The sequence below is a fragment of the Alnus glutinosa genome, chromosome 4 (assembly GCF_958979055.1).
Source record: "Alnus glutinosa chromosome 4, dhAlnGlut1.1, whole genome shotgun sequence".
NCBI classification, from domain to species: Eukaryota; Viridiplantae; Streptophyta; class Magnoliopsida; order Fagales; family Betulaceae; genus Alnus; species Alnus glutinosa.
The window spans coordinates 13,538,858-13,607,074 of NC_084889.1; the positions used below are offsets into that span (position 1 = coordinate 13,538,858).

Genomic DNA, 68,217 nt, shown 5'->3' on the forward strand with positions numbered 1-68,217 from the left:
TACAATTACTCGAAAAACAAGTTGGTAGATAGTTGATTTTCCAGTACTAACCAACCATTGGCACAATTCATAAATATTTGACAGTGCTTGGAAACTCGAATGTAGAACTACATTATGTTTATAATGGTTAAGTTCTATTTCCAACTGTTCCTTTTCGAGATCAGTAAAGTCTTGCGGATAAAACTTGTTTCCCAACTGACAAATATCATCAATTATAAAAGATTCAAGTGCGGCTCGGGGATCAAGAGTCGAGCCAAAAATAAGCAAATCCACCGCATGCTCACTAAATCGGCGATTTAATTCTTGCAATTGAGAATCTATTAAGGCACAAACAATATCTACTCAATAATGTTGCTCAATTGTAAAGTCAGCTTATTGATAGCGAGCTCGACCTCGTCTCTCAACATTACGAGCATTCATATCTGAGACATCTATATTGCGTTTCTCGCAAAATGACTTCATATTGGTAAATAAATCATCCCATTTATCATCTTTATATTGTTGGATATATGCTTTAGTTGACGAAACAAGATGCATAGCACTTAAAATGTCTTGAGATTTTGATTGCAATTCTTGACATAGATGATCAGTGATCTGCATCGTTTTTTTTCATGAGATGCAAGATAAAGACAAATTCAAATGAAGTCATTACCTGATAAATTGAATCTGCTTTTGTTCGTTGGAAAGAAGTAGTTCCCACATCAATGATTTTAAGAATAACTTCACAGGTTGAACTAAAAATTTTGATAAAGCTAGAAAATAATCTCAAGTGATAACTCCAACAAGTATCTCCAGCCCGTTGTAAAGTGCTAATTTGATTAAGTCTCCTTCCACTCTCAATCTCATCAATTTCAATCAAGTAAGCAATTTCAGCAGTTTGGGAAATCCGCAATTCTTCAAATCGATTGCATGCGGCACAAACAATATTGACAATAGAATTCAAATTAGTGAAAAATTGATGAACAAGAATAAATTCTTTTGATGCCGCCACTAATGCCAATTTGCAAATGATGTGCGAAACAATGAATGTAGTAGGCATATGGACAATCATTTGAAACCAAAGCTTGCAACTCATTCCACCCACCTCGCATGTTACTTGCGTCATCATATCCTTGCCCTCGAATATTTTCAATGGCTAACTTATGTTGAGACAATACAAAATATATACCCTTTTGTAGGGTTAATGCCGCAGTATTAGGGACATGAACAAGCCCAAAAAAATGTTCCCGCACAAAACCATCTTTGTCGACAAATTTTAAAATTACAGCCATTTTCTACTTCATTGACTCATCACGAGCTTCATCAACAATTATGCAAAACTTTGCATTACCAATTTCTTTGCAAATTGCCTCCTTTACTTTGGTTGAAAAAATATGTAAAATTTATTTTTGTATCATTGGTGATGTGTAAGAGGCATTTTTTGGAGCTTTAGCTATCACTTCAGCAATCTATTCATTACATAAAACCATTGAATTCAATATTTCAAGAAATTTTCACGATTGTTTGAATCCACACTTCCATCTCGACGTCTAAAAGCAACACCTTGAAATGCAAGCACTCGATCAACATCAATTGAGGCTTTTAACTGGAGTCGATTGTTTGCAATTTGTTCAGAAGTGAAATTTTCAAACACATTTTGTATGTGTTAAGGATAGTTCTTCAAGTCTTCGTATGACCTCTCAACAATTCTGTAAATGGAATTAGGATATTTTCCTATATGATTGAAAAAAGCACAATTTTTTCCATCTCTAACTTTCTTCCAATTCTTGAATCTATCTATAATGAATACAAGTTGCGTAAGATGCCCAGATGACTTATTAAAGAGAAAGCATGGTAGACAAAATGCTGCATCTTTTTTGCGCGAATATTCAAGCCATGAAGGAAATAGATTGAACCGCGAAGGTTGAAAACTATGAAGATGATTTGGATCTCCGAATTTTGGATACTCTGTGAGGATAAATTGGTACAGACCAGCTTTAATGTAAGCTCGTCGAATTTCATCCCGTTGATTAACATTATACTCCCATATCTGACAACGCAATTCAAGATCAAACTCTAATGAACTAATATCCAATTCATTTTCATCAACCCTTCGAGATTTTTTAGAAGAATTTTCAGAAACTACAATATCAGAAGTTGGCGATGATGCATCACCATCATTGGCATTTGAACTTTGTGCATTTTTTCTTTTGAAAAGTCAAGTATTGTATTTGGCTTTCCTATCATCTACAAATAAATTTACATGGTTATATTGGAATCTTTAAAAGTAAAATATATATATATATATATTTGTAAGTTAGCAATTAACAAATTCACATAAAGAACAATAGAATATAATAGCTTTCACGTGTCAAATTCCCAAATGAATTGTTTAGACTTATAAACTATAGTAACTAATATTCTCAATATTTAATAACCATAATATCCAAATTACAATACTACTTATATTAGGAATTGAGCTTAGAAAACTAACCTCAAAAAATGCGACTTGCGTTGAATGGTTTTGCACAATTGTACCGCTTCTGTGTTACGAATTAATTGTTGTTCTGTGTCATAAAAATCAAATTAAATCAAGAATTTTCAAAATCAAAATTTTATAATACTGTAAAGTACTAAAAATAAAATAATAATAATAATAAAATCGTCAACAAAGCATTCAATAATCACTTAACAAACCATTTACCCTTACCCATTTTTTCTTTTTTAATTAACCCATTAACTCTATTTGGACTATATTTCCAACCCCCAACTTCAAAGCCATTATTCACGAATATCAAGATTCAAAGATACAAAACTCACCCACAAATCACAATATGACAAATTGACAATAATTCCACTTTTACACCTTTTTTATTTAAAGGTTAAAACCTTTTCAAATTTCAAATACCACTTTAAACATTATTATAATTTATCAACAATACAAATTAGTCACACAAATGAAACAAAATTTGTCTTCACTTTTTCTTCATACTTCACTTCTCAGTTCTCACTGTTCACGAAATTTGTGCAGAATTTGAGTCTTTTACTAGACTCTTCTCCTTCGGTCAGTGTAAATTTTTTTAAAATATTTTCTATAATCTATTTTACTCTCTTACTCTTCTATAGACAACTAGACACTTCTAACTTCCCTAGCCTCTTCTCCTATTTTCTTTTGAATTGATTTCTCTAGACTTTTCTCCATTTTTCTCAAGATTTATTTTATCCTATTTTCTTTGTACTTTTCTAGACTCTCCTATCTCTTCTTCCAAACAGTGAGACGGAGACATGAGTCTAGCGTCTTCTAAAACTAAAAGTCAATCATCCTTTTCACTTCTTCTTTAAACTTTACTTCATGTTTTCAATTTAATTTCCCCTTAAGGCTGTAAGTCACGTTTTCAGTTATCTTCTTCACTTCTTCACCATATAACCGGAAATAAATAACAAAATATTAGGGGTTTTGAGAATTTATTGAAGGATGAAGCGGAAGCAATGGCTGACTGCCGGTGGGATCAGAGACGACGAGGTTTAAAAAAGCTTTTTCTAAGTTTAATTGGGTATGGTGATTTTTTTTTTTTTGTAACTTTGTTCTTTTTTTCTTTTCTTTTTTTGGTTTATTTGGTTAAGGCAAAAAAATTTATTGGGTAAGAGCCAACATAATTTTTTGAGAAAGGCCCCCCACCCCCCTCATCTGTCTCTGGTGACCCACTCTACAATCAAAGTAGCAATGGTGACCCATTCGTACATGGCACGCCCATAATGGTGACCCACTCAAATGTTCTAGTGGGATGTTGATCGCTCAGTTAAGGAAGGTCTCAGATGTTCTAGTTGGATGTAGAACGTTCGAAAATGAAGAAAATGCAAAGCGCCAGGCTTTAAAGAAAGTCATTTTATGGCATTTTGTTGGAAACCATTATATGTGGCCTTCAATGCGGATCTTTGATTTATAAATCGTGATTTTTTGTTTAACTTAAATATATTTATTTTCGAGGTATTATAGAGGGTGTAGAATTTAATAAAGTTTTCTCTCTTGCTGTGAAACATAGCTCTATTCGCATGTTGCTTGCCATGGTTACTCTATTTGATTTGGAGCTTGAGAAACTTGATGTGTAAACGAATTTTCTAGTGAGTTCGAAGCAGCCATCTATATGCATCAATCAGAGGGGTTCATTATTAAAGGAAAATAAGATCATGTTTTAGGTTGACGAGATCATTATATGGTTTGAAACAATTTTCGAGACAATGGTATAAGTGCGTTGACAGCTTTGTGGTCAAACATGGTTATTCTAGAAGCAATTATGATAACAATGTCTACTATAGGAAATTGTCAGATGATTCGTTTATTTATTTGTTGCTATATGTGGATGACATAGTTATTGCTGCTACCAACATGTTAGAGATTAAGAGATTGAAACCTCAGTTGGGTGCTGAGTTTTAAATGAAGGATTTAGGTGATGCAAAGAAAATCCTAGGGATGGAAAAATTCATAGGGATAGAAAAGCGAGATAGTTGTACTTGTCATGAAAATAAATAAATAAAAAGTACATTGAGAAAGTACTGAAATACTTTGGTATGCATAATAAGCGCCAAATGTTGCACATTCAAGCCTCTTAACTTGCATATGTCAATTCATTAGCATAGTTATTTGTTTGATTTTGTGTTGTTTTATTGTTTTTACATGCAATTAATTCCATTGATTTTGAACTTAAATCACACTTTGAGAAGACCTAGAAGATATGGTTAAGCTTAACCAATCATAATAGAAGACCTATATGATGTGGTTAAGTTTAATCAAATCAAGGAAATGATTAAATCGGAATTTCTCCAATTGGAGTCAAAATCGAATTGGATTCAAATTTGGATTCTGCACACGTCTCAGTGTTTTGATCATAACTTTCTGATCAAGTCTTGTATTGCAATAAAATTGGTGGCGTTGGAAAGTTAATAAAAAAAATGAAACAAATATGTCTGAAATAGGTTTTTCCTAATTCGGACGATTTCTATGCCAAAATTGTCTCGCAATAAAAGACCGCAAATCTGGACGAATTGGAAATCATTTTCCTACTTGGATTGAATTTTTGATCTCATACTTAGACTAAGAGACTAAGTTCCTATTTTTCTTTGATTCCTAGGGCTTTTAAGCTTCTCCTACTCTCTATAAATAAACTCATATTCTTTATCTCATCACTACTCTCTTTACATTTATGTCTTTTACTTTTATGTATTTATTTTTATTTTTAGTTTTTCTTACTAACACTTCTCCTTTTGATTTTCATGATACTTATTTTACATCACGTAGTTGGAGTAGTGCTTTCTTTTTCAGGGTAGGCATTCTTGCATTGAAGTTTGGGGGAGTACAACCAGCCCCAATTTTTCCTTTCCACCCGGTATTGTATATCTATTTATACATTGGGGACAATGTATCGTTTAAGTTTGGGGGGTAAGAAAAACATTTTGATGTCCTGTTGTACACATTGTAACTACCTGATCATGTTATCTCTAAGAATTTGGTTGAACTTTAATTCTGATTTGTATTTTATTTGTGAGCTTAACATGATGAACACTGATCACTTGACTAGGGAATTAAGAAGTTTTGTTATTTTTTTTTTTGGCAGCATGAGATATTACCTGTTTCAATTTGATTCTTACAAACACACTAGCACGTAGTCTATGGGGTATGAAATGTGGTCGTTTTGTGTACAAAAATATCATTGATAAAATTACCACTCACAATAGTACGAATCCTTGTAAGATAGGGCTATATTGAGAGTGTCGAACCTCAAGGATTGCGTAGGTGTTGTTATCAAGCTTTTCGAGATTAAATATAACTTAATTTAAAATATGTTTGATTTTTGTTTTTAAAAAATAAATACATAAAAATAAAAGACATAAATGTAAAGAGAGTAGTGATGAGAGGAAGAATATGGGTCTATTTATAGAGACTAAGAGAGGCCTAAAAGCCCTAGGAATCCAAGAAAAATCGGAATTTAGTCTCTTAGTCCAAGTAGGAGATTGAAAATTCAATTCAAGTAAGAAGAGGATTCCAAATTTGTCCAAATTTGCGATCTTTTATTGCAAGGCGATTTTGACATAGAAAATGTCCGAATTAAAAAAAAAACCTATTTCAGACATATTTGTTTCATTTTTTATTAGCTTTCCAACGCCATCAATTTCATTGCAATCCGAAACTCTTTTTAAAATATAGTACTCATTCTCATTTCAAACTTGAAACCAACTAAGCAAAATAGCTCTAAATAACCAGAAAAAAACCCTCTAATGAAACTAAAGATCTAAGAAATATCCGGAACATTCTCCCCTACCAGATTACTCCAGCTAATGCAAAACACCTTGGTCTCCCTATCCTATATGGCAAATCCAAAGCCGCAGTTATCTTAGATATCTTAGACAAGGTTAATGGAAAAATCGAAGGTTGGAGATCCAAAACTTTGTCTCAAGCAGGTAAAACTACACTAATAAAATCAATGGTCTCTGCTATACCTTCCTATGCCATGAGCTCTTTTCTATTCCCAGATGGTCTTTGAAAACAATTGGATAGGGCTTTTAAAAATTTATGGAGGGGTTTCCCCAAGGATAAAACCCGCAACCTTTCACTCAAATCTTGGAATTCCTTATGTTTGCCAAAAGTCCAGGGTGGCCTTGGATTCAGACTCATGAAAGATGTGAACTTATCTTTGATATCAAAACTGGGATGGAAATTGCTATCCAGTCATAATAGCCTATGGGTTCCTCTTTTTCAGCAAGAGTACATCAGATATGGTAACTTCTTATCCTCTTCTCTCACATCTGGCTCCTAGATTTGGAATAACATCAAGGCAACTCTCCCTATCATATCTGTTGGAGCTTGTTTTATTCTTCATAATAACTCAAGCCTTCATATACGGTCCTCACCGTGGATTCCTAATGCCCCATCCTTTACACCAATACCTAGATTGCCTTAAATCCCCTCCAACCACCCCCTGGCCATTTCTGATTTAATTCACTCCCCTACCATGTCCTAGAAGCAAAATGTCTTGCATATCTTATTAGATCCCACCACCATCTCTGCAATTTTAAAAATCAATATTCGTCCACACTCTAATTCCCTTCTCTGGACCCCATCCACCACCGGTGTTTTTTCACCCAAATCTGCCCATCACCTTATTAGCTCCTTCTCCCGTTCCACACCTTCACCTCTCCCCAAATCTTGTTGGAATGCACTATGGAAGCTCAAGCTGAACCATCGTTTTAAACTTTTTCTTTGAAAAATGGTATAGAATATTATTCCCACCAAATTTTGAATTTCCCAATCCATACCTTCTTCCCTATCAGACCCAAGTTGCTCTCTTTGCTCTTATCCCACAGACTCTCTTTCTTATCTCTTTTTCACTTGTCCCATTGCACGTGTGGTTTGCCGCCAATCTTTTTGACCTTTGGATACTATTGCATTAAATGTTATTAACATAACAGATTGACTCCTTATCATTCTCCATCCACACCACATGCTTGGCGTCCCTCCAACAAAGACTCATAGGTTCCAAATTTTTGCTGCCATTTGCATGTGACTACCCTTGGTTTACTAGGAATAAAGCTCATCATGATGGCATTATTCCGAATGCTCTTATCATATCATCTACAATCATCAAGACTACTCTGGAGCACTACTTTGCATGGATAACTAAATATATGATAAAACTCATGAAGTCTGTAAGAGTCCGTCTCCTCCCTATTTCAAGATAAACTATGATACTACAATCAGAGCCACCTTTTCTCTTAAAGCTGCAGTCTGCAGAGACTTTACTGGTTCTATAATCAAATGTATCTCATTTATTAGCTCACACTGCTCTGCTCTTTATAGTGAGGCTATTGTTGCTCTTCTGGCTGCTCAATTGGTAACTTCGTTAAGGTTATCTTATTTTACCTTAGAAGGTGATTCTCTCAATGTCACTTTGGCGCTTCAACATCCAACAACTACTACTAATTGGAGAATTGCTTTTACCATCTCCAACATTCTCTCCATCATCCCACCAACAGCTAGTTGGAAAGTTAGTCATGTTAACTGAAGTGTAGACTTCTCTACCCACTATGTAGCAAATTGGGCCGCAACTAGAATTCATTCTAACAAATTTGTCATTTTTATTTCTTTGATAGTATTTGACAAAAAATTCAAACAAATGAATAAGTGAAATGGACTAAAAGCTTAAAATCCTACATTATAAATTTTGAAAGTTTAAAAAAGACATTGGAAACAGCATAGTATTTTGTTCTTTTTAGTAAGTAGTAATAAAATTTAAGAAAAATGTAAAATTGGTTCATGTGGTTAGTCTAATTTACAAATCGTTCATTGAGGTATAAAAAATGGTTTATTGTAATGGAAACGAGTCGATTTTCTATTAGGTATAGCGTGGCAAACTAACGGAATTTGTTAACTTGGTAGGCGAAAAACAGGTTCAAGGAGTGATTCGTAATTGTAGTTTACCACAAGAACCCTTCATGAACTTTTTGTATCACAGTGAGTGATTTGTAATTTAAGCTAACCCTATGAATCAATTGTGCAATTATCCCTATCATTTTTGCCTACCACAGGAACCTCTGAACTATTTTTGATACCACATGGAGCGATTTGTAAATTAGACAATTTTCTTCCACAACTTAACAAAATCTGTTTGGTTGCTACGTCAGACCCAATTAAAATATGACATGTGTCACTCTTTAATAAAAAAATAAATATATTAAATATATAAAAATATAAAACTAATATATATATATATAAAGATAAAAATTAAAATTAAAAATTAAAAAAAAAAAAAATGTAAAGGGTGACCGTTCGGGTCACACCCCGCCACCTCTGAGCGGCCCGCGATCCACACTGCCACCTCTTCGGTAATAAATTTTTTTTAAGGACATTGGAAATAGCGTAGTTTTTATTTTTTAGTAAATGATTTTTTCAATCATGGAATAAATAAACAATAAAGAGAGGAGAGAGAACAAAAAATGTAAATGATTCTCTTTTACTTGGCATCTTTTACCAGAAACTGGCAGTACAGAAAAATGCTTGATTGGAATTATTTGTTGTGAGATCCTACAAACAGTAAAGCTGCCTTAAATTCGATGTTTTTTAACCACATATTAAGATTAAGGTGTCCACATGGCTAATTATAATTTATATTCTCAAAGTCGTAAATCAAAACTCAAAGCTACGTCGTTTTATTGTAATTTCATTGATTACATGCATAGATTATAATCTTAGACACAAGTAACTTTTTGGTCATCTACGTATTAATTACTTTGCTAATAACCCCCCCCCCCAACCAAGTCCTTTTCCTGGGGACCTAGCTAGAAGAGCTCCCCCCCCCCCATCAACCAAGTCCTTTTCCTGGGGACCTAGCTAGAAGAGCCCCCCCCCCCCCCCCCCCCTCTCCCACCATGTGGAGTACATGAATTGCCCAAAGCTTTATCTACTCATTCTCAGTTTTTGAAACAAAAGCATCGAGGATCAATAGGGTAGATCTACGGTAATTATTGTCTGAATTATTACTTTATTAGCAATTTAAATAAGTAATGTAAGAGATATTATACACGACCTAAAAATCTAAGAACGTGACTAAACAACTACAAATTGATTTATATAAGTGAGTTTTAAATGGAATATCTCGCACTATCAATAAATAATTGATATAAATTCCTGTTCGTGTCAACGAAACTTTGGCTACTCATTCTCAGTTTGTCACACATGTTCACATTGTGAAACAAAAGCATCAAGGCTCGGCGGAATTAGAATCTACGATAATTATCTGTTGAAATTATTAATAATTTAAATAAGTAATATAAATGATTTCATATAAAACTCATATGATAGAGTAAGTTACGGGACAGCTTCTCTGAGCATGCATTAATCCCCGAAACATTACACATATTATTAAAGTTAGTTATCAAAAGCTGCCAAAAAAATAAAAAAATAAAAAATGGATAAAGACAGTTATCAGAAAAGAAAAGAAAATAAGTAAAAGAACAAAAAATGGGTGAAAACGACATTCGACAGCGACGTTGACGGCGTCCGAGTCCGTCAGCTTGTGTCGTCGGTCTTTAGGCCATGCGGGGCCCACGTGAATAATCAGGGCCTGTCTGAGGGCTCAGAGAGCCCTGGGAGGAGACACGGCAAATGACCTTCCCGAGGTGAAAAAAAAAAAAAAAAGAAAGAAAATTACTCAAAGGGAGCTATTATTATTATTATTTTTTTTTTTTTTTTAATTTTGATGGGACTTTAATCATAGCGTACGAAGAGGCTTGTAGACCCTACTTTTGCAGATCTTTTGGCCGTCGCTTTCTTTTAACCCTTTACCTTCTCTAATGAACTAACGGAATCGCCGTTGTCCCTTGTCAAGGATTTCCCTTGATTTTTTTTTTTTTTTTTTTTTTTTCATTCACCATATCCTTTTTTCTCCTTCTTGATATTGTCAATTTTTCATACGTTGGTCCTGTATTTTAAGGACTTTGTTTATTTTATTTTTTTCAAAATAAAAATATTAACACACAATTTATTAAAATTAAAAATTAATAATAATTTTTATCTTTATGCTACGACAAAATAACTTTTAGAATAAAATACAAAAACACTCTTGAAACACTTTAATCAGCAGAACTAAGTGTATTTTGAGGGATTTTTTTTTTTTTTTAATTTGAAAAAATGTTCTCATGTGATATAAATGTAAAATCTATTTTATATTTTTAGAAGTATTTTGTATTTGAGTTCTAAATACTTTTATTGTAGGGTTAAATACATTTTTACTCTTTATGGTATAAAGACTTTATTGTTTGCCCCTATACTTCATTTCGTATCACAAATGATACCTTACTATGGCTAAAGACGGAGATGGCATTTTCATCCAAAAATTGACGAAAGTCTACATCAATACTCTTAAACAATTGACATGTCTTATGCCCTTTTAAAAATAAAACAATTAAAAATTTATATATATATATATATATATATATATATATATATATATATATATATATATATATATATATTGCCTTTTGGGGGTAGACCACCCCCAAAGTCCATGAGGGTGGTTGGCCAGCGCAGATCGACCATTTGATGGTTTAGACAACACATCTGCTGTAAAAATATTGAAGGGTGCATATTGTTTTGAGTTAACTCATCGTTTTACTAAACTTAAGACTTACAAAGTATAAGCCTAGACTTGACGCCGTTTAAGTCTATTTCAAGTTTCAACCCCTATCGGCTGCCGCCTTCACACAGATCATGGCCCATCTCTTTGCAAGAGTCATCTTGGGCGAATGAGGCAATTGGGGAGGACAATGGAGGGGTCGCACTCAAAGCTCAACAAAGTACAAAACCCACCCTCCAAGAAATGGCTATCCGAAGCTTATCCTCCCTCTTGTTCATGAACTCATGCTTAATAGAGTTATTGTAGATCAGTGGTATCTCCAAAATGGATTTTGGGGTAGTGGCTTGGTTTGGTGGATATGTTCTAAAGGGGGAGGAGGAGCTTCTTCAAAGGTCGACTCAAACCTTGAAACCAAAGTCAAAGGGTCTTGGATCTGGGTTGGTCAAGCAAAAGAAGTTTGAGACTGCTAAAGATGTCTCGAAGAGTTCAAAAATGACCAAAGTAGTAAAAGTCTTTCGGCCTACAAGACGATGTTGTTGCACCATGGCACTCTGTTACATCAGGGCTCAAACCTACGACCCCTTGTTCTTCCTCAAATTAACTTGGCTCCAAAAACTTTGCGATGGTGTCCAACACTGAGCTGTTGGCGTGAGTTGTCATGGAAAGATCTTTACATATAAGGATCGATACTTTACATATAAGGATTGATCCCTGCAATCCTTTATTCTTTCCATGTATTTTTTATTCTTTCCATGTTTGTAGTATAGCTTAATATAGGAAGCTGTTAGGTTATATATACATGTCTCAAGTTGTATCGAATGAATATATAAGAAATAGTAAGTTTCTACCCTATGAATTCTAACATGGTATCAGAGTATGTTCTGATCCAACCCAAATCCCAATCCATGAGCCTGCCACCGCCCACTTCTTCTCTATAACCATTACCCTAATTCCTCTATTTCTGGCCTACCCGAAATAATGAGCACCTCCAACCAAACCAATGAACCTTCAACAACATCAATCCTCACTAAACTCGCCACTCGAATGAACGAAGCTTTGACCAAAGCTTCAACCCCAACCCAAATGACCGACAATACAGCAACTCCTATCGGCATCAAGTTGGACGGCTCCAACTATGCTCTATGGTCCCAGGTGGTCGAGATGTATATCTCGGGTAAGGACAAACTGGGCTACATCAATGGCGACATCCATCAACCTCCACAAACGGACCCATCCTTTCGAAAAATGGCGCACAGACAATGCCATTGTCAAGGGCTGGCTTATAAACTCAATGGATCCATTACTGATCGGGAATTTCATCAGGTTTCCAATGGCAAAATTGGTGTGGGACTCCATTGCGACAACATACTTTGATGGTAGTGATACCTATCAAGTATATGACCTTCGGAGACGTGTGACCCGTTTGAAGCAAGCATGTGGCTCACTAGAAAAATACTTTACCGATCTACAAGGCCTATGGCGTGAAATCAATTTCTGCCGCCCAAACCCGATGGAGTGTGTGGTTGATATTCAGCACTACAATACCATGATTCAGGAAGACCGGGTGTATATTTTTTCGGATGGCTTGGATGATCGGCTGGACAACATTCGCGGAAATATTCTGCAGATGAAGCCGTTTCCAACCGTTGAGCAGGCGAATGCACATGTCCGCCGGGAAGCTGTCCGACAGGCAGTGATGATATCTGGTGACTCCATCGACAACCCAGGAGAAGTCCTCGCTTCAAAAAGCTTCAGACCCAGACATCCCTCTTCAACCAAGACACTGTCTCTCGGCAATGGGAAACCCGGCCCTGTGTCCCGACCATGTTTTTCCTCTGATGGGCTCAAGTGCTCACACTGCGGCAATCTGAAGCATACATGAGACACGTGCTTTAAACTCCACAGGTATCCCGACTGGTGGAATGAACTCCGGGCTCGGAAACGTCGTGATACTCCGGGATCCATTGGTGGGAATGACCAGGCAGCGGTAGCTACTGCAGACACACCGCATCTCTCCCTCTCTTCCCTTGCCGAGACCTCCAAAGAAGCTACACCACCCACGGATTCAAGTAATCTTGGCACTGCTCTATGTAGCTCCTCTCAAGGTGAGAACAGGAGCTCATGGGTGGTTGACTCAGAGGCATCCGACCATATGACTTTTGATGGCACAGATTTTGCTCAATTATCCCAACCCCAGCGAACGTGTGTTGCAAATGCAAATGATGTTCTTTCCCCTGTTGCAGGGGCGGGCACAATCAACCTTTCCCCTACTTTATCATTAACCCACTGCTTGCTTGTTCCCTCTCTATCACACAAGTTATTATCTGTGGGCCAGGTTACTGCGGCTTTGAATTGTGTTGTACTCATGTGTTCTACCTTTTGTTTACTACATAATATTCTTACCAAGGAGATAATTGGGCGTGGTACTAAGCGGGGAGGGGGGGGCTCTACTACTTGGATGACTTCAGCATGGGCCAGGCATACCACGTGCATCATCCAGTTGACAATAAAGAAAGGCAGATTTGGATGTGGCATCGTCGGTTAAGGCACCCATCCTTTGGTTATATGAAGTATTTGTTTTCCAGTTTATTTACCAATAAGTCAATGATTGACCTCACATGTGACACAAGATTTCTTGCTAAGAGCCATCGAACTACTTACCCTTTGAGTATGAATAAAAGTCATGTTCCGTTTGCTTTGATTCAATTTGATGTTTGGGGTCCTTCCCCGGTTTCTACAGTTTCTGGTATTCAGTGGTGAAAATAATTTATTGATTTCTAAAACAAACCAAGTGTGTGTTTGTGTGCAAACAAATATCTTAAATGCGGAATTTAAATAAGACAAGATATTTGTTACGAAGTGGAAACTCTATGAAGAAAAAAAACCACTTCGGGGCAGCCAAACCCAGGAAATCCACTATCCAAAAACAAAGCTAGTTACAAGACACTCGTACTCACATAACCCTATGCAGTAGTCATACCTTTACCTCTGACGTGTAGCCTAACACGAATGCTTCCCAACCAGATCTTCCACCTGAAGGGGGTTTTGATGGATTCCTTTACCTTAGGGCTGACCCCTAAGATAAACTTCACACAAACAACGAGCACACACCGGCAACGGCTTGAGAGCTAGCAGTTCTTCGATTCTCCCTAAACACCCTCTCAAAGCACTATGGAATTAACCACCGAATTCTGTTCAAAACACAGACCTAGAGCCCCTTATTTATAGGCTTCAAGAGACCTTGAAAACTGCTGAAAATCAGACTCTGTCTGTCGACCGTCCGGACGGAAGTTTGCCCCGTCCGAACGGGTTTATGCAATATCCTTCAGAAACAGCGCATATCTTATCCTTGTTAGGTGTGCGTCCAGACGGCTTGACCGAGTGTCCGGACGGTCTTCACTGAAATCCTTTCCGCGTTTGAACAGAATTATGGAGTTATCTGAATTACTGTATATCGTCCGGACGTGTTGCCGAGTCGTCCAGACGGCTTGCAGATAATGAACATCGTCCGGACGTGATGCCGAGTCATCCAGACGGGGATACTGAAACTTCCCAATCAGTGTCGATTTCTGAGAACAGACTTCTTGAAGAATACTGATTGACCGAGCATCCGGACGGTGTGGCTCTAACGTCCGGACGTCGTCAATGTTTATCTGTAGGACACTGCGGGGTGTCCGGACGGAAAGTTCTCGTCGTCCGAACGGATGTTTCTACCTGATGAGCGTCCCGATGGGAATACCATATCGTCCGGACGGTTTCTTGGGATCCGACTTCTCTGAGTTGGAATCTACACAGAATCTTCCTTGAACACTGAAATAGCCTTCATGAAGCTTGTGACACTTGCAACTTGTCATAAAACAGCTATTTCCACATCAAAGAAATAAACTCTGAATATCTAAAGACTCTGAAATATACGGCGTCCCTGTGAAAGCAGCAACATTACATAATAGTGTTTGGGATTAGCTTCGTATTTCGGTTCCAAAGCACCAATGGACAAACTGGATTTGGCACTCTGCTTTACCAAAAACAATTTCAGTTGTTGTGTGGAAGGCGATGACAAATAGCTTGAGTGTGGATGACCGTATAAGGCGTATTGGTATCTCTTTAGCCTCAAAATGTGAATGTTGTCCGCAGGGTGACTTTGAGGACTTGGATCATGTGCTTTACAGTGGCAAGATTGCGGCTAAGCTTTGGCAAATATGCTCTAGTTTCCTAGGTATTCCTTATGTGGCTACTCGGTCTTGGTTGGTTACTGTTGAAGCTTGGTAATTTGATTGGGTTGATTCCCTGTATCATTATTTGGAATCTATAGATATGGAGGTGTTCGGCTCGTATGGAGGGACAAAAGGTATTCTTTAATGTTTTGTGGCGAAAGGTTAAATACTGGATTCATTGGGTTGGTTTGAGGCTCAGGGATACCGGTAATTTGCATCATCGTGATCAAGCAATTCTTAAAGAATTAAATTTGCCGGCTGTTTCTTTTTCGAAAAGCAACTTCGTTGCAGTATCTTGGAAAAAGCTAGAGTTGGGTTGGTTCAAATTAAATACGGATGGTAGTAGTTTGGTGAATCCGGGGGAATCAGGTACGAGGGGGCTGATTAGAGACCATAAAGGTAATCTGATCGTTGCATTTTCAGAGTATTTTGGTATTGGTTCTAATAATAAAGCTGAATTATTGGGGGTTCTAATTGGTTTGGGAAAATGCAAGGCGATGGGTTTACGTAACATTGTTGTTGAACTTGACTCATCCCTGATTGTGACTTGGTTCGAGAAAGGTAGTTGTCGGGTTTGGTACTTGGAGGATTTTTGAGAGGAAATTTTCCTTCTCATCAGTGGCCTGAATACTCGGTTTAACCGTGTTTTTAGAGAGGGTAACCAAGCTGCGGACTGGCTCAGTAAGCGTGGTAGTGCGGGGATTACGTATGAATATAATTCGAATAATATTCCTAAGGAACTCAAAAGGATATTACGGGTAGATAACTGTGGTTTACCTTGCTTAAGAATGAAGTAAGTTGTGGTCTGTCTTTCAGGGGATGGTGGTTCTTTGTAAATCTTGGGAATTTTGGATGTTATCATGGTATTCCTCCGCCAAAAGTGAGGCTTTTATCTAATAAATTTAGGCCGGGATCACTATTGGACATGTGATCTCGTCTTTTCTAAAAATAAAAAAAAAATAAAAGAAAAAAAGAAAAAGAAAAATTAACATTACATAATAGTGATTTTGTCAACAGAATGTAGTCAATTAAAATACTAACAAACTCTCCATTTGGCCATTCTGGGACAAAAATCACTAGACATTGGTTAAAAATACATTACCGGTCTAAAAATTAACATATACTCCCCATTTTTGTCTCAAAGGGAGAAAGGGTAAACAGAGTATAGATAGACCACAGTATTAAAATACTCCCCCTTGATATCTCAACAAAACAAGAGTAAACAAAGTATATAAAATCCACAGACAAAAACATTTTAAAATCCAAAACAATAGGAAACTAGAGAAGAGTATGCAAGTGGCTCAAAAGAGAGGAACAAAAATCTTCCAAGTACCAAATCCTGCTGATCCACTGAAATCAAGTAACGGAGAATTTTGGGGTAGTGGCCTGGGTACTGAAATCAAGACAAGATATTTGTTACGAAGTGGAAACTCTATGAAGAGAAAAAACCACTCCGAGGCAGCCAAACCCAAGAAATCCACTATCCAAAAACAAAGCTAGTTACAAGACACTCGTACTCACATAACCCTATGCAATAGTTATACCTTTAACTCTGACGTGTAGCCCAACACGAACGCTTCACAACCAGATCTTCCACCTGAAGGGGTTTTTGATGGATTCCTTTACCTTAGGGATGACCCCTAAGATAAACTTCACACAAACGAGCATACACTGGCAACGGCTTGAGAGCTAGCAATTCTTCGATTCTCCCTAAACACCCTCTCAAAGCACTATGGAATTGACCATCGAATTCTGTTCAAAACACAGACCTAGAGCCCCTTATTTATAGGCTTCAAGAGACCTTGAAAACTGCTGAAAATCAGACTCTGTCTGTCGACCGTCCGAACGGAAGTTTGCCCCGTCCGAACGAGTTTCTGCGATATCCTTCAGAAACAGCGCATATCTTATCCTTGTTAGGTGTGCGTTCGGACGGCTTGACTGAGTGTCCGGACGGTCTTCACTGAAATCCTTTCCGCGTTTGAACAGAATTATGGAGTTATCTGAATTACTGTATATCGTCCAGACGTGTTGCCGAGTCGTCCAGACGGCTTGCAGATAATGAACATCGTCCGGACGTGATGCCGAGTCGTCCGAACAGGGATACTAAAACTTCCCAATCAGTGTCGATTTCTGAGAACAGACTTCTTGTAGAATACTGATTGACCGAGCGTCCGGACGGTGTGGCTCTAACGTCCGAACGTCGTCAATGTTTATCTGTAGGACACTGCGGGGCGTTCAGACGGAAAGTTCTCGTCGTCCGGACGGATGTTTCTAACTGATGAGCGTCCGGATGGGAACACCATATCGTCCGGACAGTTTCTTGGGATCCGCCTTCTCTGAGTTGGAATCTACACAGAATCTTCCTTGAACACTGAAATAGCCTTCATGAAGCTTGTGACACTTGCAACTTGTCATAAAACAGCTATTTCCACATCAGAGAAATAAACTCTGAATATCTAAAGACTCTGAAGTATACGGCATCCCTGTGAAAGCAGCAACATTACACAATAGTGATTTTGTAAACAGAATGTAGCCAATTAAAATACTAACAAACTCCCCCTTTGGCCATTCTGGGACAAAAATCACTAGACACTGGTTAAAAATACATTACCGGTCCAAAAACTAACATATACTCCCCATTTTTGTCTCAAAGGGACAAAAGGTAAACAAAGTATAGACAGACCACAGTATTAAAATACTCCCCCTTGATATCTCAACAAAACAAGGGTAAACAGAGTATATAAAATTCACAGACAAAAACATTCTAAAATCCAAAACAATAGGAAACTAGAGAAGAGTCTGCAAATGACCCAAAAGAGAGGAACAAAAATCCTCCAAGTACCAAATCCTGCTGATCCACTGAAATCAAATAACGGAGAAAAAACCGTATAAAAAGTTGGATTTGAAACACTTCGGCTTCTAGCTCCTGAAGCCGGGAAACATAGACTAAAAAGTTTCAGTCACTTGAGTCTTCTATCCCGAAACTAATCATCCGTAGAATGAAATCCTCTAAACAAGTGGTTTGCAAGATGATAAAGAAGATTCACCACTGAATTTCTAGCTGGTGCAGATCTAGAGGAAGAAGTTACAGAAGACTCTGTATGAGCGGGGGGAATGAGCTCATCTAAAATTTGAGATCTCTGGAACATATGATTTCAACATTGGTCTGTTTTTCAAAGAGCCCTCTGTCTGACACTATGTTGGAAGCCGCTGGACAACATATTCCTGAAAATATTTAAACAGAAATCTATCCAAAAATAACACCACAAGGAAATATTAGATCCTGTTAGTTTCAAAAAGAATGTGGTATTATGATGGCTATCAATTGGATGCATAAATAAATACAAAAGTAAATATAGCAATCCAAAAGACACAGATTAGTAATATTCATCCAGGATAAAGACAGAAAAAGATATTCATGCATAATCTCTCAAATCATAATCAATTAAAGATTCCAATATTCTAAAAAGAACCAAAGCTTAATAGAATAAGGAAAGTCAAATTAAATACCTCGGAATGAGAAAAGATGTGTAGAGAATACCAAAATTTCGAGATCAGTCCGAGAGAAAACACACACAATACAACATGATAAAACAGACAAAAAGTAGTGTGTGTATGTTTGGCAGAGAAAGCAAAAAGCTCGTGTCTGGACGTGGTACATACTCGTCCGGACGGTATGCTGTTAGATAAGAGATCAACAGAGCTGAGCACGTCCGGACGCAACATGTCCGTCCGGACGCTTCACACTAGAAGCTGAAAAGTAGAAGGAAATATGCAGAACAAAAATTTCCTAATGTTAGCTTCAGAACTCGCATGTATAAATAACTGATAAAACAGTCAAATAGCATTTCAAAAATATACCAAGATATAATTGAGAGTTAAGTGTCAATAAGCACAAAAATTTCCCTGCAGATAGAAATTTTTCAATAGTAAACTTAACTCATGCAATGCGTGTGTGTGTGTGAAAGCTTTCTCAATAAGGTATGAAGTTCACTGATATGAATTAAAGCAACCGAATTTTCTAAATAAGAGAAAAAATCAATATTAGATCAGTCAAAAGTCAAACATTATTATGCTAGGGCCTAGTTACCCTCATCTGATACACTCACCTTAAGTTGCAACACTTTTCTTTTACTACGTCCTTTAGTGACCGTCTATTTCCACAATGATGTGGTCACTGACTGTTTCTTTAGGGACAAGACCAAGAACAGATTTAACACAAAAGCAGTGGATCTTTTTATTTATCCGTTTTTTTTTCAGTTTTGAATGCTTTTTATCACTTGGTGCTGCAACCTAGAAAGAATGCCAGAATTTATGGGTTTTAGGTTCAACTAGCGAGTTGGTCAATTTGACCATTTTAGTAAAAAAATCTCTCTCATTTAAAATTTCCAGAATCTAAAAGTCAGAGGAGAGAAAAAAAAAATACCTTAGGGGAGCTTTGGATAGTGCATAATTTTTCATCGCATGAAAAAAAAACAACTATTTAGCATTAAGATGCACAGGAAAACTTAGCAGGTATCAAACAAAAACTCTCAATCATATATAAGCATATTCAAATAATTCACAATGAACTGAAATATCATGCAAAAACACATACAATATCTGAAAAGCTATATGTATAAAATAAAATGAAATTCTGCATCTTCTCCCCCAATTTTTTATTTTTTATTTTTTTTTAAAAAAAATAAATAAAAGCGGAAAAACAATAAAGACATGCTTAAAATGAAAAGAACGTATGTCTAGACAAAGCATATAGGTAAGAGCAAACCTGTCCTCAGGGAGAGAGGTTTGACTATACCAAGACAGAAAAGCAGTGACATGCTTTCTCTGTCATTCCTAGAATGTACCTGTAGAAAATTCTGAAAGCAACCAAGAGAAAATCTAGAGGTAGAAAATGTGGTTCCTCAAACAGAATGCAAGGCAAAAATAGGATATAAGATATGACAATCAATGCAATGCAAACATACCTGGTATGCACTAGGATTTAGGAACCAAAATCTAAGGCATAGGAGACCTCGCCTACTAGGTGAGTCCACTCCCCCTCAAAGGGTGAATGGTTTCATTCTTCCTTACCCATATCTTCTCTACCTGTGAGGCAGGGGTGTGAGCCATGTCCAAATTGATCAATCTGACTAGGACACTTTTTATCATGTTGACTAGGACACTTTTCATCATATTGACAAGCCCTTCATTGGTTTGTTTCTTCATGGACTTGTGAGGCTTCATTCTGAAGCATTCGGCCTTGGTGTGGCCATACTTACCACATAGACGGCATGAGGGAGAACCCTTTTGAGGATAATGCCGTTGTTGCCGAAAAGCATGATGAGGCTTGCAAGGTTTAGAGCTAGACTTACCTGTCTTTTGCTCTGTTTTCCTGATCCGAGGCTGCTGATGTCGGATCTGAGGACAATGTGGCCTGAAGTGTCCAGAGACACCACAATGATAGCAGGTAGGCTGACTTCTTTTGCTAAAATGCTTCTTGAAAGATTCTGCACATTTAAGATTAGCATTTTCACAAATAACAAAGTCCTTACCTCTTTGAGATATATGCCTCCTATGGGGCGGGACATATTTATCTGAAAAGGTTTTCTCAATAAAGCCTTTTTTGGAATCCTCCTACTTCTTCCAAGGTCTGTGGGATTTTAACAGATAACACTTTGGTCTAATATGACCAACCTTCCCACAATGATGACAAATAGGAACAAACTTACCTTGTGTTCCTGAATCCTTGGAGTTAGGCTTCACACAGTTATTTAAGCAAGAATTTTCAGAATAAGCTACATCTACTATCACATGCTTAATATCAACAGAATCTAATTCAGAATCAGTTGCATGTGAAGTAGAAGTACTTGAATCATTAACAATTAAATCAGGCTTGTCAAAAATATTTGTATGAATACAAAGCATGCTTTTCAAATTATTACTAGAGAATTTTTCCAGTAGATCCTCTGATTCTTTTAATTTATTCTCTAGTGTATCAACAGAATCAAAAAGCATGGTATTCTCAGATTTCAAAGAGTCAATCAAAACATGTGATTCAAATAATTGTAAAATCAAAGACTCTTTTTCTTGCTTAATCTTCTTGAGTTCTTTATTGGATTTCTTAAAGAGTTTACTTATCAACAAAGTATCTTTAGAGAAATCATAAGAATAATCTTCAGAAAACTCAAGAAGATTTATGTTAGAAGAAGTCATGGATCACACTTAAGAAATAAATCTAAAACACAAGTGTAACCTGCTATGATACCAATTGAAAATAATTTATTGACTTCTAAAACAAACCAAGTGTGTGTTTGAGTGCAAACAAATATCTTAAATGCGGAATTTAAATAAGACAAGATATTTGTTGTGAAGTGGAAACTCTATGAAGAGAAAAACCACTCCGGGGCAGCTAAACCCAGGAAATTCACTATCCAAAAACAAAGCTAGTTACAAGACACTCGTACTCACATAACCCTATGCAGTAGTCATACCTTTAACTCTGACGTGTAGCCCAACACGAACGCTTCCCAACCAGATCTTCCAACTGAAGGGGTTTTTGATGGGTTCCTTTACCTTAAGGCCCACCCCTAAGATAGACTTCACACAAACAACGAGCACACACTGGCAACGGCTTGAAAGCTAGTGGATCTTTGATTCTCCCTAAACACCCTCTCAAATCACTATGGAATTCACCACCGAATTCTGTTCAAAACACAGACCTAGATCCCTCTATTTATAGGCTTCAAGAGACCTTGAAAACTGCTGAAAATCAAACTCTGTATGTCGACCGTCCGGACGGAAGTTTGCCCCGTCCGGACGGGTTTCTGCGATATCCTTCAAAAACAGCGCATATCTTTGCCTTATCAGGTGTGCGTCCGGATGGTCTTCACTGAAATCCTTTTCGCGTTCAAACGGAATTCTGGAGTTATTTGAATTATTGTATATCGTTCGGACGTGTTGCCGAGTCGTCCGGACGGCTTGCAGATAATGAACATCGTCCAGACGTGATGCCGAGTTGTCCGGACGAAATATTGAAACTTCTCAATCAGTGTCGATTTCTGAGAACAGACTTCTTGTAGAATACTGATTGACCGAGCATCCGAACAGTGTGGCTCTGACATCCGGATGTCGTCAATGTTTAACTGTAGGACACTGCGGGGTGTCCGGACGGTTGTTGCTAACTGATGAGCGTCTAGACTGGAACACCACATCGTCCGGACGGTTTCTTGGGATCCGACTTCTCTAAGTTAGAATCTACACAGAATCTTCCTTGAACACTGAAATAGCCTTCATGAAGCTTGTGACACTTGCAACTTGTAATAAAACAACTATTTTCACATCAGAGAAATAAACTCTGAATATGTGAAGACTCTGAAATACACGGCATCCCTGTGAAAGCAGCAACATTACATAATAGTAATTTTGTCAACAGAATGTAGCCAATTAAAATACTAACAGCTGGTTTGTAAAATTTATTGATGATTGTACTCGTATGACTTGACTGTATTTGCTGAAAAATAAATCTGACGTACTGAGTGTGTTTCAGTCCTTTCATACTATGGTCCAAACCCAATTCTCTGCTAAAATTCAGATTCTTCACTCAGATAATGGTGGGGAATTTATAAATCATCAGTTTCAGGCTTATATTCAGAGTCATGGTCTTATACATGAAATCTCTTGTCCCCATACTCCTCAACAGAACGGGGTAGTCGAGCAAAAAAACCGTTATATTCTTGAGACTGCTCGGGCTCTACTACTTGGAGCTCATATCCCTAGTCGATATTGGACCGATGCCATAGCCACAGCGGTGCATCTCCTAAATTGGATGCCATCCAGAGTGTTGGACTTTACTACCCCCCTACATACTCTATCGACTTATTTTCCCTTACCCACCATGCTTATGATTCCTCCTAGGGTGTTTGGGTGTGTGGCCTTTGTCCACCTTCCAAACATCAACGCACGAAGTTGGACCCCTGTGCTATCCGCTGTCTTTTCTTGGGTTATGCCATACATCAAAAGGGATACCGCTGCTACGATCCGACCCAAAACCGAACCTATGTGACCATGGATGTTACTTTTTTGGAGATGGAACCATTCTTCCCCTCTCCCGTTCCCACTTCTCCTCGTCAGGGTGACGAGCCGAATTGGTTGAAGTTCGACTGGCCAGGGTTTACTGAGGCTAATGTACAAGAGAATGAGGAAGTGAATGAAGAACCACATATCGAGGTCCGACAACGAAGAACCACATATCGAGTCCGACATGTCTAGAGCTGATGGAGATATCCCCCCTCGCACTCTAGTACCGGCAGACCCATCTCCTGAGAATATTCCTGAGGTAAATTCCTCCACTATGCCTATAAACTCTAATACTATGGATATTCCTGTTGTTGGATATACCTTACCTTTCGGGCACAATCGTGGAAAACCACCAACTAGATACTCTTCAGAGATTGGAGAGCGGAGCTCAAGGAACCCAATTGCTAATTATGTGTCCACAAAGAGGGTATCTGAACCACTCAAGACATTCATACATGGTCTTTCCTCAAACTATATTCCTTCAAATATCCATGAAGCCCTTATAGACCATAAGTGGACCCAGGCCATAAAAGAAGAAATGGAGGCATTGCTGAAAAATGAAACATGGACATTGGTCCATCTACCCAAAGGAAAGAAGACAGTGGGGTGCAAATGGGTATTCTCCATCAAACATAAAGCAGATGGGTCAATCGACCGGTACAAAGCAAGGCTAGTAGCGAAAGGCTGTACACAGACATACGGTATAGATTATCAAGAGACCTTCTCGCCAGTAGCAAAATTAAACACGGTTAGAGTACTTTTGTCTCTTGCAGCTAATCTAGACTGGCCACTACATCAGTTTGACGTAAAGAACGCCTTCCTCCATGGTGATCTTGAAGAAGAAGTCTATATGGATGTCCCACCAGGATATACAGCCAACTCCGAGTCTGAGGTAGTGTGTAAGTTACAACGAGCACTATATGGATTGAAGCAATCACCTAAAGCATGGTTCAGGAGATTTAGCTTGGCGATGAAGAAATATGGGTATACCCAGAGCAACTCAGATCATACATTATTCCTGAAGCGCAGACTTGGTAAGGTCACAGCTCTAATAATCTATGTAGATGATATGATCATTACAGGTGACGATGTGGTAGAGATATCATGATTTCAGAAATAGCTAGCAACTGAATTTGAAATGAAGAGCCTTGGGGGACTAAAATATTTTCTGGGGATTGAGGTTGCTAGATCAAAACAGGGCATATTTCTTTCCCAGTGAAAATATGTCTTGGACTTACTATTAGAGGTGGGCTACTAGAATGCAAGCCCGCATATACTCCAATTATTCAGAACCATAAACTTGAGGAGCACACAAACCAAGTGCCCACAAACAAGGAGAGATATCAAAGGTTAGTCGGGAAACTCATTTATCTCTCTCACACTCGCCCGGATATTGCCTATCCCGTAAGTGTGGCAAGTCAGTTCATGCACAGTCCTAGTGAAGATCATATGAATGCGGTAATCCGAATTCTTCGATATTTAAAGTCATCCCCGGGAAAAGGACTCATGTTCTCAAAATATGATGATCTCAAGGTTGAGGGATATACAGATGCAGATTGGGCAGGAAATGTATCATACTAGAAGTCTACATCAGGGTACTTTACGTTTGTTGGCGGAAACTTGGTTACATGGAGAAGTAAGAAACAAAATGTGGTGGCCTTGTCAAGCGCCGAAGCAGAATTCCGAGGGATGGCTAAAGGTCTCTACGAGCTCCTATGGCTAAAACGATTACTAACAGAAATCGGCTTTGCTCCTAGCTGTGAAATGGATCTATTTTGTGACAACAAGGTAGCAATTGATATCTCACATAACCCTGTCCAACATGATCGAACCAAACATGTGGAAGTAGATCGACACTTCATCAAACAGAATCTTGAGACCAAGGTAGTTCGATTTCCGTTTGTCAAATCTGAGGATCAGTTAGCGGATGTCCTTACCAAAGCCGTATGCAGCAAGAGCTTCTACAACTCACTTGACAAGTTGGGCATCAAAGATTTGTATGCACCAACTTGAGGGGGAGTGTTGGCGTGAGTTGTCACGGAAAGATCTTTACATATAAGGATCGATACTTTACATATAAGGATTGATCCCTGCAATCCTTTATTCTTTCCATGTATTTTTTTATTCTTTCCATGTTTGTAGTTTAGCTTAATATAGGAAGCTGTTAGGTTATATATACTTGTCTCGAGTTGTATCAAAGGAATATATGAGAAATAATGAAGTTTCTACCCTATGAATTCTAACATGAGCTCGCTAGCCAAGTCCTCCACACACAGTCGTGTAAAGCTACAATGATATGTGGAAGGAAGAGATGGACCTGGTTGTCCATTACCTGAAGAGAGATGAGAGGGTGAGGACGAAGGGACTGGTTATTAGGAAGCACTTGCAATTGATGTTGTACAGTACAATATCATCTACCCAAAACCAGATGAGCCCTGATTTGTGTGAGGGGGGTAGTCGGCAAGGGTTGAAACTTGAAAGAGACTTAAACGGTGTCAAGTCTAGGCTTATACTTTGTAAGTCTTAAGTTTAGTAAAACGACGAGTTTAACTCAAAACAATCTGCACCCTTCAATATTTTTACAGCAGAGGTACTATAGTTTAAATTACAGTACTGAAGTCGAATCCCATGAGCATTATGTTATATGTCTTAAAAATTTAGTTTTTGGTTCTTAAAATGAAATATTAATAAATCAAATCATAATATAATTTTCAAAACACAAAAATAATTTTTATATTTATGTTATATCAAAATACTTTTTTCTTTTTTTTTTGAAAAAAAAAAAAACAATTCTTAAAACACGTCAATCAACGTGCTTTGTATGCCACAAATACCAAAGCACATTATTCTTGTTGAGCCTTACTATTTTCTCCCTATTTTCTTCCTTTTGATGTTAGCCAAGTTATAGTAAAAAAGAAGAAGAAGAAAGCTATATAGTGATTACAGGCGTAATTATAGTCCACTCTTGTACGTTAAGCTGACCTTCCTATTTGTGAAACAAAAACAACATAGGAGAAGGCATTTAAAGCTGACCTTCCTCTTTCAGACATTAGGTTGTTCCTATATTTATTAACGATAAATCTATATTTATAGAAATTGGCAATTCGTGTTCGAGTCTCGAATTCATGTTTAAGATTATAGAAGTCAATCATAACTTGACTCATTTAATTAAACGAATTAGACTATTCAACCCTAAACCGCTAATTTCATGTTAGGTTCGCAAGTTGTGTCAAACATTGTCAGCCATAAATGTCTTATGTCAGGTTCAAGTCGTTTTAAGGCATAAATATAAGACCATATTAGGTTAACCCGAACCCGACTCATTTAATTAAATGAGTCAAAATCTTCAACTCTAACCCGCTGATTTCGTGTTGGGTTCACGGATCGTGTAATAAATTGTCAATCCTACACAAGAGTACTCTCATTGGACTATCTCTATGATCTTTAATTTTCTTTAAGTTTACCAGTTGTAACATTACATCGGTGATGGACGAGATAGATGCACATTGTAAGAACTAATAAACGGAGATAGATAAAATGATTTCTCATGCACCCTTATTGGTGATACCATTTACCAGAGGCTCACTCAGGCCTCATAAGGCCCACTCAAGCCTAGCAAAGCCCACCTACCCTCAAGTTGGGTTGTGCCTGACAAGTCAACCCCTCCCCCAAGGGAGTTGCTGACCGGCAGTCCCCAGCCTAACAGTTTTCAACCCGACAAACTCGTTGCAAGGGGACCACTTTGACGACTATGTATAGGGAAGCGTTTGCAAGCCGCGAGCCATGTCATGACGACCTTATCTGCCAATATAGGTGGGAAAGCCTATACTGACAGGATGTCAGGATCCCATGAGTAAGCAGTTCGTATTAAGGATGCCGGCCATCCATGCAGCACATTCTGTACTAGAAGTATGTTCCCCGACTCGAACCTTTAATATCCTTATAGCTCTCTATTTCTCTTAAAATCCTTTACTAACTTAAGCATCGAAGTGTCCCTTATTGGCACTTCCAGTGAGTCACCCTTACTTGTTTCTTATCTTTGCATGTCTCCTTGATTAGACTACCGGCATGCAATCAACCGTACCATCAGTTTGACGTCGTCTATGGAAAATGAAGAACATTTTCAGTATCCCTAAACAAACGAAAAAGCCATGCCACAAACCTAGTCAAAAAGTGCCCAGTTGTATGGTGTTGGCACCTCCAACCCTCCAAACCACCAAGACCATAGGTTTACAATGCTTGAAACATGGCTGCAGAATCTCGCCCAGAACATGGAATTTGTCCTATACCAAAACCATGAACTCATGCAACAGCTCAACCAACACAACCATTACTTAGTCCACAATAAAGAACTACCCCCCTCCCAGCCCCATGAAGAGGAAGCTGAGGGTGGCTATCGACAAACTGGTACATAGGCTAAAGGAGAGTCCTACTTGTCCCATCTACAAGATCCCAAGTTGAAGGGACCCGTAAAAGGGGACACCTGCGAGGCACATAGTTGGGTCGATTGTCGCTTCAAGGACCTCCAAGATAAATTCAACGTCTTGGTGAAGACATGCAATGGCATCTAAGCCTCGATGTTGGAGAGCCTGCTCAACGAAACAAATCTCCCTTTCACAACTACGGTGATGGAGTTCCCACTGCCCATGAAGTTCAAGATGCCACAAGTGGAGTCCTGCGACAGCAATAAGGACCCTCTAGACCACATAGAGACCTATAAGACCTACATGTTCTTCCAAGGGGCTCAAAGGAGATCATATGTCGGGCTTTCCCAACCACTTTGAGAGGGCCCGCCATGAGTTGGTTCGAAAGTTTGCCATGCAAATCCGTGGACTCGTTAAATGACATGAGTGTAACATTCGAGAAATTAATTAACTGGTACTTAACTTCACGGGTCACTTCCCAATCCCATTCTACAAAGAATAAACTCATGGATCTTTGCTCCTCAAAAAGATAATACTACGCAATGGAAACATATGATATTCTATTAAGATTAATCCTTACAAACGAAGAATCTACTAAGAATCGTCACATTAACTTAAATCATACTGTACAAATCATCGATATAAAAGATCAAAACTAGACCTTAATATACAATCATGCCTCAAATGTTAAGCCTACAACGTCACCCAAAAGTACTAATTACCATGAGCGACCTTCAAAATCCTGCAATCAGTCTTCAAGCATTAACTGAATCGTTATCACTATGCCAAACTGCTGCATCAGCCTTGAGGTCCATCTCAAATCTGACACCTAAAGATGAAGTCCCCCAAGAGTCACATTCTCTCCCTAGAACTCTCTCTCTCTCTTTCTAGGGTTTTTGGTGTGAAAGAATGACAAAAATAGTGTTTTTGGTCGTAATGATGTTTTTATAGGGTCTCATGCATGCTCAAAGAGTCAAAGGGCTTAGGTAGCCAAAAATTTAGATGCTTATAGATTATGTCGATCGTTCAATAGGAAAGATTGAATGTTCGGGAGAAAACTTGATCGTTCGAGGTTGGACATAGAATGATCAATGATAGCCTTCATCGATCGTGTGAAAAAGCTTAACTTATTTCAAAAAATTTGTTTTGTAAAAATATTCTTAATCTTTAACTTGGGTATTGTAGATACTTCATTGGAAATCTCTTCTACGTAATTAAAACTAAGGGTCTCGGTTTTGTAAATTATCATTACCATTTAATAAATGTATGTGTGTGCGTGTGTATTAAGTTTCGAGGTATTACATTATTGTTGACTACGAACATTAAGTTTTAGACTGCAAGGTTTATGGTGTAAGATCTTCTGTTTGATGATCTCATTATTCACACTATATACCATATTCAATGTAATCTTAAAACTATTTATATGCACATGATAAATAATAATCATAAAGTAAAGGCAGGTAAATATGCTATATGCTCAATGCTTATTAAATATATCAATAAATAAACAACTTTATTTAATTTAAATCAAAATATCATAAAAATTAATTGGAGTTTGTTTAGGGCTAACTTTAACAATTTAGTGTACTATCCCTAACACTAGCTTCTTACCGAGTAGCGTTCTGCTTGGCATTTCGGGCAGCAAGATCCCCATTTGCACGAGAAAGCCTTGCCCGAAGGTCGTCCACTTGCTGCAGAGTGACCCCCTCCGGAGAGTCACTCTCCAAAGTTTTGAAGTAATTCGCGTGATAGGCTATAACTTCTAGCACATTTTGCAAAGAAAATTGTTTAGAGATAAGTCAAAGGTGAGAAGGAAATCAAGTTGAGCTAAGGTAGAGAAACTTACTTTAACCATGATATGTGACCCAACACACAACAGAATAATAAACAACAAACAAAAGCAGTCTATGATATACACATATATCAAAATATACAACCTACAATGTTAGATTATCAATCCAATGATATAAACATCATCAACAAAGTGTATAACATCATATTTTTTTGATGAAGAGGAAAAACCTTGCACCAAGGGAAACACCTCTTCATGGTAGCCAAACTCAATATCCCACTAATATGTTAAAGAACTAACTACAACACATATAGCAAACCTTACATTCTAGTAAATTTACCTTACATTGTTGGAGGATGATGTGCTCTTCACGTGTCTCTACTCTAACTCTCCATTGGCTGTATCTTTAACTCTTGGATCTGTACCGGTTTGATTGGTTGTCTTCAAGATATGCAATCACAACACCATGTTGGCTTCTTCAACCATCCATGATATTCATGCGATGTTCTTTTTGGAGTACATTTTTCAAGTAACTTGTGTAGTATCACACCAAGCCCTTGGACCCAATCTCTCACAAACTCTCTAGGAATTTCTTTAAAATTTCATGTGACTGAGAGATGAAACTCTAGAGAAAAATTGTCTTTTAAATAGAAAAACTTTATCCTGCGATGGCTGCATCCAGACACAATAAGTGAGCATCCAGATGCAACTAGGGTTTCATAACCCTAACTGACTGTCCCGTCCATACTCAGATCCATTTTGACCGAATGTGCCTTTTCCAGACTTGTGCTGTCTGCAGTGCCGTCCGACAACCCTACCAACGGGATGTTCCTGTAACTCCATTTGTCCGGACATGTCTTCTGTCTGTTCAGACATCCTTGAACCCAAGAGGGTCTGTTTGCTTAGTCGTTTGAACTCCTCTGATAATAGGCACTTTTTGTAATGTCCTCCATAATATGACATTTGGACGCTCAGCTCTATACTTGTCTTCTTCTAGTAGTTTTTTCACCCTTCTTCAATCTTCATCAACTGCAGACCTAAGGAAGAGCTACCCAAAATCTCAAAAATATAAAATAGAGTTTTGGACATCGAATGAGTCAATCTATAGCACCTAACAATATCCCTCATCCCAAGACACCCTCTATGAGATGACCGTTTGGTACCCTGGGGGAAGACATTGGCTTAGAAGTTCAATGGGGTCACAAACGTAGCCATTCAGCTACAAACCGATGAGTGTTGAACGGGAGTTGCTGACCGATCAATCTTGAGCTTGCCATCGACGAATTCGTCGAGGTCCTTGGGGCTTCTTGTAGAACATTTAACGATGAGGGACCAACGGGTAAAGACAAAGTTTCATAGCCAAAGTAGAAGGTCCCTCGACGAGACATCGTGTTTTCATTGTAGCCTTAAGCATACAAATTACAGGATAAGTGCAGTAGCAAAATGATTCCCCATCTAGAATGGCCAAACACTATGCTCATCCTATCAAAAGCTATCTCATCTTTCCTTTTAATAGCTAGGCCAAATGTTTTGCATGACAATCCTAATCAAGAGACACACAAGAGCCCTAAGAGAACCAATAGGAAGTTGCTTTTCAAATTCACGCCAACGTAAGTCTACGCTTGGCTTAAACCTAGCAAGCATGTCCATCTAACCTAACAGTTGAGACTAACGAAATGACTTATTGCCACAAAATGGTAGTTTGATGTATCAAAGTGTCATATCTTTCTATTTGTGGAGCTTTTTTTTAAAAATAATTGGTAGTTTAGAGAGCTTATAAATATATTTAAGCCATACAAATTGTAACAACCCACCCCCAATGACACAATATTATCCACTTTTAGTTTCTCCGAATTAAACTTCCGAGGAGGTCACCCATTCTGATACTACTCTCGTATAAACACGCTTAACTGCAGAATTCTGATAGGTTCATGACTATCACGGTTATAAAACGCGTTGTGTCAAGAATGATACTTTTATACATATAAGTACATTTATATTCCCAGGCGATGTGAGACTTTACAATCACCCCCTTTTGGGATCCAGCGTCCCCGCTGGAGATCCTCATGGAATCACCCCATTCTTGGCATCCCAACAAGTGTCTACTGGTGATTTTCATGGGCTTGTGCACGTTCCCCCCATCTCAGGTTGGGCAATGGCTCTGATACCATTTATAACAACCCACCTCTAATAACACAATATTATTCGTTTTTAGCTCATCCGAATCAAACTTCCTAGGAGATCACCTATCCTAATACTATTCTCGTAGAAGCACGCTTAATTGCGGAGTTATGATAGGTTCATTGCGACCACAGCTTTAAAACGCGTTGTATCAAAAATTGTGCGTTTATACATATAAGTACATTTACAGACGTTGCACAAATTACACTATATGATGTATGAGATATACAAGTAATCCTATGACTAATGAGATGCGGTTGAGATAAGGTGAAAAGTGGATGTAGAAGACTATCGATCAGTAGTCGTGATCTTGAGAGATTCATTCAAGGTAAAATTCTGCAGTGAGTTGGAGAAGCATCTTCTTTGTTCCTTAAAATTGATGAACATTAAGAGTTTTGTACTTTCTGCCAAGAAGATTCCTTACCCCATCAAACCACTTTAAGACTTTGACATTTTGGCAAAAGAAATCATACAAAACTGGTCTCTCTAACGTCAAATTCAAAGGTAGCCATACGAGATCATGGGCAACTAATGTTTAAGCATATAGCTCATTAAAAGAAATATATATATATATATATATATATATTATAAAAATGGGAGTTCAGGGTAGTTAGAAATAAAATATTTAATTACCAAACTACAGAGATAAATTTTCTTCATATTGAGTTTGAGAAATTTTTTTTAACCAAATTTTTAAAAAATGCTATGTGTCCGTGAGCATATGACTACAGGGACGGAGCTGGGGGTGGCCGGTAGGGACCATGCCACCCTGTTCATTTGAAAAAAAAAATTTAATAAGTATAGTTTGATTTTCAGTCTATTTGGTTCCTATCAATTAAATTTTTTTATCTTACCCGTTAGAAATTTTGGCCCATTTTTACTGTTAAAGTGTAGAGGAATAAGCTTTTTAGAGCTTTTAATTTATCTTTTCTTTGGCTCCCTTTCAGCCAAATGTCTGAATCCATCCTGGCATTTAAAATTGAGAAGTATATATATATATATATATTTATTAATATTATTAAAAAATATACGAAAAATACATGCTATTAAAAAAGTGTACTTATCATACGCTAAGAAACACTCTATACTTTTAGAGACTGAAATTTAAGAAAAATTGGGGGAAAAAAAATTCTATCCAAATAGTAGAGGGAGAAAACTTTGAAAAGAGCAAGTAACACTGATTAATGGACAAAATTTTGTAATTTCGGCTCTCAATATTGGCTTTCGATGAAAAGTTAAAAAATACAAATATTAAATATATACAAACATATGGTAAAAATGAATAAGATTACCATAGATTTATCACTATATAGTAGTCGTATGCATCCATCATTGTGTATTTGACAAAAAATAAAAATTAAAAAAAAAAAAAAAAAAAAAAAAATCTGCCTAAATTATAGATATGGATCTTAAAAGTAGTCTGACATCGTACTCCAAATGAAGATAAGGGGTGTCCAAAACTGACTTTTCGGATATGGAAACAAAGTAGGGGAAAAACAGTAAATAGGAAATAATGAGAGGGGCCAGAGTGTAAAAACAGAAATACCCCCCCAAAAAATATTAAAAAACCAAAAAAAAAAAAAAAAACAAAACACGAGCATTAATTCCATTTCCAGAGAGACTTTGCATTAACCCACCCTCACCCCTCCCATACACTTACTGCAAAACCCAAGAGAAAGCGACGCATTATTCACAATGGCGCAGCATACAGTGATAAAGAGAGAGAGAAGGAAAGGAGGAATTCAGAAAGAGAAAGTTGAGAGAGAAAGAGAGAAAGATAGCTGTAGTGTTGCAGGTTTTATGGCAGAGCTCGGGCAGATTGTTTTTTAACTTTTTCCATGAAATAATTCTCCTTCTCTCTCTCTCTCTCTCTCTTCCAGATAGCTGTAGTGTGTATTGAGTTCTGCGTCGCCAGAGCGATGTGATTGAACGACCAAAGTTGAGCTCGTCTGCTCTGCTCGCTCACACATATCGTCACCTGACTCACCTCCGTTGAAGATAAGAGAGAAAAAGAAAAAGAGAGAAAGAAAACCCACCAACAATCCCACAAACCCAGCTCCCTTCCTTCGTTCTTGTCTCCAAGTGTAACTTCGATGTGAGAAGCGTTTGTTGGGGGCGTGTACGGACTCTCTGGCCACTGGGTTTCCATATATTTTCAGAGCTTTTAAGAGGGGTTGGCTCTAAAATGAGGTTTTTTGGGAGGGCAGTTTTGGCATTTCCTGCTCAGCTCCTTCTGGCGTTTCTCGTCTGTCTCTGCTTTGCTCCGGTCGATTCCGACGACGGTGAGTCTTTTGATCTTAGGTGCCATGTCCTGTTTGGATACTCAGAAAACGTGCGGCAAGAAAAAGAAAAGAAAAAGAAAGCTAGTACGTCGGACATCATAAAACGTGAAGTGCTTTTATTACTATGTACCATAGTTTTCTTCTTTCCTTTCCTCTGTTTTCTCGGCAACCACACAGGGGCTTACTAAGACAAAAAGAACAATACTTAATCCGCATTTTGTTTATTTCCGAACTTCAACAATGTTCGACCGAATCTGACTTAATTTTTTCGCGCTTTGATTAATTTATTATTATTATTATTATTCTAATGTTTATATCGCTGACCTTGTCTCTATTTCATGGCAACGTGCTGACTGCCTGTTGTTTACGCTTCGCACTATTGGACTCGCCTTTTGGTTTTTTTGAGTGTTTTCAACAAGTAGGGTTTAGAGATTTTTGCGTGCTTTATATGAATATTACAGAATTTTTGTTTGTGTGTGTATGTACGTTTGTACTGAGACTCAAAAGTTTGGTCATGTAAATTTGGGTAATGAAGGTGCAACCCTGTTGGAGATAAAGAAGTCATTTAGCGATGTGGACAATGTGCTATATGATTGGACAGACTCACCTTCTTCGGATTATTGTGTTTGGAAAGGGGTTGAATGTGACAATGTCACCTTCAATGTCGTTGCTCTGTAAGTTTTTTGTTTGTTTTTTCTTTTTTCTTTGTTACGTATCTGGGGTTTGACCATGTATGTCTTTAATTTCGCACCTACTTTATTTTCTTTTCTTGCTGTTCAAGAATTGACTCTTCTTTTGCCTTTCTGTTGTTTTTCTATGATTTGTAGTAATCTGTCAGGTCTGAATCTTGATGGAGAAATCTCACCTGCAATAGGAGATCTTAAAAGCCTGTCCACTCTGTACTGTTCTCCAACCATATATTCTTTTTAGAGTTTTAAGTTATTTTTGGTTAGTTTTTTCTGCCAATGCACCGTTTGTTTCCGTAGAGAATTATTTCCTTGAAAATTGTGTGAGAAACTAATGAATTTTGTTGAATATATATATAATATATGTATGTATATTCCAAAAGGTGATTGATTATATTTTTTCAGGAGCTACATTTAGAACAAACAGAGTCTAAGCTTTATACTTGTTTATGAACATATTATTGTGATTGGTTTGAATCAAGACTGATTGTTATCGTGCTTCTTTGATCAGTGATCTAAGGGGAAACCGGCTCTCTGGGCAAATCCCAGATGAGATAGGTGACTGTTCTTCATTGAAAAGCCTGTAAGTTCTACACCAGGAAAGGGACTTCTTGAGTTCTAACTGTACCACGTTATAATGTGCATGTAGCTAGTAGACTCTCGACTTATGCCCTATCTGATGAATACTTGATTAATTGGTCTTATCAGGGACTTGTCATTTAATGAGATATATGGAGACATTCCATTTTCAATCTCGAAGTTGAAACAAATGGAATATCTGTAAGTTCCTACACAAGCATGTCTTTTTATGTTGGGTTATCCAGATGACTGGTTATCTCTTTGCAAAGTAAGAATGTTAAATTGTATTTTGAATGTTCTTTCAGAATCTTGAAAAATAATCAGTTGATTGGACCAATTCCTTCAACCTTGTCCCAGATACCAAACTTGAAAATTTTGTAAGTTTCTTTCCTGTTTCCTCTCCTCACTGTTTGCTAAATTCATAATTTGAAGAATTCTGATTGAAATTCTTATTTTCTGGAACACTGGCTGTAGAGACCTGGCACAAAATACTCTCAGCGGAGAAATACCAAGGCTTATATACTGGAATGAAGTTTTGCAGTATCTGTGAGCACCAGCACTTGATAATATTAAACTGCTTTTTCCTTCCTCCTGAATCGTAGTTTTTATTTATTTATTATTATTGTTATTATTTTATTCCTCCATCTGGTAATATGATATATCATTGATCTTGAGAACAATTTTATGTTGTGATCTCCATCTTAGTGGTTTGCGAGGGAACAATTTAGTGGGTACACTCTCTCCAGATATGTGCCAGCTAACTGGCTTATGGTACTTGTAAGTTGATATCTAATTCCTAAGCACTTAAAGCCCTACTTCTTCTTCTTCTTCCTTTTTTTTTTTTTTTTTTTGTGTGTATTCTTTAGCACATATGAGGTATCTATTTAACACGGTTTATCCTGCTGATTGCAGTGATATAAGAAACAACAGTTTGACTGGCAGTATTCCTCAGAATGTCGGCAACTGCACTGCCTTCCAGGTCTTGTATGTATTCCATCTGACTCAATGAAGTCAAATTTTCCAGAATGTTTAACTTGTCTAACTTAAGAATATCCTTTCTTTTTATTGGTAGGGACTTGTCCTACAACCACCTGACAGGAGAGATTCCATTCAACATTGGCTTCTTGCAAATAGCCACATTGTATGTGCTTGTGGTGTTCTGTGATATTCTAATTTCTTCAGCTATCTGATATACTAATTGCTCTTGCCTTTGTGGTTGCTAGATCATTGCAAGGTAATCAACTGACTGGGCATATTCCATCAGTGATTGGTCTGATGCAGGCACTTGCTGTTCTGTAAGTGCTTTTAGCTAACTGTATCTGAAGTGAAGTTTATAGCATTGTCATTTCACTCAATGTTCAATCTCTCTCTTCTTATTTCTGCGTCATGTTTTCTTTGTTGCCAACCCAGAGATCTGAGCTGCAACATGTTAAGCGGATCAATTCCTCCTATTTTGGGAAATCTGACTTACACTGAGAAATTGTAAGTACATTGGCATTCTTTCAATTTATTGTCTATATCACTGAGTCTCTACTCTTGCACATGAAAGATACATAGTGTTGAAAATAGCTACTAATATTGACCATCCTAAAATTGTGATTACAAGCTGCCAGTTAACATTCTGAGACAACTTGTGCCAACAACTTGTTATTTTCAATGATTTTTAAGTATTCATTATATGTTTGAAATATTTTATCATACTCGACACTGTAAGATTACCAAAATTTTTGCCTATGAATGCCCTCCTTTTGATTCCAAATCCCAAATGCAGGTATTTGCATGGCAACAAGCTGACTGGATCCATTCCCCCAGAGCTCGGGAATATGACGAAGCTTCATTATCTGTACAAATTTTTTCTCCCCACTTTGCAGGCCTCTTCCTAATTTTCATATTTCTTTCATATTTTATGATTATGAAGACTGCATATGCACTTGAGTGGGAATGTGAATTTCAGTTTTCTGATATTTTCTTTACATTGATTGTGGTTTTGACATCATTTGGGCTTGATTATTGGACATAAGATCTCACAGCACTCCACTCATTTTGTATATTCATCTTGTGATAGATTAAGGGCACATTAAATTTCAGCTGTCCTGTGTTAATAAAAGTGCCAGTTGAGACGATGCATTCGCTCTCTAACTACCACTGTGTTTGTAGGGAATTGAATGACAATCAACTTACTGGGCATATACCACCTGAGCTTGGGAAGCTCACCGATCTATTTGACCTGTAGGTTATGCGACTTGGATTTGTTTATTTCTAAGTGGTTTTGGCATAGTTCTGTTTTGAGTTACTTTGCTACTTTATTGCAGAAATGTTGCTAACAACAATCTTGAAGGGCCCATCCCCGATAATCTTAGCTCATGCACAAATCTTAACAGTCTGTAAGCATCTAACCCTAAATCTGTTACTCCTGGAACTTTGATTATTTGAGGTAGTTATTGTCTATTTGATTTGATGTCAGAAATGTGCATGGGAACAAGTTGAATGGAACAATCCCACTTGCTTTACAAAGGCTGGAGAGTATGACATATCTGTAAGTTCCACCCTGGTCTTTTGAAATTCTAGTTGCGAGCTAGAATCACATGCATTTTGTTTAGAATATCTTGCACGTTCTTCATGGTCCTGTAATGGGGCAGAAGGCAAGAATTTCCATGTTGCCTGGTTGCCTTTACCAAAAAGTTCTCTCTCTGCTATTGTTGTCATTCCCATCCCATCTAAGGTTGTGTTGCTTTGTTGTTAAAGCACTTCCATGCAAACAAGGCTCATTTATTGACATCAAGGTCTTCCATTCATGTTGCCTAGTGGTCATTCCCCAATTTTTTGCCCCGCTCGGATCAATGCCATTCCCTTCCACTGTGTGGTTTCTTTGTCTTCTTGTTGAAACAAGTCCTTTAACACTGAAGCACATTTAAGCATGTCAGTGTCCTATCATTCACATTTAGTTGAAGTTCATGAAATTTTAACATAATGCTCTTATGCCTTTGATGACATTTTACATACCAATGATACCATTCTCAGAAACCTTTCCTCCAACAATCTTCGGGGCCCCATTCCGATTGAGCTATCTCGGATTGGTAATCTAGATAACCTGTAAGTATTAATTGAACTAGTTGTTTCCTCCTTATTTTATTTTCTTCTTCTAACACATGCCTTCTATTAGGGACATCTCTAGTAACATAATTAGTGGCTCAATTCCTTCTTCACTTGGTGATTTGGAACATCTTCTGAAGCTGTGAGTTTTAATGCGAGTTTTTTTTTTTTTTTTCGTGGTTGTCTTCTTGCTTACACCCAATATTTAATGTGGTAGGAACTTGAGCAGAAACCATTTAACAGGATCTATACCTGCTGAGTTTGGTAATCTAAGAAGCGTTATGGAAATGTGAGTACTTTTGTTTAACAAATACTATTAAGCCTTTTTGGTCATTTCTGACTTTGCGATACTTGCTTTACATTGTAGAGATCTTTCAAATAATCATCTCTCAGGCTTGATTCCTCAAGAACTTGGTCAGCTTCAGAACATGTTCTCATTGTAAGTTACTTTTTGGGATTCCATTACCTGTGATGAATTAAAATTACAATTGAAACAACCGAAAAGGATATATGAGCTAATATATGCTCTAAACTTGAAAATATCATTAAAAAAAAATAAAATAAAATAAAAAAAGGGATCCTTGAAATTATAGTGTTGTTGGAAGGACGGACTAGTTGATGTCCCATCGTGGTGATGCAAGTTCTTAGCATTTGTCATTTGGTTGTATCCAGTAGCTTTCCTGTTGGATGGTATGTATGGCCTTAACTATATTTTGAGGCAATGTCAAAACTCTTTCCAATGGAATCCTGCTTAAAAGATGTCCTGGGTACAGTGTTGAACATGTATGGTGTTAACCATTGAGATAGCTTTATTTTCTGACTGTGTTCAGTGTACAAGTCTATGGAATAATTTGATCTCCCAAAAACATCCTTTGATAACAGCTGAAAATGCCCCACAGTCTGTATTCTTATTTGGTTGCATTAGGTGTAGGTAGGACTTAAATTGTTCTGTCATCATGCATACAAACTGGCCTCTTATTATATGCATAGAAAATAAAAGTTTGTTTACTATGATTTTCACACAATATTTGGTTGCCCACTGTTTTTTGCTTTATATGATCTCTTGGTGCAATATTGTGCAGGAGACTAGAAAACAACAATTTATCAGGGGATGTGATGTCATTGATCGACTGCCTCAGTCTTACAGTACTGTAAGTATCTTATTCAATGGAATTTATATTTATTAGCTTATGGTTAAAGGTCACACAGATTCATGTAACAAGATCTGGCTTGTGATATTCCCAACACTGTATGGCTTAAGGATCTTATCCTTGCAGCAATGTGTCTTACAACAATCTAGCTGGTGATATTCCCACAAGCAATAACTTCTCAAGGTTTTCACCTGACAGGTTAGAGAACTTGTATCTATTTTTTAAACTTACTAACTAAACATTTGAAAGCTTAGTTATCATATTGATGTTCAACAAGTGGTACTGATTGCTTCTGGCAAATGGCTCAGGCTTTTAACTGATGTTACCTTCTGTGTACAGTTTCATTGGAAATCCCGGTCTTTGTGGCTCTTGGCTCAATTCCCCATGTCATGAGTCTCGTCCTACAGAGCGAGGTGAAGATAACTTTGAAGTCTAACTTTTTCCACCTCATTTGGTTGTATGATCTGCCCATAAGCGCATATTCTGCAGTTTCTTCCAGAATCAACAAAATGAGCAAACTCATGTCCTGGGACCAGGATTTGACGTCACTGACTTAATTAGTCACTTCATAATTTGTGCTCTTATCTTGGGAAATTCTTATGTTCGCTAGGGTTATTGAGTGCTTTTACCTGAATGTTGATATCCTGTCTTAGTGACAACCGACCTGATCATGTTACATCCTGCATAAGCTATAACTATATTTTTATAATTTTATCAAAAGGCTATAGTATTTCTTTGATGGAAAAAGCATGTGGAAGGTACATGAGGTAGATGGGACTTTTGTCCTTGAATAATTATCTTCTCCATTATTGCATGTTTTATCAAAGGGGAAAAAGGAAGTTTTATAATTTATTCTTCCTATATTATAATAACTTTCAGTTGCAAAGTTTGAGTAATGAGCTTTTCATTTTTTTTGATTTTTTTCCACTGTTATTTATGCAGTCACAATATCTAAAGCAGCTATTCTGGGGATTGCTCTTGGTGCCCTTGTGATTCTTCTCATGATCTTAGTGGCAGCATGCCGTCCGCACAAACCAGCACCTTTTCCTGATGGATCACTCGACAAACCAGGTAAATGACAGTCACTGCCATGACACCTATTAATTAAGTTTTGTTCATGTTACTTGGTCAAACCATTTTAAAAAGTACTATTAGAGAAGATGTTTTGAATATGACTGGATAGTTAGAACCATCCTACTAATGGCGTATTGGGGTAGTCAAAAGTAAAGGACCCGTTAGAAGTTAATGATGGCATTAAAAAATATTAATTTGTCATTCTTTCATTTTCTTTTCTTTTTTAAAAAAAAAAAATGAGAAAATTTGTATGTACAGCTAAGCATAGGATTATACTATGCTAACACATGGGTAAATCCTGAGCACTTGAGCTATCTTTTACCCAAGCTTTAGGTCAATCAAGGGATTTGAACCTTGGCCAGCAATGTGAGGGGCATACCCACTTGCGAGCTGAGGTGACCCAGGGGATGATTAATTTGTCACTTAGAACATATTTGTATGAAGCTGATTTGACTGGACAATCTAAACCACCTTCTGATCTAATTGCCTTGGGCATTAATAAAACTCACAAGATTAATTCATGTCAATAACAGTAACAAAAAAAGTTTAATTTGCAGCTTAATAAATATTTTACTTCGGACATTCTTAGTTATATTTTGATGGGGTTTGATCATCCTGCCTTTTGAAGGCTCTTCAATCTACTAAATTCTATGTGCTTGTGAAACTACAGTTAATTACTCGACACCTAAGCTAGTGATCCTTCACATGAATATGGCACTTCATGTGTATGACGACATCATGAGAATGACTGAAAACTTGAGTGAGAAGTATATAATTGGTCATGGTGCATCAAGTACGGTATACAAATGTGTCCTTAAGAATTGCAAGCCAGTGGCCGTCAAGAAACTCTACTCCCACTATCAGTGCTTGAAGGAATTCGAGACAGAACTTGAGACAGTGGGGAGTATCAAGCATCGGAATCTGGTTAGCCTCCAAGGGTACTCCTTGTCCCTCTCTGGGAACCTTCTCTTCTATGACTACATGGAAAATGGTAGTCTCTGGGATCTCCTTCATGGTAAGTTCAAGTGATTGTAGATCACCTAAACTTATCTTTAGTTGTCCATGTGATTAACCGTAATACTATTATAGGGGCAGATTCGTGCATTCTTCCCATTCTGATTTATTATATGCTATTTGTTTTCCAGGCTCTGGCAAAAAGATAAAGCTTGACTGGGATACTCGTCTTCACATAGCACTCGGAGCAGCTCAAGGGCTGGCATATTTACACCATGATTGCAGCCCCCGCATCATCCACAGGGATGTGAAGTCATCTAATATTTTACTAGACAAGGATTTTGAGGCTCATCTCACCGATTTTGGCATTGCCAAGAGTTTGTGCACCTCAAAGTCCCACACTTCCACTTACATAATGGGCACCATTGGCTATATAGACCCTGAGTATGCACGTACTTCCCGCCTCACTGAGAAATCTGATGTGTATAGTTATGGCATTGTTCTACTTGAGTTGCTGACAGGAAGGAAAGCTGTAGATAATGAATCCAATCTTCATCATCTGGTCAGTCTTCTATTTATCTTCAATGTCTACTCTATATTATCTTCTTAAATATCATGTTTATAGTAAAGATCAGGAAGACGTGTTTAGGAATTTCAGTATGAGTTTTTTTTAAAACTGAACTGCAACTTTTTTAAGCTGTTTCCACTGCTTCTAACTAAGAGAGGAATTTGATCAGCTAGTTTCTCACAAATTAGGCTTCTTACTTGTGCAGATCTTGTCTAAGACAGCCAACAATGCTGTCATGGAAACTGTTGATCCTGAGATCACTGCCACGTGTAAGGACCTTGGAGCAGTAAAGAAGGTTTTTCAGCTAGCCCTTCTATGCACTAAGAGACAGCCGTCAGATCGGCCAACCATGCATGAAGTAACACGTGTCCTGGGGAGCCTTGTGCCATCCACCACAACAGTAAAACTACCAACCATGAACCCACCCGCCCCACTCCCATCTACAAAGGTGCCATGCTACAAGGATGAGTATGCAAATCTCAAGACTCCACACATGCTGAATTGCCCATCCATGAGCACCTCAGATGCTCAGCTCTTCCTTAAGTTTGGAGAGGTAATTTCTCAGAGCAGCAAGTGAAAAGAGTGTTAGAATCAAAGCATGATAGCATCAGAAAGATCAGTAGTGGGATAGTGAAAGAATCAGTTAATTCAAAATGTGTATAAATATTTGGTATTAGTAAACTTAACATGAGAAAGTAAAAAGATGGACAACTTCACCAAAAAAATATATTTTAAAGGTGTAGTACTCTTAATTCATGTACTAAAAATTGTACTATATGAAATTATGGTAATTACTTTGGCCTTTTTCTTATTGGGGACCACTGGCACAAGGGTCTTCTGGCCTGGTGGGGTTTTACCGGTTCTGGGTCAGGTCAGGCTCTGAGAAGAGTTGGGTGAAGCATTGCATTATATGTGTGACCAGCAATAATGCACTGCAGAGCTGGGCCGTAGCAGTCCCAACTATTGAGTTGTCAATTCACAGTGAAAGTTATTGCGAAAGCATGATGGGGGAGAGAGGTCATGAGAGTGGAAGGGTTATTCCAGTCCAGTGAGTGAATTTAAACGATGTCATATCATAGGGACTTGTGCCTTATCTCAGATCTGAGGATACCCTTCTGATATACAGGTAGTGGGGGGGGTAAAAACATCTCTTGCCAAGGTGAAGCCAGGGCCCAGAAGAGATCCTTAAAAGTCTGTATGTCAGATTGCTTTTACTTTTGAGAAATTATTTCAAGCGATTTGTGCTGGGCTTAGAGTTAGGGTTTTACCTTTATAGTTTCATGCAAATCTTACAAGAATCCAAACATAAAATTAGCCGGTTATAGTTGATGGGTTTGACCGGTTTAATTAAATGTGTTAGATTATGATTAACCTATATAGTCTTATGCATATGTTTCGACGGCACAACTTAAATTCGAAATGCGAATTGCCTCCTAATTTGTGGGCATTACAATTTTTTTGTTTCTTGTTTCTTTTTTCATTTGCGGTTTGCATTATGCAGTTAATTATTAGTTAATAACTATCCATAGTTGGATAAACTCAAAGAATTCAAACCTAATTCTAGAGGTAAACGCTGAGTTTGATCTCAACTTCAAATTAATATGTGGTCTTCATATTTTGTTTTACCTTCAACCTATTGCACTTCTCTTCTTCTTTGGGGATCATAGGGGACCCCATTCCTTATTAATTAAATCATGTGCCACAATGGTGCTTCCTCTTACATTTGGGGTACACCTACTACAAAGTACAATCTAGATGGTCGCTATCCCTTATTAATAAAATCATGGCCCTCTTGCTCGAAGCAAGAAGCTATTATTATTATTATTAGACTGAAAAAATTAAGTACTGCGTACGTATGAGTAGAATAATAGTACTAAATTGTAAAAGAAATTGAAGGAGAAAAATTATATACCTTTGTAGCAACAAGGTTCTTGGGATCAACCTCGAAACGTCTAAATAGTAAATGCAATATGAAATCTAGTTCCAAGCAGTAATTTGGGTTTAAAATTACGTTTTTTTTTTTAAAACAAAAAAAAATTAATTAATTAATTATTTTTTTAATTGTTTTATTGTTGTTCTTCTTTTAAAGGAAAGCACCAAGGCTAAGAGCATTCCTAGCAGTATTATCAAAATAGTTTTTACACACAAAAATTACTTCCAGCAGCCTCACTACTATAACCAAAAAAATTTGGTGAGTAAACAGTATTCACCAACAATAGTGATTACTGTTCACTCATTAAATTATTAAAAAAAACTATAAAAATTTAGTCATAGTCATTTATCTCTCTTCGCCTTTTTTTTTTTTTTACACACAGCTTTGTTTCGTTCTGCAATGTTTTAGACAAAGTATATTTTTATTTTCTCTTAAACTACAATATTTTCACAGTTTAGACATCAAATACTGTACAAATTTCTTGTTCACATGTTCTAACAGGTTTTGTGGAATTGAAGGGGCATGTTTGATAACATTTTATTTTTGATTATATTTTAAACATGTTTGGGTAAGTTTTTTAAATTCAAATTCTACTCAAGTTTTATCAAACTTTTTTCAATTTTGTCTCGAGTTCTATAAACCATCTAAACATAATTTTAAAATTTTCTCAGTATTTGTAATGTTAAATATAGTAAAGAATAATATAATAATACAAACTTTTAAAAATATGACCATAAGGAAAAGACAGACGTTCAAAAAATATTAAATAGAGAAAGAATAAAGAAATATGAAAAAAAATATTATTTAAATGTAATAGTGATAGTGAATAGTTAAAATTGTGATGCTGCTGGAGATGTATTAAAAAAATAGCTCACCAAAATAGATAAAATTAATTTTTAATTATTTTGGCTAGAAAAATTTGATAAGGATTGCTACAAAGGAGTTGAAAGTTTCAAATTGGAGCCAAATCTTACGAAAACAGATCCTCCGGTTCCTTATTTTATAAGGGGTAAAATAGTCATTTCATCCTTTTAACTATTTTATCCTTACAAAATAAGAGAACGGCTCATTTTCATTTCACTTAAAATAGAGAGGAACCTTATACATATCTTACCCTCACGGTGTAGGCCCTTCAGGCTTACAAACATTGCCAATATCTTTCTTTCAACCATTTTACATTCGACTTTATCCAAAATATGACCAGTACTACAAGTTTTGTTAGTAAATAAAGCATTTGCATACGCCCTTCTAAAAAAGTTAGAAACGAAAATTGATAAAAACAAATATTAAAAGATATAACTAGCTAAATAAATTAATAATTCAATAAAATTTAATTATCTTATAAAACATATAAAAGAAACATGTAATTTATTTTTTCTCGTCTAGCGTGAGATTTATTCAATTGTTCTCATTGAGTTTTCATATTTTGAAATCGATGTATGATTTCTTCATTGCTGACAGTCTTGAACATATCATTCTCAATATTCATAACCAAACAATTATTTATCCACTAATCTTCTATGTGGTTGCCTACATAACTTTTAACAATATTAATTTCTGAAAATGCTCTTTCAACAATAGTTATTGCAACCGGATGGATACACAAAATCATTTTTCATCTCTACCATTTTTTTCGCAAGTTGTCTAATCCCCTTTTGAGTGTTGCAAATTCTTCACTAGTGTTGAGATTTGTGTATAAATCTAAAATAGAATAAAAGTGGAATAATAGCGGAAGTAATAGAAAGAAAAGAGACAGAGAATTTACGTAGTTCGTTCTATAACCTACATCCATAGGGTAAAGTCCAAAGGGTTACATCGTACTCATTAACTTGATTATTTACAATGCATAGGTTCCTATTTATAGTTGAAAAAGTCAACTTATATAAGTAAACCTAAATCGACTTATACAAGAAAATATAAAACTACCTAGACTAGAACGGATATCAAGAATGTACGTTACAAACTAGTTATCTAAAGTGATAAGTTGAACTGCTGAAAAATCATTAGGATAACGCTGAGCAAGCCGAATTAATTTTTCCTTGTTATATTCATTGCTAAATATAAAAATAAATCAATATTAAAATGTGAATACATATCTAAAAATTTTCAAGAAAAAAAAAAAGAAAGAAAGTATTTGTCATTCTGTGCAATTGTGTAAACTCTAAAGTTTCTCGAACCTCTAATGTACAGTTGTCTTCTTTTTTCAATTTTTTTTTTTAAAATTTGAGTTGCTTCAGATTTCTCTATTTTGAAAATTATTTAATCATTGCAACTTTAAAAATAAATCAATATTAAAATGTGAATACATCTCTAAAAATTTTCAAGAAAAAAAAAAAAGTATTTGTCATTCTGTTCAATTGTGTAAACTGTAAAAGTTTCTCGAACCTCTAATGTACAGGTCTTCTTTTTTCAACTTTTATTTTTTTCCTAAAAAAATAATTGTGTTGCTTCAAATTTCTCTATTTTGAAAATTGTTTAATCATTGCAAACAATAAAGTAAGTTTATCTTTTTGTACCTTTTGCCAGTCATTGCACTCACAAATTGATTTTCAGAGCCAAAACAAACGAACTTGCCTTATTGAGTTTTGAGGGCTATGCAAGTAGGGGTGGGCACCGAACGAGGCGGATTTTTACCTTTTTGGCCCTCGAACACACATCCTGTGGGTTCCAAGAATTCTACCCTTGGCCCAGCTATAGTGCAAGGTCGCGGGTTGTGCGAGGTGGGGTTTACGGGTTGGGCGAATCGGGTATTTAGGGTTCCTAACAAACCTAAAAGAAAAGAAGGAAAAGAGGCTTACACTTTCTCATTGGTGAAGGCTGCTTCTTTGCTCGGTGTGAGAGGTGAACAAAGTTGACAAAGGAAAACCCTTGACTCAATCACTCAAAGCTTTGAAAATACCTGCAAACCCAGCACAAAATTCAATGACAAACAATGAAGATTGAGGAGTCGAAGACAAAAATTACTAAAATGAAGAAAGAAGGGACTCGAGGGTTTGTAGCTCGCACTTCGCAGGGGCCTGGGAGGGTGAAGCGGCGCAGGTTGTAATAAAAATGAAGAGGGTTAAGCAGCGCAGAGGGGTTAGGGTTTTTTATTTTTAGGTCTTTTAGGTTTTGCGGGTTTCTGCCCACTTCTATATGCAAGTTTCCTTTTACAATTAACATCAAGCTTTTATGCAATGGGCGTCAAGCGTGGCTTAGACTAGGTGTTTGTTTCTAAGGGTGGAAAATAATAAGTGTTAAATGTTACCCATTCAAGTCCCTTAATTTATATATGTTAAGCTCTTAGTTTTGTTATAGTTTGATATTTTGTATTGTTTTTTGTATTTTCTTGTATTTTATAAGTTTTGGAAGAAAATCCATCAAATTCCAAGATTATGACGAAGTCGGAAAACTAACTTTTGAAAAGATTCAACTCCAAATCAATTTTGAATTTAAGAAAAGAGAAATCGGCAAAATCAGTTATTTTTTGAAAGAATCCAGAATGAGCAAGTCTCTATATTTTAATCATAACTTTGTTCTCGAGTATCAGATTGTGATGAAATTAGTGGTATTGGAAAGCTAATAAAATATATAACAAATATGTCAGAAATAGGTTTTTCCTAATTCGAATGTTTACTATGCCAAAATTACCCCGCAATAAAAGACTGCAAATTTGTACGAATTTGGAATGTTTTTCCTACTTGGATTGGAATTTTTGAAATGGGCTTTTTATTTGCACTTCAAGTGCACAACAGGAGCACAACACCCCCTCACATGGGGTGGTCCCAGTGTGTGGGGCCCACCCCCATGTGAGGGGGTGTTGTACCCATGTTGTGCACCTGAAATGCAAATAACATTTTCCTTTCTGAAAATGAAAAGACTTGTACTTATTCTATTTGGACTAAGAGACCAATTTACAATTTTTCTAGGATTCCTAGGGCTTCTAGAGCTTCTTTAATCCCTATAAATAGGCTTCTAACATTTGAAGAGAAAACACACAAGTTTTGATAGAAGAATTGGAGGCTACTTCAAGAAGGATTTTAGTTTTTTCTTTATTTTATGTATGTATATATTTTTAGTTTAAATTAGTTGTATTTAATTACTTTTGTTGGAGCTCGATAGAAGCCCTAATTATGTCTCTTTAAGGTTTTCAATTGGCGCACTTGCTATAGTTCATATACTAATGCTTAACTTGATTATTTCCTATTTTCTTGAATTCCTCATATGTTTATACTTGATCATCATATGAATGTGGTATAGACTTGTTATTTATGTCAATTTGGATGACCGAATTCTGGGTATAATAGAGTAACAAAAGAATCTCATCATAGGTTCTTAGATTAATTAACATAGAAAACCAGAAGTTGATGTCATGCTTTAGGCTCCATGTGTTTGTCGATCTCCACAGTTTTATACTTTTTTAAAGACATTAGAGTAGATGCCATGCATAATCCTTTAAGAAATAAAAGAATTAGAGTAGATGCCATGTCTAATTCACCGTTTAGGGAGATCAATAAGCTAAGGAGTAGATGTCATGCCCTTAAGTTGACAAAGATTAAGTATCAAGTTATGAATTGTAATATTGGCATTATGAATCTTAAATGAGTATAATTAGAGATGGATATCGAATCCCTACCTTACTTCTTATTATATCTCATCAATATTTTTATTTCTTCTCACTCCTCTCAGTTATTTAGGACATTCTTTTTAAACATAATTTGTCAATCCTCGTAGTAAAGTGGTAATTTATCAATCTTGTTGTGCAAATATTCCCGCGAGAATTGGTTGAAAATAATTAAATATTGACTTTTAATTCAACCAAATGTGTGTGTTTGTGTGCAAACAAATATTTTAAATATGGAATATAAATAAGACAAGATATTTGTTACGAAGTGGAAACTCTGTGAAAAGAAAAACCACACCGGGGCAGCCAAAATCTAGAAAATCCACTATCAAAAAACAAAGCTAGTTACAAGACACTCATACTCACATACCCTTATGCAGTAGTCATACCTTTAACTCTGACACGAAGCCTATCGTGAACGCTTCCCAACCAGATCTTTCACCTAAATGGGGTTTTGATGGATTCATTTACCTTAGGGCCGACTCCTAAGATAGACTTCACACGAACAGTTGAGCACACATCGGCAACGGCTTGGGCTTGAGAGCTAGCGGATCTTCGATTCTCCCTAAACACCCTCTCAAAGCACAATGGAATTCACTGTTGAATTCTGTACAAAATACAAGCCTAGGGCCCTTTATTTATAGGCTTACAGGAAACCTAAAATTGCTGAGATTCGAGCTTTGGCTGTCGAGCGTCAGAACGGAAGTTAGCCACGTCCGGACAGTTTTCTGCGATATCGTTTCAGAAACAGCGTAATTCTATTTTTATCAGGTTCACGTCCGGACGGCTTGACTGAGCATCCGGACGGTTTTCGCTAAAATCCTTTCTGTGTTCGAATAGAACTCTGGAATATTCTGAAATACTGGACATTGTCCGGACGGCTTGCAGAGACTTCCCAAACAGTGTCGACTTCTGAAATCCAACTCCGTGTTGAACCATGATTGACCTAACGTCCGGAAGGTGTTGCTCTGACGTTCGAACATCTTCATCGTTATCTGTAAGACACTGGGGGGCGTCTGGACGCCTTCAAAGGCTCGTCCAGACGGTTTCACAGGAACCGACTGCTTTGTCTTGGATTTTGCAAGGACTCTTCATGGACATCTTTTAGAAGCTTTTAATCAGTTACTTTCTTTGATTTGATCATTGTCTGAATACATGAAGATTCTGAATTGAAAACCGACCATCCTGTTAAAATGCAACCATTACATAAAGTGTTTTTTGTTATCCAGAATGTAGCCAATTAAAATACTAACATTGGTAAATTATGTTTAAAAAGAATGTCCCAAATAACTGAGATGAGTAAGAAAAGATAAAAATATTAATGAGATATAATAAGAAGTAAAGTAGGGCTTCGATATCTACCGCTAATCATACTCAATTAAGATTTACAATGTCAATACTACAATTCATAACTTGATACTTAATGTTTGTCAACCTAAGGACATGACATCTACTCTTTAGGCTATTGATTTTCCTAAGCAACGAATTAGGTATGACATCTACTCTAATTATTTTCTTTCTCAAAGGATTAGGCATGGCATCTACTCTAATGAGAAAACAAAAAACTGTGGAGATCGACAAACACATGGAGCCTAGAGCATGGCATCTACTTCCGGTTTTCCATGTTGATTAATCCAAGAACCTATAATGTGATTCTTTTGCTACTCTATTATGCACATGACTCAACTATCCAAATTAACACAAATAAATAGTCCATACCAAATGCATATGATGATCAAGCATAAACATATAAGGAATTCAAGAAAATAGAAAATAATCAAGTTAAGCATTAGTATATGAACTGTAGCAAATGCGCCAATTTAAAACCTTAAAGAGACATGATTAAGGCTTTAATCAAGCTCCAACAAAAGTAATTAACTACAACTAATTTAAACTAAAAATATATACATACATAAAATAAAGAAATGAAGAAATAAAAAACTAAAATCCTTCTTGAAGTAGCCTCCAATTCTTCTCCCAAAGCTTGTGTGTTTTCTCTTCAAATGTTGGAAGCCTATTTATATGGATTAAAGAAGCTCTAGAAGCTCTAGAAATCCTAGAAAAATTGTAAATAGGTCTCATAGTCCAAATAGAATAAGTACAAATCTTTTCCTTTTCTGAAATTCTAATCAAAATAGGAAAAATATTTCAAATTCGTTCAGATTTGCAGTCCTTTATTGCGGGATGATTTTGGCATAGTAAACATTTGAATTAGGAAAAATCTATTTCTGATATATTTTTTAAATTTTTTATTAGCTTTCTAACGCTGCCAATTTCACCATAATTTGATACTCGAGAAAAAAGTTATGATTAAAATACAGAGACATGCTCATTCTAGATTCTTTCAAAAAATAATAGATTTTGCTAACTTCTCTTTTCTTAAATTCAAAATTGATTTGGAGTTAAATCTTTTCAAAAGTGAGTTTGCCAACTTCGTTATAATCTTAGAATTTGATGGATTTTCTTCCAAAACCTGTAAAAAATATAAGATAACACAAAAACATTACAAAACATCAAACTATAACAAAACTAAGAGTTTAACATATGTAAATGAAAGGGTTTGAATGTATAATATTCAACACTTATCACACCCCCAAACTTATATATTGCTAGTCCCTTAGCAATACAAAACTGAAAATAAAAGGAAAACTAAAACAATAACTACTCTACCTCTTCTGTTGCGGAAAACATGATTGTATTTAGCATATGCAATAAACATTTTAAACCCTTATGACTCCCTAGTGGACGAGTGAAGTCTCGTGAGGGTTTCCCAGAAATGGTACCTACAAACACTATGCAATAATTCATGTTATCCAAAAGAGTTAAGTATCACCAAAATAAGGATCCTCATTCATTAGCAAGTTTAAAAGATAAACTCCATCTTCAAAATGAAAAGGAAATTCAAATTCTAACTACTTACCAATGATAGGTTGACGAATCACAAGTTCAATTTAGTGTAAAGTGAACTAGCACATAATCATGAGGTTTCAAATTATTCCAAATGTGTAATGACTCAATACCTCAAAGTTCGTTGGGGTTCTCATCAAAATAAATGACCATGGCATAATAGTAAGAGCTTTATTCTCTCTTCTTCTTCTTCTTCTTCTTCTTCTTCTTCTTTTCTTTAATTTAGGCTGTGCAATGCTTAATTCTCTTAAATTTTTTAACTGACCTATGTAGCGAGTGTTAGGCTAATGCTTCAAAATCAGATGGCTTTAGGGTACTAGGTATAAAAATACCCTCAAGAGTTTACTATCTCAAGTCAAAAAGACTACAAAACTAAACTAGCCATAACTTTAATCAATCCAAATTTTTCACTTTTTGACGTAAACATTCAGTGCTTAATGAGGTAAGAAGTCTAGTTACTTAGTGAAAAATTTAAAAATGATTTTTTTCTTTAATAAATATGAATATGCCAAGATATTCATCCAATAAATCACTCAACTTCACCCAAGACATAGAAACAAACACAATTAGGTTCATATGTCATACCTCATAAACTATGTGTTAATGTGCTCGTGAAAGTTTAAATTGAAACAAGTGAATCTTTATATGCCAAATGTAAGTAATAGAACTTTAGAATACTTTTCAAATGATCATGTGTTTAACATTCTAAGCTCACCAATGAAAGTCAAATCACAATTTTTAGATCAACCAAAATCTTAAAAATAACATGAACATGCAATGTTAAAAATATTGGACACAAATACTTTTCAAATGATCACGTGTTTAACATTCTAAGCTCACCAATGAAAGTCAAATCACAATTTTTAGATCAACCAAAATCTTAAAAATAACATGAACATGCAGTGTTAAAAATATTGGACAAAGTGTGTGTGTGTGTGTGTGTGTGTGTGTGTGTGTAACCCATACCCTCAAACTTGAATTACACATTATCCTTAAAGTGTAGATAAAATGGAATATTATACCGGGGAGATAGGAAATCTGAATCGGGAGGTATGATTAATAGCATACCCCCAAACTTGAATGTAAGAACATTTGTCCTTGAAAAACCCATTACTAAACAAAACAAATGAAAAACTAAAAATATGAAAACAAACTAAAAATAACCAATAGAAAACGAAACAAAAACAGAAAAAGAAAATGTTTTAAAGTTACAGCCGCGCAAGACATGAAGTGGCCTCAGTACCATTGTCATGGAAGATGTTGCTCGAGCACAGCGTCCTATTACTTGAACGCCAGTTTGTGCAGTAGCTGAACCTGAAACAAAAACAAAGAAGAAAACGTACAAAACAAAAATGAAATGTATGCAGTACCATTAGTACTACTGTACGAAGTGTTCAAACAAAACATTATATATATATATATATATAAAGTAAAGAGCAAAATAAAGTTTCTTTTTTAGATGAATATAAACACAAATAACTAAAATAAAAAGGAAAAATTTTAAAAACACAATTTAACACAATCCATAGCAACGGTGCCAAAAACTTGTTGTTCAAATATCTACCTAAATAAATAGGTAAATAGGAAACAAAGTAGAACACATTTAATTTAATATAGACCTGCACAAGGAAAAATTTGGGCGGGTTAGAGGGGGCGTTTGCCCCCTCTTGAACCCCTTTGACTCCGCCCTTGGATGCAAGCACATTCTATTCTTTGTCTGCACCCGGCAAATTCGACAAGCTCTCCAAGCCATTGCTTAGATCTCTCCAATTGAATTAATTCTAGCAAAAACCATATTGGGATTTGATGATGCATGTTTTTGCATGGCCGAACTAGATGATGGATTCTTGCAAAATAAGGAAAGACTAGTGATCGAAGTGACGCCGGCGTCGAGGGGGACCAGCGAAGAACCTCTAATGGTTAAGTTAGTGATGGTTTATGAGAGAAAGACTCGGTAAATAAAAGTCTTGGGCTATAAGAGTCATACCTGTTTTTGGAGATAATAACCATTTTTATGTAAGGCTCTCGAGTGGTTCAGTGGCTGTATGATTATTTGCCATATGGTGGACGTATAGCAGTGCAATAACTGTATGTAGGCAGGCAGCTCTTAGGATTTTTCAGCTCTTTGTGTTAGTGTGCCTTTACGTTAATTGGGACTTAGGCTTTGGGCCCTAGGCTTATTTATATCCACATCAGTTGCCCCCATTCCTTGCCTGACCAGTCTAACTAGTCGAGTATCGGGAATCTAGTTTTTGCCTGCAGTCGGAGTTATTTTTTACGCGTTGTTTCTAGATTTCTTCCCCATTTAGTTCATTTCACCGAACCTTTTTGTGTTGCACCCCATTCCCTTGGGGGGTTGGTCATGTCTTAGACTCCAGGCTCGGGGTTCGGTCTTTGCATGCCTAGTTGAAGCATAGGGCTTTCGAACTTAGTCAGTTATGCTTCATCAAGTATTCTAAAAGTTGTCCATCCTCCCCACGAGCTAGGATGCTTTGAGGGGGTGTTATAAGATTTCTTGGGTGTGTTATACATCTCGGTCGAAACCTATTTCCGCTTGGGTAGTAGCACCTCGGGGTCGCTATCCTCTTGCTCAGGTTTCGGCAGAAGCAAGAGTTTGCTCTTGTAATAAACCAAGTTCAATGATAGGAGATTTTGCCTCACGTTACCATTCTAGTCCCCTTCAGCTTGTTCCGTGGAGGTTCAAGGGTTGGTTCTATTTGGCCACAATTGCTTTGTGTGGCCATACTTGTTGTAGTCTTATTAGAAAAAATGTTAAGGGTTCAAAAGGGTCACTCTCCTCGGGAGATTTTTTTTTTAAAAAAAAATTTCCTACTTAGGTAGAAGAGTGTTCAAGGGAGCTATATATCTTCCCTCAAGAATGCTAGTATGTGTTTGGATAGGGGTGCATGGGGGCCAAATGAGTAATTTTTCTTTAGGGTGCAGTACCTTGTTCAGGGGTGGGCCTTAGATTTTGAGGCATTTTTTGAATTAGGGTGTTGTGTCTCCCTTGCTCAAATGTTTTTCTGAACAAGTTAGCCCTCATGTCAAACCGGGTTTGGTTAAGATACTTTTTGCCTTGCAACATCTTTTTTTACCTCTTCCTGTTTGCTGCAATGGAAGTTGTAAGGTCGCCTTCCCCTCCCCCCCCAAACAATCATTAAGCTAGTGCTTAAATCCTTTGGTAATGAATGGCCAGCCTTTGTCTTCGGGTGTCGAGTCTGTTTTGAATGTGCAAAATCAAATAGAAAAACTCAATGAAATTGATCAACACCTTTATGGGATGACCGATTTTTAGAAAAATTGGATGCTTTGAGCTCAAATATTCCTTCTTTTTGAGAGTGAGAGAGAGAGAGAGAGAGAGTGTGTGTGTGTGTGTGTTTTAAACTTCTCCTTTTTAGCGCGCCTCTTTAAGTATTATTAGGATTTAAAGTAAAGTTTTTTCTTCCCCCTCTTTTTAAAGAAATGGAATCAATTTGATATAAATGAGGCTTCTCGCCATTTCTTTTCACACTAATTTATTTCTTTAATCATATCTTTATTTTTGGGAGTACTTTAGCTAGCTAGATAAGCATCTTTTCTTTCTTTCTTTCTTTTCATTTGTTTAGTTTAGATAAGCATTTTAATTGCCTGTTCAATGAGATTACTCTCATGAGAAATGATACTTCTTCATCTCTCATGCTCCTCTTCTACACTTCATCCCATCTCCAACTTTCAACGTTTCATTTTTGCAACAGGCTTTAAAAAAATTGATCGCATTAAATAAGGGAATCAAAAAATATTAAAGTCATTCTTAAATATTGCATTAAATGCTAAGTAGATGAAAAAAAAAAAAAAAAAATCATTTGTCTCCCTTTTACACGCTCGAAATGGTTATTGTAGACCTAGGGACTGTTCAACTATTAGCCATTAGGCGGCCACTCAAGACTCTCCATTTAATAAGAACCCCAATTTTTGATTACTAATAAAAATTTATTTCATAAAAAAAAAAGATTTTAAAAAAAATAAAAAAATTATTGCTCTAAATACAATTACTTATTAGACAAGGCATTGATATGATCATTTATTCCCTTTAAAGCTTAATTCAATTCAGCAGCTTTAAAAACTGATTCTCCAACTTCCAATTTAGGTATATAGTAGACGGATCCGACTTCAGTGCTGTAGTTTAAACTACAGCACATCTGCTGTAGAAAATGAATGGCCTAGATTTACTTTCCCAAAAAAATAAAACAGCCAAGAAAACGTCTGTTTGGCACAGTAATTGAGCCTTTTCTTCTTCTTCTTTTTTTCTTCCTTCACTCCCGTCTTCACAGTTCACACGACCCTTTTGGGTTTCCTCTCCCTCTATCCCCCCTCTCAACCTCTGAAACACTGCTTCTTCTAACTCAACTCAATTTTTATCTTCTTTTCCAACTCCACAATGCTTAACCACCACAGAGAATACCCTTTCATCTCTCTCTCTCTCTCTGTTATATATATATATATATATATATATATATATATATATATATATATATATTTGTTGGCTCTGCTATCTCTCTCTCTCTCTCTGTGTACTAATCCCATTTTTTTGTCCCAAGTGAACAGGTTCGGTGACCTTGGACGAGGGGAAGGTAAAAAGTTAGTGAGAGGCAGAGATGAATGTTGTAAGCATTAACCATGAAAAACCGTGGGGACAGCTTTTATCAGATTTCTCCGTCTCTTACAAAGCACAACAGTGAAAGTGTGGGAAGAGAAGAAGAAAAAAATAGCTGTAGTTTGTGATCATAGCCAAATCACATTTATACCATCTGTCATAGCCAAGTCACAATCCGGAACGGTGGACCAGTACCCGGCATTGTTGGTCTCGACGGATAACCTCCAGCTGTCGCAGTAGAGATCATTGTCTATCCGAATCTTGCAGTCGCCAGAGACCAACTGAATCGCATTTCAGAGGTTGAGAGGGGGATAGAGGGAGAGGAAACTTAAAAGGGTCTAAGTGTGTGAACTGTGAAGACCGAAGAGAAAGAAGAAAAAAAGAAAAGAAAAGGCTCAGTTAGTATGCCAAACGGACGTTTTCTTGGGTGTTTTATTTTTTTAGGAAAAAGAATCACGGCCTTTCATTTTTTACAGCAGATGTGCTGTGGTTTTAAACTACAGCACCGAAGCCAGATCCATAGTAGACCACTTGCTCACATGGTACGCCTCATTAAGAATTCGAATTTCTGGATAAATTTACCTCCCAAATGTAAAAAATGCTTGGCCTATCATTGGAGTGATGTGATTAATGCAATCAAATCTTTGTTTGAGTCAGGTACGTTGCTTAAGGAGGTTAATGGGGGATTATTGGCCTATTTATTGCTGCAATCTTATTTAAAAATTTATCAATAAGATTTTCGCAAAGAGGAATACTAGGGGTACTTACAAACTCTTACAAACAAAAGTTTACAAACTGACATGACATCTAGGTGACATATTATCAATTAAAAAACTTAGTCACGTAGGATTGGTGTTTTATTTATCAAATTAAAAAACTGGTGATGTCACAGTAGGGATCCCAACCCAGACTCCGACCACCTTCGACGTCGCCGCAGGGATCCCGACCCACACCCCGACATTTCCCAACCCAGATCCCAACGGTTTCCCGACCCAAATCCTAACAACCCATGTTCATCGCCAAGAAAATCAAGAAAAAGGAGCCATAACAAAAAAGCAAGAGCCCATTTATAAAACACCAAATCCAGGTGGAAGCTTCCATGAACGAAGAATTCCATGGATGGCTGGCGATGAGCTTGGGACAGATGGACGGCCGGCAAGAGGGGAGAGATCCTGGGAGAGGACGGCGTGCGGGCAGCCCTATGGTAGGGGTTGGGCACACCGGCCGGATCTGAGATCCAACAAACCCACGCACACCGGCGTGGGTTTCGTTGGTCCGGTCGGAAACCCAAATCAGTCTAGAGATCCAGCCTTCTCGAACCCAGATCCGGTAGATAATCGATCATTCATTCCCGAACCCAGATCCAGCCGGAAACCCACCCCTGTTGCCGTTACCTTGCTTCGTCCTCACAGACTGTTCTCCGTTCTCGCCGGTGAATCTTGGTTCAACCGGATCTACTGGTCGGCCGGTGTGTTGGATTTCCAACGGCGTATGGGTTCAACCGGCCGGCGATTGGAGGGGAGAACGGGTCTGGAACGGGGACTGTAGGGGAAAAGGACATTTTTGTATTTTAACTTTTATTCCATGTAGGACTCCACATCAGTTTGTAAACTACTCTTTGTAAATGATTGTAAGTACCCTAGCATTTCTCTTTGCAAGTAGGCTGGTTCATTCTAGCTACCTTTTTTTTGCTGGACTTCAAAGTGAAGTTTTTTTTGTTGTCTATGTAAAAATACGGTGTCTAATCGGGTTCGTATTTAAACAAATAAAGGGAGAATGTATTACTTTAATTTTACGAGCATATCTCTCAAGGGTTCGTTAATTCTCTTATTGGTATATATTTAATGGCTTTCGTGGCAAAGTTAAGAACAAGATGTTGGCAAATGATCCAACTGTAATTGTTCCAAGATGTTCTTTCTGCCACAACCAGTAACAAACGAAGTCAAATACTGTCCATCGTAAATTGGATGTTTCAAACCATTTGCATTATATTTGGACCAAATACTTTACATGGCATATATATATATATAAAGCTTATGATAACGTTGTAACTTGTAAAGTATATAAAGTTCAACTAATTACTAATTAAGAGAAGAGAAAATGCTTAATCCAAGGAAGTTAAATTCTTTATTAGCAAGCAGAACAATATAAGTACATGAACATGACCTTATTAGCCATTCACTTTTAATTTATTGGGAGGAAATAGTAGGAGATACAAAGACAACTCCTAGCTTCAATATCCTTAGTATGGAGGAGGCTAGGTGGTCTATCACTTCCATAATATTGATTTATAATTATTTTCTTCGGTTTTATTTATAAGTATTATCCTTAGTTTATTTGGGAGTACTTTCATTAACCTTTGGTGTAGCTTTTTGTCTTCCTTAATTTGCAGACATAGATACCTTTTAGGCCACAAATTCTAACCCAAGGACAATTTCTCATAAATATACCACACTCGATATCGCGACGACAATGAGTGACTTCTGCATCAGCTATTGGTAGCATTGAGAATGACAAACCTGTTATAAGTATTTCATTAGTCACTATGATCATATTAAAGAAAAAAATAAAAATAAAAATAAAACTAAGAGAAAATTACAGTTTAGCCCCCCAAATTACCACCCGTTTTGCGGATAGCCCCCTAAACTGCCAACACTCCGACTCCGACCTACCAAACTACCAAAGCCTTTGAAAAAGGCCCCATTTGGCGAAATATCTCCATATTACCCATGCCACTTGTCATTTTTCAATTAAAAAAAAAATTAAAAATTAAAAACTAAAAAAACTATATTTTTTTTTTAAAAAAATAAACAAAATAGAAAATATGGGTTTTTGGGGTGGCTGCCAAGCCACCCCAGCCCTTGGGGGTGGCCGTGCGGCTACCCCTGGTGGCCGGGAACGGCCGCGCGCCACCCACCGAGCCCTAGGGGTGGCTTTTCGGGCCACCCCAAATGGATTTCGGGGTGGCCCGAAAGTCACCCCTAGGGCTCGGGGGGTGGCGCGCGACCACCCTTGGGGTCGGGTGTGGCCGAGAGCGGCTGCACATCTCCCACCAAGCCCTAGGGGTGGCTTTTCGGGCCACCCCAAATGGATTTCGGGGTTGCTTTTCGAGCCACCCTAAATGGATTCCAGGGTGGCCCAAAAGCCACCCCTAGGGCTCGAGGAGTGGCACACGGCCACCCCTAGGGCCGGGGGTGGCCCCGCAGCTACCCTCAGTGGCCGGGGGTGGTCGCGCGCCACCTCCCAAGCCCTAGGGGTGGCATGCGGCCACCCCAAAAACCCATATTTTCTATTTTTTAAAAAACTAAAAATAAAAAATAAAAAATAAATTTTAGTTTTAAATTTTTAAATTTTTTTTTTTAGTATTTTTATTATTTTTTTAATTGAAAAATGACACGTGACAGGAGTAATATGGAAATATTTCGCCAAATGAGGCCTTTTTCAAAGGCTTTGGTAGTTTGGTAGGCTGGAGTTGGAGTGTTGACAGTTTAGGGGGTTATCCGCAAAACAGGTGGTAATTTGGGGGGCTAAAGTGTAATTTTTCCAAAAACTAAGGTTAAGAGACATAAAGACTAAGAAAAATACAATTTAGCCCCCCAAACTACCACCCATTTCTTCGGATGGTCCCAAAAACTATTAAAATTTGTAGTATGACCTCCCAAACTACCAAAACCTTTGAAAAAAGCCCATTTTGGTGAAATATCCCTATAATACTCCTGCCACGTGTCATTTTATAATTAAAAAAATCAAAATTCAAAAAATAAATCAACTAAAATTTTATTTCTTATTTTTATTATTATTTTTTTAAAAAAAAAAATATGGGTGCTTGGGGTGGCATTATTTCCCAACCGCGACCCGATCTTCTCGACACCCCTCCGGTCACCCTCTGTTTGCAACACTGTGATGACCGATTTTATAGCCCGGCTCGGCGAGTTCCGATTCACAATCATCAGCTCCCTGATCTTGGCCGAGCTCAAGCTCGCTGCGCTTTGGAAAATATCTTTCACCTGAGAGAAAAGCTTGTGATCCTTGAGTCTCAAGTAGCTATTGGCCAACGTTTGAATGCCAAAAAATCACAGAGAGGAAAATGAATATGAACATTAACGAACAAGCTCACAGGTGTTGATTTCTCTGTCAAAAATCGATCGAGGTCTTCTACAACGATGATAGACTTGCTCGTCGTTTGTAACAAAATAAAATTCAGATTTGAATCATTCATAACCTTCGAAAGATCAATATCATAGACATTGAAGGATAGGAAATTAGCCATGTCCGCGTTCGGAGAGGTGGGGATGAGTTCGCCGAGCTACATGCGTGCATCGTGCCCAACGACAATGCTGGAAAGAAGATGTATGTCCTCCGGTCGATCACAATATTTTTTTTAAAAAAAAATAAAAAATAAAATTTTAGTTTTTAATTTTTATTTTATTTTTTATTTTTTTCTAAATTTTTTTAATTTTTTTTTTGATTTTTTTGAATTATTTTTTAATTGAAAAATGACACATGTCAAGGGTATTATGTGGATATTTCACCAAAATGGGATTTTTTTTCAAATGTTTTGGTAGTTTTGGGGGCCAGAGTGCAAGTCTTGGTAGTTTGGGGGGCCATCCGGAGAAAATGTGGTAATTTGGGGGGCTAAATTGTATTTTTCCCTAAAGACTATCATATATATATAAAATGACAGAGATTTTTTACCAACCGATTTGTAGGAAATTTCCTACAACCTACATATAAGATTGACATGTGCCATTTGACATGTGAAAAGCACATGTTATTTAAATAGCATGTATTTTCTTACATATTTTTTTAATGAGAATACATTCAATAAGGATGGGCTGTAAAACCTCAATTTTATAACCTTCAATAAAAGGGTGCCACATCATTTAAAAACACCAAATATAATATACATAAAATAGACATGAAAACACAGGATCCTAAGACAATTTTCCCCTTTCAACCCCATCGAATCTAGCCCTAACCACCCTGTAATGACCCGAATTTTAAATTACGTTTTAAGAATAAAATCTAGTGGATAAATGATTAAGACTAACTAGAAATCTAGAAAATGCAATAGGACACGTACAGAAACACGTAGAAAGTCCAAGAAATAAAGGAAATAAAAATTGAAAATAAAAATAAATATGTATTAAAATAAATAGTGGCGCATCCGGACGGCGCAGAGGCTCGTCCGGACGGTATCTCACTTAAATGAAGTGAAGGCCTCATTTTCACGCGTGTCCAGACGGTAACTTATCCGCCTACTGATGGGCACTAAATGTGCGCACGGCTTGTTTTAAAATGTCCCGCGTCCGAACTGCATGAGAGCCCTATCCGAACAGCTCCTGCATTAAGTCGGGCAGTGAGCCTTTTTTCACGAACTTTCCGCCAGATCTCTCCCCCACTCCCTCGGTTTTTCACCTTGAAACCGTGATCTACGGAGATCTGACCGTCCAAACCCAAATCCGACTTAAAAAACGTGATCTACGAAGCCCGATCTACGTTTCTGCCGATTGGTTTGAGGTAAACGTTAAACTCTTGTCATTTGAGATTTTGAGTTAAATCTTGAAATGTGGAGTTTAATCTTTGTTTATCTTTAGGATTTGCACGGTTTGGAGCTCCTTAAATGTTCACCAAATGTTGGATTTCACTTGGGTGAATTTTGGTAAGTTTCCTAAATCCTAACTTTTGGGTTATGTATTTTAATTGTGATTTCTCGTGCCTAACCCTTGGGAAACCTTATGAGTTAGTGTTATTAGTGTTTAAATAGCAATATTATGTTATGAGTTAGTAAAATAAATTATAGATTTAAGATTGGAAACCCTAATTGGTGCGATTAAATTAATTTGGGGGTTTTTAGTGTTTAAAACCTAGATTACTAATTTATGGATTAATTGTAGTTATTATGATGATTAATTCCAAATTAGCTATGTGTTTTGTAAAAAGATTACTGAATATAAGTTTAAGATTAATGATATTGAGAAAATGTAAGTGAAAATAATCTATTGATTAATGAATATAATTTGGGTTGACATTTAATGTTATAGGTAATTATTTAAATGTGATGATTTTAATGTTCAGTCCTAAATAAGTGTTTTGGGTTAATGGTGTTGTAGTTAAAATTAGTGAGTAATGTTTATAGGTGTGTAATTGGGACCCTTAAAATATTATGGGTTTTCCAACAGTTTAGCCTTGAGCGATTCAAGAGCTAATTAGGATGTTAAATTATTTAGGGTATTAAATTGTGCAAGGTATTGTTTTTACAGTGGCACATTGCAAGGAGTTGATTAGGAAACTTGGTTAAGCTTGATATCCGCACGGGCAGTTGAATATTTTACTCACTGAGGGACCTTAAGAATTTAGATAAATGAATTGCTATGCTTGGTTGAATTTGATGTTAACTCTATGATGATGATTTGGTATATGTGATTATGAGTTATATTGTGAAAATAAAATATGTTGATGAATTGATGTTGAAGAATTGCATGAGATTAGTGTTGTGAATAGAATTGTGGTAATGTAATATTGTAGAGATATGCATCAAATTGCATGTGAATGGATAACATAATGTTGGATATATGCATATATATATAGTTGAATTGTGAATTGTTGAGTTAAGAATTATGATGATAAGTTAATGTGAAATGATTGAAATTGAAATGTTAGGAATTGTTGGAGATTGAGTAACATGAAATTATATTATGAATGTAGTATACGTCGAAAAGTAGATTGATGTGCAAATTTTAATACTCGCAAGCGCACGAATTGTTTGCAATATAGTGTATGTGCAAGTGCGAGTTCGAATCCACAGGGAATTGCATTGCAAAAATTAATTTCTATATAAACTAATTTTATCTTAACCTAGTTTCGAATTTTGGGGTTTGTGAATAAAAGAAAAATAAAATAAAATAAAATAAAATGTACTAAGGTTTTAGAATTCACACCCACCAAATCACAGCAACATATTCCTATGTTTGTTAATACATATCCGAAGTTCTCACTGTACAAATTCTATGTATGTTCAACTATGCTTCAAAAATTAATTAAATCATTCAATGAAACCGTTCTTTGCACAAATCACAAAAGATATCCGGTTTAAACCAAATTATCAAATGTATCCGTAGAACGAAACACAATAAATATCCAATGTTTTGATAAATGGAAAATTCAAGTAATCAATTAAATAAGACTATCTCAAATCATCACATGTATCCGGAAATCACAATAGATATCTAAGAAATCATCTCAATAATTGAAAAGTAGTAAAACATTGAAAATATTAAACCAAATAAAATCGGATAGTATAAACTCTGATGAAAATATTGTTGCTCTTCAAAGGTGAGGTTTCATCCTCAACCTTAGTTGAAAAAAATTAACTACTCATCACTAAAAAGAAATACTAAATTTTATTAAGAACATAAAAATAAAAACTTACAAAGAATAGAAGCCAAAGAACCCAGCTGCTGCTATTATGTACAATGTTGGGATGTTTCTAAGTGGTGCCTAGCAGGGGGTATTTATAGCAGAAGATTAGGTTAAACCTAACTTTTACAAAATGACACATTTACCCCTCTAAACCTTAATAGGAGAAAAGAACGCTAGGGTTTAGAGTGTCTGCAGCCGCCAGGAACAATGAAATTTGCGTTCTTATATTGCGGGGAACTTATGTCGTAGTAGAACTTCGAATTAGGAAAATTATATTTCACAATGATTTGTAGTATTTTGAATTATCTTTCCAAAGCCGCTGATTTCACTTTAATCCGATACTTGAGCTGAAAGTTATGGTCAATATAATATAACTTATGCAGAACCTGAAATTTAATCCTACCCGATTTTAACTTCCAAAATTTGTATTTTTCACTTTAAAACTACCGTTTTCTCTCCTTGATCTGTAAAATACCAAAATACAAAATCTAACCAAAAACATTAAAAAATAACAAAGCTAAAGGTTTAACAAGTGTGAATTAAGGAGTCCAAATATACAATATTTGGTACTCATCAAATACCCCCAAACTTACATTTTGCTAGTCCCTTAGCAAAACAAAGTGAAAAATAAAATCAAAGCAAGAAACATAAATCCGCTTTCGTGGGAGGGACGATTGCATTTAGCATATGCAACAAGCCTTTTATACCACTAGGACTCCCTAGTGGACGAGTGAAGTCTCGTGAGGGTTTGCCAGAAATAATACCCACAAACATTGAAACACTATGTTGTCAACAAGAAAAAATTTTCACACAAACCATCGTTCATACGTCATTAGCATGCTTAAAAAGACAAACACCATCATTAACATCAACAAGGGATCCAACATCGAATCACTCATACATGGACAATTAAGACATCACATGTTTTCAAAAGTGTAGAGTGAAATTAACATACAATTATGAGGTTTCATTTTTAATCTCAAAATAAGTACCTCAAAAATCATTGGAATCTTTATCAATTGAAACAACCAAGGTAAGATATTATTTTATTTTATTTCTAGTTTTTTTTTTTTTGTAGGCTGTGCAATGCTCAACTCCTTTAAACTTTCTAATTGACCCATGTAACGAGTGTTGGGCTAGTGACTCCCAAACCAGATGGTCTTAGGGCACTAGATGTAGAAACATCTCTAAGAGCTTAATTACTCAAGTCAAAAAGGCTACGAACTGGCAGTTGACTTCATGGTTCGTCTCCCAGTCTTATTCCAAAAAAACAAAACCACAGGGATCTCATCCTCTCCGAAGAGAGTCTGTAGCGAAAGACTTTCACTTAAAAGAATAAAGATAGCATTCTAAAATCCACAATGAATAACTAAAGTAAACTAAAACATCATCATAAATAATAACAATCGAAGCTCTCAAAATACGGCCAAAGACTAATCATCAAAGTGATACAGATCCAGAACCAAAGGTCTAAGAGTCACCATAACAAGAGTCAAAGCCTACACTTAAGAAGACACAATATAAAGATGATATCTATGATATCACAGGGGGATTCACTAGGTCCTCTCCACATCCGCACCAATTAAATGAGATCTAACTCCTCAAAAATGATTTTGAGCACTCCTTCTAGCAAGGCCAAATACTGCTGCCAACCGGTCATCACAAAAATTATCGATAAACCAATGCATGTTTCATAGGTGGAAAGATACAAGTGTAAGTCCACGACTTAATGAGTAATAATACCCATGATACACAGGTTATCATTTGGTGAACTTAGTTGAAGTTGAAATCACATGCAAGAGGGTATTATTTCATTTTACAAGGTGATGATGTATGCAATATTGATATAATGTATATATGCTTATAAAAAGACTATCATGTCATAGTTCAACTCTATGTGGTCTATCTGGGATATTAACCCATTCACAATAGGGTTGGCGTTGCCCCAAGAGACCTATAATACAACAATGGTGCCTCGGATATGTACACATACCGTCATATACTAACAACCCGACCAAGTTTGACCTCAGGTAGCTCATGCTACTAGCAAAGCCGTAACCGTGACCCCCCATTCAAGCATGGTGCGTCAGTCACAAAACAACCATTGGATCCAAGACCCATCATAACACATTATAAACTTTTAACTATAAAGAACAACCCGTATAATAGTAAGCCCATGAGTGTTTTTCTGCATGAGACGGTATACCATGTCATACGATGCAATTTATTATTCACTGTATTTTACATGCATGCTTTCATAATTTCATTATCTTACCATTAATCATACATTTTCACAAAAATAGAGTTCATAGTAATAAAATGACATTTCATGTGAGTTATAAACATGCATGTTTTGATATATAAAATATTTGTGCTATGCAGAAAAATAACAAGTATCCATGTGAGTTTTACTCACTTATATCGCATGGCTCCTCCAACAAATCTCCTTGAGGCTCAACAACGTTGAAATCTGATAAAAACCTATCATCGGTCTTAAACTCGAGCTAAAACAGGTCTTAAGTCATAAACAGCTCAAATTAGGTTTTCTGCCCGTCTAATGATTGTTCATCTAGTGAATGGCGAACGTTCGTCTTAGACGTCATTCGTTCATCCAGTGAAGGACAAACGTTCAACACTTGGGCAAAATTTCAAATTCAAACCTAAAAGCCATAAAACTGGTTATAAGCAAGTCCTAGGGTCTGAACATGATCTCTAACAAAGTCCTAACCTCAATAACATCTCCATGTAGTACTAGGTATGTAAAATCTATTAATCAAACACTAATCTAGAATTAAAATAAAAAACTAAGCAATGACGTAAAACTAGCTAGAGATATTACCAAAACAGTACACTAGGCTACGACAAATAACCAAACAAAGCAAGAATCACTTAAGAAATGAATTTAGTTAAGGAGGTTACCTCACTTGAAGATGAAAGACTAAGATAGCTCATTCTCTCTCTCCAAAACACTCTCTCACTCTCCCTCAAGGATTTATTGACCAAATGGGTGGAAATGAGATGAAAAGGGCGAGGTGGGGGGTATTTATAGGTGAAGAGGTCGAAGTGGATAAGAATCAATTGATCTAGCTTTTGGCAAATGTTTGCCAAGCATATCGCGAATGTTAGTGTGAAATCTATGGTTAGGCAATCGTTCGGCTTACAGTCGCAATCGTACGTGGTACGGTCTGACACACACGTTAAAGGCTGCATACTCAACACATTCATTATTTATTCTACTATCTCTTCCATTATCTATTTTCTATATTTTATCTTTCTTTTACAGGAACTAGGAGACTCACTTGTTTGTATGTATAAATATGATAACGTCATTTTTACATAGAAAATGATGTAGGAATTGAGAATAAAGGAGAAAATCCTTTCACAAGTTTTGATGGTTTATGAACCGTCTGATGGGAGCTTGACACTTAAACTCTATGAGAGCAAGCCTTATCTTTATGTTTGTTTTTATGTGTTTGCTTTTAATGTTTATTATTGACAATGTTTAATTATGTGTGTATTTAGTGTCATTTGTGCCACATATTTGGCATATCTCGTGTGTACATGTTATGTATAATAAAACAAATATTTTTGTTTATATAATTATGAGGTAATTGATAAGTGCCGAATGTTGCACATTCAAGCCCCTTAATTCATATATGTTAATCTCTTATGTTTTTTTATAGCTTGATATTTTGTGTTGTTTTTGTATTTTGCAAGTTTTGGAAGAAAAACACTCAAAATCTATCAAGTTCCAAGCTTAAAACAAAGATTGCAAAAAGCTAAATGCGGTAGATTCATTCTTGGAAAGATCCGAATCCAATTCAATTTTGGACTTGTTTGCTGCAGAAAAGAGAAATCGGCAAAAATCTGTTATTTTTAGAAAGATTCTAGAATGAGTATGTCTCTGTATTTTTATTATAACTTTCTGCTTAAGTATCTGATTATGGTGAAATTAGTGGCGTTGAATAGCTAGTACAAAAAAAAAAAAAAAAAAAAAAAGTCTGAAATAAGTTTTTTCTCATTCGGACATTTACTATGCCTAAATCGCCCCTCAATATAGCACCAAAAATTTGGACGAATTTGGAATCATTTTCCTTCTTATAATGGATTTTCAGTCTCTTACTTGAACTAGGAGACTTACTTCCTATTTTTCTGAGATTTTTAGGGCTTCTAGGGTTCTCATAATCCCTATAAATAGGCCTCTAAACATTGAAGACAAACACACAAGCTTTGGGAAGGATCAAAGGCTACTTCAAGAATGAGGTTATCTTTAGTTTTTCTCTTTTTATTTGTTATTTTCTTATGAGGATAATTTTCATCCGAATTATGTGTAGCTAATACTTTAGTTAGGGTTTGATTGAAGCCCTAATCATGTCTCTTTAAGGTTTCAATTTGCTTGCTACAGTTCACATATTGATGCTTAACTTGATTATTTCCAGTTTTATTGAATTCTTCACATGTATGTGTTTTTATCATTATATGCTTGTGATATGGATATGTTATTTAGGTAAATTTGGATGGTCAAGTCCTGGGCCTAATAGAGTAATGAATGAGCCCC

The 68,217-nt window shown here is 36.6% G+C and overlaps 2 protein-coding genes across 2 annotated transcripts in view; one reads left to right on the top strand and one right to left on the bottom strand.

Annotated features, from left to right (window-relative positions):
- The window catches only part of LOC133866142 (uncharacterized), a 12,433-nt gene extending 213 nt beyond the window's left edge, over window positions 1-12,220 (bottom strand). Inside the window, exons 1-4 of the mRNA XM_062302693.1 lie at window positions 12,051-12,220; window positions 1,972-2,029; window positions 411-594; window positions 1-317 (exon numbers count right to left, since the gene is read on the bottom strand). The exon at window positions 1-317 is cut by the window's left edge and continues 213 nt beyond it. Of these exons, the coding sequence (XP_062158677.1) occupies window positions 1-317; window positions 411-594; window positions 1,972-2,029; window positions 12,051-12,220 (729 nt within the window). The remainder of the gene's footprint in view (window positions 318-410; window positions 595-1,971; window positions 2,030-12,050) is intronic.
- A 21,215-nt stretch (window positions 12,221-33,435) lies between these two features.
- LOC133866643 (LRR receptor-like serine/threonine-protein kinase ERECTA) lies at window positions 33,436-42,972 on the top strand. The gene is made up of 27 exons (XM_062303237.1): window positions 33,436-34,056; window positions 34,592-34,730; window positions 34,884-34,955; window positions 35,254-35,325; window positions 35,451-35,522; window positions 35,627-35,698; window positions 35,796-35,867; window positions 36,027-36,098; window positions 36,234-36,305; window positions 36,394-36,462; window positions 36,545-36,616; window positions 36,732-36,803; window positions 37,093-37,164; window positions 37,479-37,550; window positions 37,634-37,705; window positions 37,786-37,857; window positions 38,343-38,414; window positions 38,485-38,556; window positions 38,632-38,703; window positions 38,782-38,853; window positions 39,497-39,565; window positions 39,692-39,763; window positions 39,905-39,978; window positions 40,508-40,636; window positions 41,310-41,654; window positions 41,785-42,155; window positions 42,367-42,972. The coding sequence occupies exons 1-27, from the start codon at window positions 33,960-33,962 to the stop codon at window positions 42,736-42,738; spliced, it is 2,961 nt and encodes a 986-aa protein (XP_062159221.1). The 5' UTR covers window positions 33,436-33,959; the 3' UTR covers window positions 42,739-42,972.
- The last annotated feature ends 25,245 nt before the right edge of the window (window positions 42,973-68,217 follow it).

Coding starts and splice junctions, on each gene's coding strand:
- LOC133866643 (XM_062303237.1), top strand. CDS start 33,960: ATGAGGTTTTTTGGGAGGGCAGTTTTGGCATTTCCTGCTCAGCTCCTT. Junction 37,858..38,342: donor CTGGAGAGTATGACATATCT/GTAAGTTCCACC, acceptor TACCATTCTCAG/AAACCTTTCCTCCAACAATC. Junction 39,979..40,507: donor GTCTCGTCCTACAGAGCGAG/GTGAAGATAACT, acceptor TTATTTATGCAG/TCACAATATCTAAAGCAGCT.